Source organism: Melozone crissalis, unplaced genomic scaffold (assembly GCF_028551555.1).
Source record: "Melozone crissalis strain CALT ecotype California unplaced genomic scaffold, PUWL_Pcris_2 ptg000068l_1, whole genome shotgun sequence".
NCBI lineage: Eukaryota > Metazoa > Chordata > Aves > Passeriformes > Passerellidae > Melozone > Melozone crissalis.
In genome coordinates, this window is record NW_026535846.1 from 3,988,070 (window position 1) to 4,057,303 (window position 69,234).

The 69,234-nt window shown below is 56.6% G+C and overlaps 2 protein-coding genes across 3 annotated transcripts; one reads left to right on the plus strand and one right to left on the minus strand.

The window, feature by feature from the left end:
* Positions 1-224: 224 nt before the first annotated feature.
* TMLHE (trimethyllysine hydroxylase, epsilon) lies at positions 225-10,457 on the minus strand. The gene is made up of 8 exons (XM_054289628.1): positions 10,408-10,457; positions 6,678-6,923; positions 5,879-6,055; positions 4,938-5,217; positions 3,803-3,922; positions 3,212-3,448; positions 2,414-2,552; positions 225-1,542 (listed from the first exon to the last, which is right to left on the minus strand). The coding sequence occupies exons 2-8, from the start codon at positions 6,847-6,849 to the stop codon at positions 1,411-1,413; spliced, it is 1,257 nt and encodes a 418-aa protein (XP_054145603.1). The 5' UTR covers positions 6,850-6,923; positions 10,408-10,457; the 3' UTR covers positions 225-1,410.
* Positions 10,458-30,993: 20,536 nt separating this feature from the next.
* SPRY3 (sprouty RTK signaling antagonist 3) lies at positions 30,994-39,527 on the plus strand. 2 transcript variants are annotated; one of them, XM_054289776.1, is made up of 2 exons: positions 30,994-31,070; positions 36,444-39,527. In XM_054289776.1, exon 2 carries the CDS (start codon positions 36,491-36,493, stop codon positions 37,406-37,408), a length of 918 nt encoding a protein of 305 aa, XP_054145751.1. In that variant the 5' UTR covers positions 30,994-31,070; positions 36,444-36,490; the 3' UTR covers positions 37,409-39,527. The 2 variants fall into 2 exon arrangements, with proteins under 2 accessions (XP_054145751.1, XP_054145750.1); XM_054289775.1 differs by lacking the exon at positions 30,994-31,070 and adding an exon at positions 32,901-32,985.
* The last annotated feature ends 29,707 nt before the right edge of the window (positions 39,528-69,234 follow it).

The following is a 69,234-nucleotide window of genomic DNA, read 5'->3' on the forward strand; positions in this document are numbered from 1 at the left end:
CATTGGAGCTTCACCTGACAGAGGGCAGCTCCCCTGGCACCACCTGCCCAGCCTGGGCTTGGAAATCCCTCTGATCCCTGCTGACTCCAGGGGCTCACTGGGGATGGGAAGCTCTGGGGAGGGAGCACTGGGAGCATCAGGGAGCTCAGCCCACAGCAAGAGCAGATTTCAGGACTGTCTTGGCACCACGATCTCTACATTCAGTGTTTGGAATTAAACAAGAGCAGTACACCTGCACTGCCCCTGCCCTGAGGACAGAGCACCTCACACAGCACAGCCAGGGGTGAAGGGGCCCAGCCCGGCTTTAGGGTCTGGTCAGAGCAGAGGGAACACCCCAAAAGATATGGCAGAATGAAAAATGTCTAACAGCAGGATTGGCTTTTGTTCCTTACCCTGTGGCACTTCAGCCTGCCAGATCCCAGGAGCTGAAAGGCACCTCTGAGTTACATTCAGAGGAGGAGAATTTTGGGAAAAAATACACCCAAAGAGTGAGTTTCATGTACTAGAGAGTATGATGATGACCTAACACCAATTCCTTAAGAAAGGATGGAAGAGGAGGCACGGTGGGAAATTTATCAGAAATCCTGGGGCTGCTGAGTGTTGCCCTCAACACAAGTGCAGTGCACCTGGCAGAGGGAACAGCAGCATGGCAGTCCTGGAAGTCCAGGAAAAGTGGGAATTCCATCCCTCATGTAACATTGTCATCTCTGCTTCACAACATGAACATCTTGGTGCTTCCCTCTTCCTTCTCTAACCTAAACCTTCTCAGAAATGCTCAAAGCACACCAGGATCTCTCCAGGCCCTCTCTCAGGCAACTTGGCTGCTTCATCAGTGATAAGAGACAAGATCCCAGAGATTTCCATTCTGCTCTGCTAAAAGTCCCCTAAAACTGGCAGCTGGAAAAAAAGGCCGAACAGTGAACCCTGAAGGCACTTGCTTGGAGGAGCACTTACTGTGGTGGGATTAACCACAACTGAGCCACTCTGGCTGGGAGGGCCAGGCTGGGAGCACGGACAGCAAGAGCTGCCTGTGCTCAAAGGCAGAGTGTGATCCCAAAAAATGGTACCACAACCTTTGGTTTCCACCTGCCCCCTGGCCTGAGCAGGCCCTGGGAGCTGCTTGGAGAGGGTGGAGGTGCCTGAGGTATTGCAGTGTCACAGAGGGCCTGGAGCACCTGGGGAGGCACCAGCCCAGCTGGCCTGGTGTGGAGTGGGGCTGGTGGGGCTGGGGGCTCCTGCCTCTCCCAGGGCTGGCACTGAGGGGCTCTGGCCTCTCCCAAAAGTGGGACTGGGGGCTGCCAGCAACTCGCAGAGGTGAGTCTGGGGGCTGCCTCTCCTGGCAGTGGCACTGGGAGGGTCCTGCCTCTCCCAGAGGTGGGGCTGGGGCTGCCTGGCTCTCTGGAGGCCGGGCTAGGCCTGCAGCCCCAGCAGGCGGGCAGTGTTCAGCACGTCATCCCTCGTCAGGTAACACCCACAGAGCTGCCGGTAGCCGGTGAAAGCCTCCCGGCCGTGCAGGACACGCCAGTTATCCACAAACAGGACCTGCAGGAAAGGGAAAAGGTCATCAGGAGGACAGCAACCACAGCAGGCAGGGCCAGGAGCCTCTGGCAGGGCAGGTCCTGGGGATCCCTGGACACTGGAAGAGCAGGTAAGGGTGCACCACAGTGGGCAGGAGCCTCCTGTTCCACACTGGCACAGGTGAGGCTACAGCCAGCTGTTCCACAGGATCCAGCACAGCTCTTTCACCAGCTCTTTATGGAGCCAGCCTAGAAACACATTTTGGGGTTTCTTTGCCTTTCTGCTGGAGAGGAAACAGTTCATCAGCAATAGACAGTGGCCAACTTATCACTGAATCCCAGAATCCTTGGGTTGGAAGGACCCTTAAAGCCCATCTTGTTCCACTCTCTGCCATGGGCAGGGACACCTTCCACTATCCCAGGCTGGTCCAAGCCCCATGGAACCTGGATTTGAACACTTCCAGGGATGGGGTAGCCCCAGCCACCTGCCTCTGTGGTGTCACTTACCCATGTAAGGGCTCAAACATAACCTCAGAACTGTAATTTCTTCTGGAAGAAGTGAAAGCCTGAACACTAAGTGTTCTGGCCTCTCCGCTCCTGAGGATTCTCATTTCAGTGGCTGGAAACTGAGACTAACTTTCCTCTGCGGCAGAGCTTGAACTAAACATGTCTGCCTCACCTGGGAGCTCATACTGCTTTAGGACAGCAGAAAAACATGCAGAAGCCACCACTGTTAACACTGGAGCACCCAGAACGAGGAAAACTGCTGGGTATGGCAGTGCCCAGACACCGGCACACCCACGGAGCATCCTGCCCTTCTCCCTGTGCCAAACCCGCGGGATTCAGCTCCCAGTCCCACCCTGACCAGTGCTGGAGGATGCAGCTCCAGGTCCCACCTTGCCTGGCTTCAGCTTGACCCAGAGCTCGTTGTGGGGCCGGCGCAGCTCGGCCGTGAGGGCGCGGTGCGCGTGGTACCAGCGGCGCACCACGTCATGGGGCACCGTGTTGATCACGGCACGGTCGTAGTTGTTGTACCTGCAGGGAGAGGAGAGACAAGAGATTGCCCAACAGGGCTCCAGGTGCTCCCAAGGGAACCTCAGGAGCCTGTGGGATGAGTGGGTATTTAAGGGAGGCTGCAGAGGTGACCAGAGAGGTTGTGCTGCCAGGGCAGAACTTTGGGAACACAGCACTGAGGGCAAGAGAAGTTTGCCATCAAGTGTACACCTGTTCTTCCTGGCTTTCCATGGAAGGACATGGCAAGACTGAGAGCTGCTTAGAATAAAAGTGCAAAGCAGTGCCAGACAACCTCTAGAACTGAGGCAAACTGGAGTTTCAAAAATCAGTTCAAGTTCTCTTTGGAAGGGATCACTCTGCACTCTCCCTGTTCCCTGTGTGCCAGGATAGTTTCTAGAGACTTCTCCAGAGAAGGGCTGAATTTTTCTGCATCTCACATAGAATGAGATGAGAGCTCGGAGCTGAAGGGAGAATACCAGGAGTAAAAAATCAAAGTTCAGCACTGACACCCATCTTTGTGTCAGTGGTGCTGATGCTTCCTCTAAAGCGGGAGGAATACAGGGTGTTCCTGTGGTTTCATCCCTGCTCATCAAAGATACACTGCTTTTCAGCCCATGGAACGTTCTGGAAAACCACCACCACAATGCCCCTCTCCTCCCCAGAGGCCTCCTGGCCATTACCTGATGAGGTAAAGCTCGTTGTTCCAGGGGTAGACGTTGAGCACCGGCCCCACTCCGATCATGTGGTTGTGGCAGCCGCCCACGTTCTCCACGTACTCGTGTTTGAGGGGCACCTTGGCCAGCAGCTCAAAGTGCTCTGGGGCCTGGTGCAGCACCTGCTCGGCCGCGTGGAACCCGTCCACCAGCAGCGTCCGCCCGCCCGTGCCCTCGTGCTTCAGGCAGTGGAACACCTGGATGCTGCAGGGAGACAGAATCCGAGAGCAGTGACCTTGGCTGCCTATCCCCTGGGCACCAAGTGCTCCCCGAGGACACAGCCAGGTGTGGATGGATGCACCACCCGTCCCTGCTGCTTCTCCACACCCAATCCCACATGTTCTGCTGGGTGAGGAGGCAGCAAACTGCCTATGCTGCATCCCAAACCTAGTGACACGAGTCTGGGCACTTCAGGAGCTGCAGGATGAAGGCTGTGTCACCCAAAACCCAAACCCAAAGAGGCTGTGGCTGCTCCATTCCTGGAAGCATCCAAGGACAGGCTGGATGGGGCTTTGAGCAGCCTGGGAGGGTGGAAGGTGTCCCTGCAGCAGCACGTACCCACAGGGCTCCTGGAAGTAGGTGGTGTCTGTGTGCCGGTCCAGGGCCAGCTTGGTGTAGGCTGTGTCTCCCCGGGAGAAGTCAGAGGTGAAGTACCACATCCTGCCATAAATGGTCTCCCTGGAAAAGAGATGGGCAGTTATCATAGGTCACTGTCTGGGTAAGGCACATCCCCCCCTACATTTGAGTTATTCCCCTCTGTCCCACGCCCAGAGTCATTAAAGCAGAACAACTTCACAAAATTCAGATTGTCAGGGATGGTGCTTCTAATCCCTCTTCTGGTGTTCAGCTCCTCTCTTTCCTCCCCAGAAGTCTGGTAATGATGAGTCTTCCCCTCCACAACCACTGATGTTTCCATACCAACCATCATCCCCAGTCATGGAAGTGACACAAGGAGGTGCCTAAGTGCAGCCAGCCCTTACTTGTATCCACACAGGGTTGCCCAATAATTCCATTTCTTCTTCCCAGTATCCTCCTCCAACACGCACAGGAGGGAAGGGACACCAGGCAAGGCCACACAGCACTCAGGGGCTACAGGGGGAGGGTGCCTGGAGACAAAAGCTGGCTGGATATTCCCTGGAGCTCATTGTTTCCATTTGGAGTGATTGTTCATTAACAGGGATTCCTCTTTTCCCAGGCAAATCAAATTGTTTCTACAGCTTGGATAAAGCCCTGAGTCCAGCCCCTGGCATACCATGCTGGCAGTGCTTTACACAAACCCAGCACCAACACCTCTCACTGTTTTTCTCCAGCAAGAGCTCCAACTGGTCTTTGATCTCCCTGGCTCCCAGGGCCAGGCTGCCCTCACGACCCCTCAAGTCATAACAGGAAATGTCTCTCCTTGCAAAGCCCTGCTCTTCCCAGCCAGCCACTTCCTTCAGTCTCTCCTCTCTGCACAGTCCCACTGTCACAAAAGTCATGGGATGATCTAGGGGCAGCTCAATAGCTGAGTGATTCACAGCTCTTCCACAAAGAAGAGTGGATCCCACAATAGGATCTTCCATCCCAGTCCAGGGGAGCAGCCAGAGCATTTGTCTGCAAACCAGGCCATGCCACACAAAACACAGGACAAGGAGGCAGCAGCTTTCCAAACAGAAAGAAAACAAGTTTATCCATCCCAGGATAGCCCAGATACCTGATTATGCTGATCCTCTTTGCCAAGATTTCTGTGTCTTCTTTGGTGGGAGGGACATTCTCCACGAAAGCAATCCCGTACAACAAGAAGTTCTGCAGGAATTCCTTCAGACCCTCGTCTGTCTCCAGGAAGCTCCGGCAGTCGGTGGAGGGGACCTGGGCTTGCTGGTAGATCTCAGCATTCCAGAGGATGCGGGGGTGCATGACCTGCTGCTTCTGCCCCTCGTAGCTGTTCCTCGCCAGCCACTCCAGCCCGTACCGTGTCACGTGTCCATCCGGCCCTGGCACAGGGACAAGGGCAGAGTCACCAAAACCCCACTGGCCAGCCCGACATCGTGGCACCTGTCAGCCCAGGACAGGCCTCACCCTTGTCACCTGTCTGGGGATGGGTCCTTTGCACCCTGCTGCCACCCGAAATATGACCTGAAAGGCCACAAGTCCTAAAGGTGTTATCATTGCTGCCACAACTCCAAATTCAGGGCAGCTGCTGAAACCCTCTCCAAATTCCCAGCTAAATGCTGCATCTGCAGTGGTTTTGGCTTTTGTTGACAGGCGTCCAAGGACAACCAAAGCCCTGAAGTCAAGCCCTCAAATAAAAGGAAGAAAGCAGCTGGGAAAGTGAGGAGAAAGGACAGAGAACAGGCATGGTGAGCAGGGCTGACAGCTGCTCACACAGAACAGGGAAGGAAAAGAGAAGCAACCATGCCATGCCCCATCTGTTCACCACCTGCACTGCTGGGGGAGTTTGACCAACCCAGGCACTGCATACATACAAGAAGGGCTGGGGGCAGGAAACCCACACCACTGTGATGCAGAGCTGTGTTTACAGTGACAGCAGTGTCTAAAACCTGCTCACGGCTCAGTGTCTTCCCAGCCAGGCAGACCTGGGGGTAATGCTGTCCATCAGGAGGGCACAGGAGGGCACAGGTGCTCAGGACTCACAGGTGAGGAAGAGTGTGGTCTCGTCCACCCGCACGGCCTGGGGCTGGATGGCCAGGTCCACGCTGGCCGTGTCCAGGCTGCGCTGGCTGGTCTTGGCGTTGTAGCAGGAGGCGGAGCGGCAGTGGTCCCGCAGCCACACGAAATCCAGGCGCATCACGGTGCTGCCGTACCTCAGCTCTGCCAGGGAGGGGAGCAGAGGAGGCTTTGGGGCAACAGGGAGGACAAACAAAGCCAAGAATTGAAGCCCAGAGCCCACACCGTGTCATCCCAGTTACAGGGGATGCAGTGGTATCCCTTGACATAAATTGTCACAAGAGGAAGACCTGGCAGAGGATCTTATCAAAGGCCTGGCTCCTTTGCTTTGGAGCCACTGTGTAAAATGCTGAGCAATTCCCTTTGCTTGCAAGTGACTCGGAGTACTGAGATCCCACTGGCCTCAGCTGCCAACCCTGAACAAGGCTGGGCAGCAGAGGTGGGCACACACCAGAGCCGAGGGGGCTGTGCCAGGGAAAGCCTGAGCATGGCACAGAAAATGGTGCCTGACAGGGCACGCTCAGACAGTTTTTGTTCAGGAATCCCTGGATCTGATTACTTATTTAGCAGTGCCTCACTTATCATAGAAGACAAGGCTGCTCCACCCTTTGGGAACTCCAGCAGGGAACATGAAACAGCCCCCAGTGTGCATCCCTCTGTTGCAGGCTATTTCAGAAGGAAAGCACACATCATTCCAGGGAACAAGGGGGAATCCCTCCCTGCTGTCCCCGGGCACAGCAGGAGCACCCTCCCCTAGCACACCTACCGAGATGGTCTTGGTGCAGCTGCCAGGCACAGCAGGGGGACGCTGGGGCCGTGGGGTGGCAGCGTGCAGGGACAGCCAGGACAGGCCCAGGGCCCCGGGGCAGCCCCGGCCAGCGATGTCCAGTGCTCCCACGCCGGCCCCGGAGCAGCCACGCCAGCCTCTGGCACCACATCCTGCCAGTCAGCAGAGAGGTGACAAGGGGACTTGGATGTGGCACTCCGTCCTAAACCCCAATAGGACACAGCCCTGGGGAGACACAAAGGACATACCAGGATCCTGTGAGGGTGGGCAGGCCCTGGCACAGGGTGCCCAGAGAAGTGGTGGCTGCCCCTGGATCCCTGGCAGTGTCCAAGACCACGTTGGACACTGGGGCTTGGAGCCACTTGGGCTCATGGAAGGTGTCCCTGCCCATGGCAGGGGGTAGAATGGGATGAGCTTTAAGGTCCCTTCCAACCCAAACCATTCCATGATTCTGTGATTTACCAGGCAAAGCCAATCCAGGAGAGACAGCTGTGTTCAACATGCAAAACAGTGGCAAAGCCTCATCTTGTGCAAAACAGTGGCAAAGCCTCATCTCTGAAGGTCTTGTCCCCCCTCCAGCATTCCCAGTTTGAATTCACTGTTCCTGGATGGAACTGCAGCAATCGGGGAAGCAAAGTGACCTTGGTTAGGGAAGCAATAACAGAGGAATCTGGTAATTAGGCCAGTTCTAGAAAAGCAGGCAAAACAATGAGGAGGAGGAGGAAGATCTCTGCTGCTGGTGAAGGACACAGCTGGCACGAAGGAGAAACCACTGTGATTAATTTTAGGATAGAGGTTAGAAGGCGATTTCTCCAAGGGAAATTTGTAACAACTCTTCAGTGCAAAGAGCAAGGGCAAAAACCTGACAAGTTTTAAGAGATGATTCCTTAGTCTAAATGCCTGTCATGTTTGTGAATTTCTGGGGGCCAGGTCTAAACCCAGCAGGATTTTAACAGCACTTTGAAGTGCACTGAAATGTGGTCTCTCTGGATAAGACACAGGCTCAGAAAGCATTTCTTATCCTAGACTTCTGATTTTCCTTCATTTTCTTATCTGGAGAGTCCAGGCACTGGAGCTCTGGCTGTCCAAACTGCTGCTGCTCTGCAGAGACCTCAAAAGCTGCTGATAACAACCAAATCCACAGAGGTGCCACATTCCCAGCAGCAACTTGTTAAGCAGGGATAAAAGAATGCAGACATCCCTAGGGAGAAAAAGTGGGAATGCTTTTGAAGAGAAGCTTTGAGATGAAGGCACACTGACACACTTCAGCCACGGAGCCCTTTCCACGAGAAATTTCCCCAACATTCAGTCTAAATCTCCTCTGGCACAGCTTGAAGGTGTTTTCTCTTGTCCTATCCCTTGTTACCTGGGAGAAGAGACCAAACTCCCTCACTCCAGCCTCCCTTTCCAAGATATCCAGTTCCTGTTCCTGCTGCCCAGCTCTGAAAATCTGCTACAGGAAGAGGAATGAGCCTCACCTGACACACAAATCTCATAACCAAGAGAAGAAAACCTACAGCTACAAAACCCAGCAGCTGCCCCTGATTTTTATCAGCTTTAAAATCTTAAAGAAATTAGTTAAATCCCTGAACCAACAACTCACAAAGCTTATCTGAGAGAGGGAAAGTCTGTCCAGTTTGGCTTTTGGATCCACTATCCCAGTGAGGGGTAGAAAACAAGGAATCTAAACAAGAAATCCTGCCTGCACACACACCCAGGACCCAAAATGCCAGGAAAAGGCTCACCCACAAATCCATCAGCGCATGGCCTGTGCCTGGGCCACCTCCAGCCTTAGTTTGATCCTTACACACACATTTCTTTGATCTCTTCCTCTCCCAATATCAAAACTGAGAAGGAAATTAACACAGGTAATGGGAAGTGACCCAGATAATTAAACTTAATCAGGGAGATCTCGTGTTGCTCCTCCTGGAAGAAAACACCACAGGCAGCTCAGTGAGAGCCTTAAATTCAATCTTTCCAAGACATACTAAAACTAAGAGGCATTAAACCCCCAAAAATCTGTATGATTAAGGAGGATTTATAATCTTTGTTGTTTCATCAGAGCTAACAGCTGGATGAGCTACATGAACAGCAAACTCTCTTCCTGCACCTCCTGCTACCTCACCTTTATGCTTTAAGTGGTCCATACACATGGGCAGCAGTGAAATGAGAGAATTCCAGACAAGATTTCCCTCAGAATTCAAAGGGAAAGGGCAGGAGGGAGCAGAAATTAAATGCTCAGTGCATAAGCACACATGGTGGGTGACACAGGACCCACAGGGTGAAGGAGAGAACAGTGCTGGAGGGAAAAGCAGAAATCTCAAATCTATTGTGATTCGAGGAATTCCCGTCAGTCTTTGGAGAGAAAGGACAGGAGATGCTGTGGAAGGAGTAGAAAGGAAGGCTGGGAATCACAGAGTTTAACCTCAACCCTAACACTGCAGTTTGTCTCACAAGAAACATTTAAAGGACACAAAACTGGGTTTAACCTCTCTGAGAAAAAGCCACAGTCCCCATTCAGGGCAAAGGAAATGGTGAAAAAATGAGTGACCAAATAGTTTCAGCAATGGGAACACCTAAGAAAGGAGAAACCCACACACCTGGAGGCTTTCACCAGCTTTTAGCCAAACCCTCCAGGGCATGGGATGACCCTGCTGCCCTCCCTGCCCTGCTCCAGCCCTTCCAGCCTGTTTGTCCAGCTCCTCCGAAAAAACAAAAAAAAGTGTTTTCTATGAAAAACACCTCAAACATTCAGCTGCTCACACTCATTCAGGTTTTACTCCTGGAAGCACCTGACTGGAACCAAGGTCTCTGTTCCATATGGAACAGGGAGCTGTCAGAAGCACAACAGTCCAAAGTGCGGGAAAGGAATTTGGCTTCTGATCCTCTGGGATCCTTTAACCTGACAGTTCTCTCTGCAGTGAAGGAACACCAAGAAAAAGAGAAATTCTGCAAAGGCTGAGCTGCCCTGAGGGCTCTGCCAGAGCCAGAGCAGCCAAGAGCACAAGCCCAGGTGACAAACCAGATCCCCCAGGATGGCAGCACCTCTTGGACAGGACACAGGCAGAGTTTAACAGCCTGAGCTGACTCGGTTAATTACAATTAATTACCACAGAGACAAAAAGCAGACTGGCTGTTCCCTGCTGAGCTCCTGCCCTCACCCTGCAGACAACTCCATCAGATCTCAGCTGTCAGAAACCAGATTCCTCTTCCAGCCCTTCCCCACATGGGATTTCAATGAAATTAAGGAGCTAATAAAGACATCCCAGGCACTGCCAGCTTCACAGCTACTTCATTTTCCTGGAAGCAAAGGGAATTATCTGCTCACCCCACGTTTCACACTGACCACCTGATGGCAGGCCCCATTCCCAGAACCTATTCCACCCTCCTGTTTGCATTTCTCCCAAGCAAAGCCTTCCCAGGCCACACAGCTCAACAGAAACAAGTTCTAATTCTGTTGTTTTTCCAGCAAAGCACCCAGCCCTGATGGCAGAACCCCCCAGAGGAGTTACTCCAATAAACTCCTATTGCTAAATCACTCCATGCTCTGAGTCCTGCCCGGGCAAAGAGGAGCCAGGCAGCTCTCTCGGGCAGGGTGGGGCTGTGTTTTTCCAGGGAATGATGGAAAACAGCTCTGCCCACGAGCTGCAGCCTCTCATTCCCTTTCGCTGGGACCGTAATTCCCGTGTGAGCCCGGGGCTGGCATTACCTGGGACCCTGGAACGGCGGGCGGAGCTGCGGGACGGCGGAGCGAGGTTCGGGCGGGCTCGGGATGCTGAAGGGATGGCGGAGAGGCTGAGGCGGAGGGGCTCAGCCGAGGGGTTCAGCTGAGGGCCTCAGCCGAGGGGGTTCCGCAGGGTCAGCGCCGCTGCCCCGGGCTCTCCGCCGCTCCTTCCCCCGCCTCCGCCTCCCTGCGCCCACCAGGCCGAAAGCGCCGCTCGGAGCTTTCCCACATCGGCCACTCCTGCCCGAGGGAAGCGGCGTGTGGGTGACCCTGGAAAGAGGAAAAAACAAGGAAAAAAGCGACGCTGCAAACGGGTCCCTCTCCGAGGGGGCCCAAGCGCAGCCCCCGAACGCCGCGGGCAGGACCAGCCCCGCTCCGAGCTCAGGGGACCGGGGGACACCGCGACCCCGACCCACCTCGGCCGCTCCCCGTTGTCCCGGCGCGGCCCCGGTGCCTCGGAGCGGCGTCGCCGGGCCCCAGAGCCCGCAGGCGGCGGCGGGGCCAGGTCGGGAGCGGGGCCGGGGCCGCCTCAGGCCGCCCCGGGGCGGGGCCGCCACCGCCATAGAGACACGCGGGGCAGAGCGCCCGCAAACCATAGAGCCGCGGCGGGACGGGGTCGGCGGCAAGCGGGACCGGACCGGGACAGGACGGGGCCGCCCCGGGAGACGCCGCGGCTCCGGCGGCCGCTCCGGTCCGGAGGCCGTGGGACGAAGCGCCGCAGGCGGCACGGAGTTCGGGGAAGGGGATGGAGCGCGGCGCACGCCTCACGGGGACGCGCGGGTGCCGCCAGCCCGCGGACAGCGCCGGCCGTGACGGGCTCGGGCACGGAGCGGTGCTGCGGAGTGCTGCCCCCTGGCGGGCAGGCGGGCACATGGACAGCGAGAGGCGCGGCGCTGCCCCGTCCCTGTGCCCGTCCCCGTCCCTGTCCCTGTCCTTGTCACTGCCTTGCCCCATCCCCGTCCCCGTACCCGTCCCTGTCCCTGCCTTGCCCCATCCCTGTCCCCGTACCCGTCCCTGTCCCTGCCACTGCCTTGCCCCTTCCCTGTCCCACCCAGTCCCTGCCCATTTCCCTGCTACCATCTCTGTCCCGTCCCTGTCCCTGCCCACCCCTTCCCCGTCACTGTCCTCCCTTTTCCCGTCCCTGTCCCCGTCCTTCCCCGCTGCAGCCGGTGCGGTGCCGGGGATACACACATCACCTTTTGGGTTACTAAGCGCTGATTTTCATCCAAATCGGCGTGCGCGCCGGGCAGGCAGCTGGAGGGCTGCCTTGGCCCGGCCGTGGCGACGGCCGCCCCTCGGCCCCTTCCATCACCCCCGCCGCCCCTCGGCCCCTTCCACCACCCCGGCCCCGCAGCCCGCCCGACCCTGCCCTCCCGCCGCCTCTGGAGGGCGTTCCCAGCCCCGGAGATGCCCCGGAGCAGCGCGGGGAGGACCCGCCGGGACCCTCGGGGCAGTGGCTCCGGTCCCTGGAGCTCCGGGTTGCTCTGCAGCACGAAGCACTCGCAGGGACTGAGCTGGTGGATCAGAAAAAGCTCCAGACGCGGCACGGGGAGCGGCAGGTGGCACTGGGGAGAATAGATGACACGAGGTGACACAGGAGCACTGGGAGTGGTTACCTGGGGATTAGGATGAACCTGTCAGACACAGACAATTCCAGAATGGTTTGGGTTGGAAGAAACCCTAAAGCTCATCCCGTTCCAACTCCCTGCCATGGGCAGAGACACCTTCCACTATCCCAGGTTCCTCCAAGCCGCATCTAAACTGGCCTGGAAGAGGGGACATCCCAGGGACATTCTAGGGACATCCCGCTCTGTGCTTGACCGTGCTGGTGCCTCCCTGGGCAGGGAATGGGGCAGGATGAGGTCTCAGCGGCGCCTGCCCGGTACCTGTGCAACCAAACCGCCCCAGCGAAGCACTGCAGATATTCCCCAGGGCTGTGCTGGAATTTCCACGCCTGGTTTTCCAAGATCCAGGTGTTCTGATTCTTTCCAGGTTCCCTGCCCATGGGTATGGGGGCAGAGCAGTCGCTCGCTGTCGCTGTCCTGGCAGCGAGGGGACGCGCTGGTGCCACCGCGGATTCCTGATTTCCGAGTGTTTTTCAGGAAAGGGGTGGGGGCGGCGCCTGGAACAGGCAGAGGAGCTGTCGGGGATCTGCTGCTTCCCAAAACCTCGGTGCAGCTCCCGCGGGAGATAAACAAGTTAGTCACTGGGTGAGCTCACGGCAAAGGCATCCTGGCCTCCATGAGAATTTGTCACAGGCCTTTCCCGGGGTGCGATCTTGTCCCGGTACCGGCTCCCGGGAGGAGGCAGCGGATGCGATGAGCGCCCTCGTGCTCCTCGTGCTCGGGCAGCGCCTGTCGCCTGTCCCTCGGTCCTTCCTGGCAGGAAGCCCGGGCCCTGCTCCCTCCGTGCCCGGGCACAGCCCCTCGGACGAGCAGGGACTCACTGGGGATCCAGGCGTGTTCCCGATGGAAGTGATGGATGCGAGCACACAGGATCCAAGCGTGCCTGAGCTGAAGGGCTGGGCTGGGAGCTCTGGGGGCTCTGGGGAGGGGGATCCCCCTTCCGTGGTGCCCCACTGGCTGCCTTGGGATGGGCAGTGCAGCAGCACTGGAGTGGCCCCTGGGTTGAGCTCACGGGGTTGTTTCTCCTCGAGTGTGGAGCATGGGGGTCTCTGGAGCTCAATGGGATTTGTGGTCACTCCTGTGCCCCACAGGGTCCCCTGGGACAGGGACAGGCAGTGCTGGGGTCCTCTTGGAGGAGGCCCACGTGCCCCCCAGGAGCCCAGCACTCTGGGATGCACCTGCTGCTTGGCCTCAGCACGTAGGAACGCATGTGCTGGGAAAGAAAGTGCCTGGGAACTTTCTGGGGATTTCCCAGGGAGAGCTGGGATCTGGGAATTTTCTGCCCTCCCCCTTGTCCCCTCCTTCCTCACTCAAACCCTGCTCCCGAGGTCACAAACGGCTTTAAAAAAAGCAACAGCCCACACAATGCTCTTCCCTTCTCCAGAGGGTGCTGGTGACGAGATCCCGCATCCGGCAGGGGATACGGAATTAGCCCTGTGCCTGGGAAAGGCCCTGCCAGGCCCTGCCAGCTGCTCTCACACCAAGGGGCTCCCGTGGCCACGCGCAGAGGAAAAAGACTCCAGATCCTACAGGTGCATCCTCCCCTGGGCCTGCTCCGTGGAGTCGTGCAAGAAATCCGTCCCCCTTCCCCACCCCAGGATTTCTTGGAAGTGGCCTTGGTGGTGCTGATGTCAAGCAGAGCTTTGGATGACGTGCAGGCACATGGAGGTTTCTCTCTACGTGTGGGGGATATTTCTGGACAAGGTTAGGACAGGGAATTCATGTTTTCCAGGAAATCTTGTGGCAATTTCCACAAAAGCAGCAGGAACCAAGGGTGGCTGAGCCAAGGAGATGTTCCTGGAAATAGTTTGTAGGGCAAAAGCTCTGAAAAATATCGTTGTGGCTGTTGGAACAGTTTAATGAATGACCCACCTCACCCCTGCCTGACATGAATGATCCATCAAAACCCAACCCAACCAATCCAGCGGAAGCCAACATGGATGCCCCAACCCAACATGAGTGACCCAACCCAACATGAATGCCCCAACCCAACACAAATGACCCAACCCAACATGAATGCTCCAACCCAACACAAATGGCCCAACCGAGCATGAATTACCCAACCCAACACGAATGCTCCAAACCAACATGAATGTCCCAACCCAACACAAATGGCCAAAACCAACATGAATGACCCAACATAACATGAAGGTTCAACGTAATCCAACATGAAAAACCCACCTCAATCTAGCCTGACAGGAATGACCCAACCTAACTGGCCCAACACAACCCAAAATGAATGATGTATTCAGCACAATCCCATGCAAAAGATCAATGTCGCCCAGCATGAGTGACCCACCTTGACCTACCCAACCCAACATGGTGGTGCATGGACTGGTCCTGATCTAACTTTGCTATTAGAAAGAAACAGAAGCCAGTGGGGCACTGTTGAGGTGGCAGTTGGTGCTTGCTGCTCTTCCACTTTCAGGAGTCCTACTGCAGATGGGGACTTTCTGATTTGGTCATCTCTTCAGAGGAGCAAGAGGTTTTATTGTTTAATGTTATTTTTTTTTTTGTGCAGGAGAATGCTTTGCCTGTTAAATAAACAGGTTTTTTCCGCTTTTCTCCAAGGAAATATTTTCCCAAACCAGCTGGGGGAAGAGCTGTTTGAATCTGCTTTCTAGGGGAACCCCTTTGGAGGTTTTCTCCCAAATTTGCCCTAAACCAGGACAGCCATCAAGAAGAGCGAAGTCAAGGGACCTGCCTGAGAGATCCAGTTCCTTGGGGTAAATTGGCAAGATGGATGGCGTCAGATTCCCACTGAGGTCATCAACAAGATCACAGCAATGTCTCTACCAAGCAGCAAGAAGGAAACACAAGCTTTCCTAGGCACCATAGGTTTTTGGAGAATGGACATTCCTGAGCACAGCCAAATTGTGTGCCCTTTCTGCCTGGTCACCTGCAAGAAGAACAATTTCCACTGGGGCCCTGAACAGCAACAAGCCTTTGCCCAGATCAAACAGGAGATTGCTTATGCAGTAGCCCTTGGCCTGGTCAGGATGGGACCAGAGGTGAAGAACATGCTCTACTCTGCAGCCGGGAACTATGGCTTGCCCTGGAGCCTTTGGCAGAAGGTGCCTGGAGAGACTTGAGGCCGACCACTGGGATTCTGGAGCCGAAGTTACAGAGGGTCCAAAGCCAACTACACTCCCACAGAGAAAAAGAGATTTCCTAATCTTGGCTGCCTATGAAGGAGTTCAAGCTGCTTCAGAGGTGATTGGCACGGAAGCACAACTCCTCCTGGCACCCTGACTAGCAGTGCTGGGGTGGATGTCCGCAGGAAGGGTTCCCACCATCCACCATGCCACTGATGCCACATGAAACAAATGCATTGCCCTCATCACGTAGCACACCCCTACTGGAAACCTGAATCGCCCTGGGATTTTGGAGATAATTACAAACTGGCTGGAAGGTGAAAACTTTGGTCTCACTGATGAAGAGGAGCAGGAACAAGTGATGAAGGCTGGAGAAACTCCACCATACAACCATCTACCAGCAGGGGAAACACACTACACTCTTTTCACTTATGGTTCCTGTCACATCGTAGGGATGAACTGGAAGTGGAAAGCAGCCATATGGAGCCCCACACGACAGGTTGCACAAGCTACTGAAGGACAAGGTGGATCAAGAAAGAGAGAAGTGGCCAAAGCTCTACCTTTATACTAATTTGTGAGTGGTAGCCAATGCTCTGTGGGGCTAGTTGGAAAGGTGGAAAAAGGCCAACCAGCAGCATAGGGGAAAACCGATCTGGGCTGCTGATGAGTGGAAAGACATTGCTACCAGGGTAGGGAGGCTACCTGTGAAAGTCCGTCACATAGATGCCCATGTACCCAAGAGTCAGGCTAATGAGGAGCACCAAAACAATGAGCAGGTAGACCAAGCTGCAAAGATAGGGGTGTCCAAGATAGACTTAGATTGGGAATACAAGGGAGAGTTATTCCTAGCTCGATGGGCCCATGATACCTCAGGCCATCAGGGCAGGGATGCCACCTATAAGTGGGCGTGAGACCAAGGGATGGATTTAGCCATGGACAGTATTTCTCAGGTTATCCATGACTGTGAGACATGTGCTGAGATCAAGCAGGCCCAGTGGGTGAAGCCCCTCTGGTATGGTGGGCGGTGGTCCAAGTACAAGTATGGGAAGGCCTGGCAGATTGACTACATCACACTGCTCCAGACACACCGAGGCAAGTGCCACCTGCGGACCATGGTGGAAGCCTCCACTGGATGGTTGGAGGGATGGCACCCCTGAGAGAATTGAGTCCAACAACAGGACTCATTTCAAGAATAGCCTTATCAATAGCTGGGCTAGACAACATGGCATTGAGTGGGTGTACCACACTCCTTATCATACCCTAGAGGCTGGGAAGGTTGAATGGTGCAATGACCTGCTTAAAACCACCTTGAAGGCACTGGGTGGGGGGACTTTCAAGAACTGGGAGATTGATTTAGCAAGGGCCACACGGTGAGTGAACATCTGAGGTTCCACAAATCGAGCAGGCCTTGCCCAGTTTAAGCCCTTGTGAACAACAGATAGAGGTAAGGCTCCAGTGGTATGCATGAGTGATATGCTGGGAAAAACTGTTTGGGTTAATTCTGCCTCCAGCAAAGACAATCCCATCCATGGGGTTGTCTTCACTCAAGGACCAAGTTGTACCTGGTGGGTGATGCAAAAAGATGGAGAGATCCAATGTATACTGCAAAGAGACTTTGTTTTAGGGTGAACTACTCATGACACTGGGTGTGTATCCATGTATGTCTTAGGTTGCAAGATGTTATTGGGGGTGTGCATTCTATTTGCCATCTGTTAGAGCTGAGGGAGTTGTCTTCTGTTCATTGGGCAGTTTGCTTTATCTCTCCCACACCAACTCTCCCTGCAGGAGATCTCTGCTGTCCATGGCCACTGAGTGTCCCTGCAGGGCTGATCCAATCTCAGCATCCCATGGGGAGATGCTCCGCCCAGGGGAGGAGCCAAGCATTCCTCCCTGGATCCAATCTGGGCCTGGCACGGCACAGCAGCCTCAGCCCCCTGCATTGCCAGAGGAGCAGCTTTCTGCTGCCCTGCATGGCCAGAGGGAGCCCAGGCCCATCTGCAGCAGCCCTGGAGCTGCAGAGGAAAACTCCCCCCTTGTGCAGGATCCCTGCTGCAGCAGAGCCACAGCTGGCACTGCAGGAGGGCTGAGCCCCCCTGGGATGGGGCTGGGACACCGCCCTGACACACAGGGGGCAGGGACTGCTCTCACTCTGGCTGTGGGTTGGGTTTTTTTGTTTCTACTATTGCATTTGTAGTTTTTGTTTTCCTACTAAAGAACTGTTATTCCTATTCCCATATCTGTGCCTGAGAGCCCCTTAATTTCAAAATTCTAATAATTTGGAGGGAGGGGGTTTACATTTTCCATTTTTTTTCAGGGGGGCTCCTACCTTCTTTAAGCAGATACCTGTCTTTTCAAACCAAGACACCCAGTCGACTCCAGAACTGAGGTTAAGTTGAACTTCTAAACTTTTATTAAATTTATGCAGTTATTTTGCCATGTGGATCCCAGAGTCACCAATGTGCAGGAAAGTTCAAACTCAGAGTTTATTCTTTCTGTTTTTTCCTTTTTCTTTTCTTTTCTTTTCTTTTTTTTTTTTAAGGATATAAAGAAAACTTTATTAACAGAATTAAAAGAAAAATAATTAGAAATCAGAATAAACCTTCAGAACACTTCTCATCCCTCCAACTTTCCTTTCTTTTTCCCACTGACAATGTAAAGAGATAAATTTGGTATATTCAGTCAGGTTACCACCTTTAAAATAATCTTTCTCCAGTCCAGGGTGAGGAGTCTCTCCTGCCATATCATGGAGACTTTTCCACAAGAAACAGTTCTCTCCTAGTTTTAATTTTCACAAATAGCACCTGCCCAGAAATCTGCAATCATGAAGTCCTCCCATGGTTTTGGTAGTTTTCCCACAACTACTGCCAAGGGTCATTTCAGCTTATTGGGGTTCAATTTTAAGGATGAGCTGTTGGAGTATAGAAACAAAAGTTCTCTTATCTCTGGGAACAGAGGTTTTCTTTTTCCATTTCTGGGGCAAGGTTTTTCATCTCTCTCATTTCTCTCTGTTCAAGCTTCTCATTGGATCACAGCTACTTCAACATCTGCTTGCTTCAACACAGGTGCCTCTGCTCACAGTGATGGTTAGAATGCTACATCCCCCCAGTGCATTCCATGAGTTACAAGGAAAAAAAGATGTATCAATTATATCTTCACCGTTGCCTTACAAGAAAATTTCAGCCCAAGGCATCTCCTCATTCTCCTCCCATCTGGGATTTGACTCCTTCTTTACTGACCTGGTGTCTCCATGTTGTTTTCTTTACGTGTCTTCACTCCTTCTTTTCCTTACTTGAGAGAGGATTGATGTCTGTGAGTTTCATCTGTGCATTGAAAGGGTTGATATCTCACCTGGGCTGTGGATGGCCGTGTGATCTCTGCTGGGATGGTACTGGAGCTGCTTGTGCTGTTGATTTCAGCTCCTGCCATGCTGAGGGGCGGCCTGAGCCAGGCTCCCAATGGCAGCAGGTGCAGTCAGGATTTCAGCGGCCTGCCCACAACTCATGCTGTGTGTCGACAGCTTCCCCTCTCCCTGTCCAGTGGCTGTGGGTGTGAAATAAATAGGGCAGGAGATCTTTCTCCTTTTTAATGCCTTTATTAAAAATCAGCTCAGGTGGGGAGAACCCACGGATGGCGCACACACTGCTGCTGCTCCCAGGAGTGGCATGGAGGAGGATGAAGAGTGCAGCTGTATCCACTGGTCTGCAGGCAGAGCTGGGGGTTCTGTCCTCATGAGAGCACGAAGAGATTCTCAGTTTTTCGGTTTGACATCCAAAGTCCTCTTTCTAGCTGATGTCTTTTTAGGTTAGGGTGAGGGGTAAAAAAGGGTCTTAGTGGACACTGGATTCTGTTCTTCACATCTAGGCATCACTTCAATCTCTTTATTCCATGGTGGCTCATGGTGTCATACCCCATATCCCATAAATATTTCTCTCTTCTGGGACATCTTCCAGCTTGGAGAAAGGAGAGACTTCCCAAGCTAATGGCTCATGGATAAGTTCTGACATTGCTCAGAGCAATGAGCACCCCCTCCTCCCCTGCCTGAGGTCTGTGACAGCCTCAGACATCACTGGGCAGGGCCATCACAGGTGGAACCTGCCTGGATGGAGAAGGGGAAGTTCCATGAAAGGAGCACAGCCCACCCTGAGCTCTGATCCATGTGGGTTCTCCCTCTCCCTGGCCCCACAGGCAGGATGAACTGTGGGTCCCTGCTGCACCCTGGGCCAGGAGTTTGGAGGTGGCACCAGGGCAGGCAGAGGGAATCTGAGTGGCAAGGAGACGTTCTCCTTGTGGATGTCCCACCAAGCACAGTCCCCTGAGCTGGTGACAAAGGCAAGAGCAGAGGGAGCAGAGGGAGCAGAGGCAGCTGGCAGAGGCGTCCCCCAGGCCAAGATAATAGGAGAGAAACTGTGACGTAAGGCCAGGGGAAGTGGGGTCCTGGCCTTTCCCAGGCTCTGCCGTGCTCCACACTCCACTTCCCTGCCAGTTTATCAGCCACTGGAGCAACCAAGGGAACATCAGCCAGGACAGAACAAACAAACATCCGAGTTTGGGCTTCCTTCCTTCCTTCGAATAACCAAAAAAAAAAAAAAGCCCAAACAAAAAAATACAGAGAGAGATGGGGAATTCAATTAAATTTAAAAAGACCGAAACAAGTCAAATAAATGTCAAATAAATAAGCATTTGTGTTTCCATGGTGACATGATGCATTCCTGGGAGCGGGAGCTTGGCCTTGGGGAGAAGCAATGCTGGAGTAGCAAAGCCAGGGATGCCCCAAGTGCAACCCACCACTGGGCCCAAGGGACCAGCATGAGTCCCCTGGTTTGGATAGCCCTTGGATCATCAGAAGTTCTCCGTGGGCTCCCAGGTCCCCAGCACACAGCCATGGCTCACCAGGAATTCACAGCCAGTTTGGAGGGGAACTCTGGGTAGGAGATGTTGTTTTCTTCTTTCTGTGTCATTCCCACAGCAAAGGTAGGTCAGGACCAGCCACCTGGAGCTCCAGTCCATGCACCACCATGTTGGGGTGGGTGTCGTGGTTTAACATAACTTGGTTTTTAGTTGAAGAGAAAATGCATCAGGTATGGAAGTGATTCTCTGTGAGGACTGCCAACAGCTTCCTCCGGGCCCAGCGGAACCACTCAGCTGGCTACTTTTGAATATTGACACCTTGTTAAACCACTTAAGAAAGCTGGACAAGCCTCTGTGAAATCACATTTGAAAATGAACAAACCTTCGGAAAAACACTCTTGTTTCTGGCCTTTGAACAGGTAACTGGATGCTGGGCCAAGCTCTGGGCCACACTCTGCTGTGCAGCTTGATGGGGCGAGGCTGGACTGGGCCCTACTCTGCTGCAGCACCGGCCAGGCTGGGCCAGGCTGGTCTGTTCTGCTGCAACACTGGCCAGGCTGGGCCCTGCTCTGCTGCAACACTGGCCAGGCTGGGCCGGGCTGGGCCAGGCCGGGCTGGGCCCTGCTCTGCTGCAGCGCTGGCCAGGCTGGGCCAGGCCGGGCTGGGCCCTGCTCTGCTGCAGCACCGGCCAGGCTGGGCCGGGCTGGGCCAGGCCGGGCTGGGCCCTGCTCTACTGCAGCGCTGGCCAGGCCGGGCTGGGCCGGGCTGGGCCCTGCTCTGTTGCGGCACTGGCTGGGCTGTGCTCATTCCACCATGTGGCCAGGCCAGCCCCCAGCACAGCTTGGCTGAGATTCTGCTGCCGCTGAGTTCCACCTGTTATGAGTCGAAAAGTTGTCCATTTTTTTAAAAGGTTGCAGAGTTCACAAGTTAAACCAATTGCTGCCAAGTTGGAGTTCTAACTATTGGTTGTTAATAATTTCATGTTGTAATCCCCTGTTGTTAATAGTTTTCCTTTAATTACCTGTTCTTTATGGTTGGAAATCCCCCTTTGTCGAGTATCCCCCTGCTGCTTCCTTGAAGGTGGCACCTAGGACTGGGAGGAGGAGATGACATCAAGGCTGGCAAATGAGGGGAAATGAGGGAAACCCCTCACCAAATCTAGCAGGAAAAACCCCTAAAACAATGAGAGGTGGGGGAGTTGCGAGCTTTGTGTTCCCCGCTCCCTGTTGGGGGATGTGGTTCAAGGCAAGGGTTGATGGGATCAGCTCGGGAATCTTATGAGGCTCCTCTGGGAAGAGCATCTTCCCTGGGGTATTGAGAGACCCCCTGATTCCCCAGCGTGCCTGGGCTGGGAGGGACATTTGAGTGGGCTCAGGAGATGAGTCCCTGGGAGATTTCCGGGGTAAATGAGGATGCAGGCGGTACCAGAGGGGAGGCGTGGTAGGAAATGCTGGAGCAGGAAGGCAATAGGGCTGTCTGTCCATTGGAATGGAGCCTTTTACTCTCCATGGTCTTTGCAGCAGTGAGGGGCCCTGGGGACCCACTTCAGGTGTCCCCTGTTTAGGGGAGGACAGGAGGGGATGGGTGTCCCCCCACCCCTCAGCTGATGGTCTTTGTGCAGGAGACTCCAACTGCTCCCAGCCAAGGCAAACGGGAATGGCTCCCAAACCTCCTCCCACATCCCAGCAATGCTTCTATCTTCTGCCACAGACCAGTTTGCAGGTCTGTAGCAATCCCAGTTTCCAGGGATTGCAGCAAATTCCCTCACCTCTTTCAGCACCTCAGTTCTTTGGAAAAGGGAATTGCTTCAGTGATCTGGAGCACAAGCATGGGCATCTGGGTCTGGTGAGGGCAGTGCAGGTGGCTGAGGAGGGAGGTGTCTCCATGCCCATCCTTCTGCATGGGGTCATTGTTCCTTTCCATGGTCCCAGTACCCACCTGGGGGTCTCCCAACTCTGGCTCCATTATCCCAACCCCATGTGCTTGACAGCCCTGTGGAGGAGGGTGGTGGGCACTGGTGGGCAGTGGTGGGCTCTGGTGGGCACTGGTGGGGACTGGTGAGCACTGGTGAGTGCTGGTGGGCACTGGTGGGCTCTGGTGTGGACTGGTGGACTCTGGTGGGCACTGGTGGGTTCTGGTGGGTACTGGTGGGCTTTGGTGAGTGCTGGTGGGCTCTGGTGGGCACTGGTGAGTGCTGGTGGGCACTGGTGGGCACTGGTGGGCTCTGGTGGGTTTTCTGGGGATGAGCAGGGATGCTCGGGGGGTCCCAGAGCTCTGTGCTGGCCAGGTGCTCCCCAGCCCCTGCCCTGGCTCTCTGCCCGCCGGTCCGGGACCTGTTCCAGAGGATAAAATATGGCCTCGGTGCTGCTAATTGGAGCTCTTTCCCTACACTTCCTCCTCTCCCTGCCGGCTCTGCAGGGTCACTCAGTGATCCGCATTAGGCAGGCTCTCTGTGGATTCATGGGCTCCGGCAGCAGCCCGGGCTCTCCGGGGCGGGAGGAGGGGGCTGCACCCTCGGGGGAGTCCTCCAGGGTGGGAGACAACTGCTTCAGGGTCTGCTCCATCCACACCTCCCACCACGCGGTTCTGCTGCCTCTCTTCGTGTCCCTGGGGTCCCCCTGCACCTTCTCCATCTCCCCCTGCCCCAGCCCCTCTCTCTCTCTGCCCGTCCCCTCCCCTCGGGCTGGCCGAGACAGCCGCTATCGATTTCCCTGGGTCAGCAAAACCCGGCCATGGGGGAAGCTGGGCGGTGGTGACACAGGGATGGCAGTGCTGGCACTCCAAGGGCCCTGAGGCGGTTGTCAGGAGAGCTGTCCCCATCCCCAGGTGTCCCCATCCCCAGGTCCTCACCAGCCCTGCATCCTGTTTGCTGTGAGACACTGGTGGCTCTTCCCTCCCTGCGCCCTGGGGTGGGAAATGCAGCTCCTGCATGGGATTGCTCTGGAAGCTGGGGAGCAGGAAACCTTCAGCCTTGCTTTGAGCATGAAGAGTCCTTTCCTTCCCTCAAACTGACCCCAGTGGGTGAAGACGTGGTGTCCCCAAGGCGCCTGTGATTTTCTCAAGCCTTTTCCTAGCTGAAATTCCACTGTCCCCTCAAATTGTCTGGGATACTAGCAGTGGGAAAGGACCTACATCCATCACTGAGACTGGATCCTCGCGCTCTTTCCAGCCTCCTAGAATGATTCCTGGTGAAGATGCTGTGGATCATGGTGTCTTGGGAAGCAGTGGCAGCTGGTGGGACACTGATGTCACCCCTCCATCTCTAACAGAGCCCTGATGCCTGTCTTAAAAGATGCTTTTCCTGGGAAGCATGAGCTGGATGTGTGAGACCCTGGAGCATGGAATTGCCATGTCTTGACTCTCCCTTCTCCTCCAGAGCCAGCTGGAGGCAACAGGGAATCCTCTGCCCCTCTGGAGAGAGAAGCAGATCCCTCTCTGCCCTGGCTGGAGACCCTCACCCTCCAAGGCATTGGCAGCCCCTCAGGGAGCTCCTTCCATGCTTCAGGCATCTTCATGCCATGGGTGGAAATTCCTGGGGGATTTGGGGGCTTCCAGGCACCCAGGTGGGGGTGAGAGATGTTGGGGAACAGAGAGGGATGAGGTGTCAGGGCATTCTGGCCATGGGGGAGCCTCTCTGTGCCAGCAGAGGAAATGGTGAGCAGGGGACAGGAGGTCAGAAAAGTTTTTGCCTGGCCCAAAAGCCTGAGGCAGGAGGGTCCGAGATAACCACGGTTATTTAATTTATTTTTTCTAAATAAAAAAAAGGAAGGAAGTTAATAAATAATGTAAAGTGCAGAATGCATTAATGAAAGGGAGAGCGAGGCAGAGAGAGGGAGAGAGAGGAAGGGACAGGGCAGAGTGAGAGCTCAGGGAGTGGTGGGGAGATATTCCTGCCGGTATCGATTGGATATGATTACATTAGAGCTATCAAATATTCATACTACATTCCACAAGAGGTCATTGTGTGTGTTTTTCCAATTTAGCTCTGCCTCGGTGCAGGCAGCAGGCTCCGGGTGGGAAAGGCTGCGAGCACAGCGCGGCTCCAGCCCCGGGGCCTGGGGCTGCCACAGGGATGTCACCCCTGGAGGGACAGGGGCAGGGCTGCCTGGGAGGGTGCGCTGAGCTGGCTGCTGGCCCTCAGGGTCCTTCACAAAGCCCCTGAGGACTGAGGATTGTGTTTGGAGACAGAAACGGGGACAGGCGTGTCCCAGCTCTGGCACCTTGCTCCTCCTTGGCAGCCACTTCTGCTCCCTCCCAAGCCAGATCAGGGCCCATGGTCACTCTTTACTGGCTGCTCCAGGCTGTTCCTTGTTCTTAATGGAGCATTTTAGCTGGGATGTCGCTTTGCCAGCCAGGAAGGTCAGCCCAGGCCACGGAGCCAGGCGGGAGGAGGATGAGCTGTGTGTGGATGTGGGCAGGGATGTGTGGCAGGGCTCCCGCTGCGGTGCCCATCTGCCAGGGCACTCTGGCCCCTCTCTCCCTGCCTCCATCCCTCCCTCCAGGCTGTGCCTGTGCCGCCGGGATCCTCCCCGAGGGGACAAGGGCCCTCAGCATCAGTGCTCCCGAGCCACAGTTCAAGGACACAGCTCTGCGCTGTCTCGGTGCCAAGCTGGTCTCTCACCCTGAGGAGGCAGCTGGGGGCCTGCCGCCCGATTTTACCTGCACACAAAGCACTTCCCGTGCCCGTGCCTCAGTTTCCCTGTTTGCCCACGTTCCCACAGCATCACTGGGGCACCGCTGCTGTCCCTGCAGCCCCCGGCCCCGCCGAGCCCCCCCGGCCTCCGCCCACCGCAGCCCCGGGCGCTGGGAGCCAGCGCTGCCTTCTCTCCTTACATTAATAAAAATTTTACAGCACGGTGGCAGGAAATGCATTTTCAGTTCATCTGCTGCAGCGATTAGATTACCAGGAAATGGCTGGCTGGCCGGCGGCCAGGGGTCCGGAGGGCCGCGGCGCAGGGGAAGGCGAGCGGAGCGCGGGATGAGCCCATGGCACGGCCCCATCCTCCTGCCCGTGCCCGTGCTGTGCCAGGCTGTGCCCACCCGCCCTGCCGGGTCCCGCATGCCAGGCTCCCCGGGCACTCTCTGAGCTGGCGGGCAGGGATCTGGTCCCTGCTGCTTGGGGAAATGGGGTGAGCAGGGGAGGTGTCGCCTGATGAATCTGCTCCAGCCTGAGACCGACAGAGCCCAACTGGCCACAGCCTTTGCTGAGGCTGTGCTGGGCTGCAGGGAGAAGTGGAGGATTTGGGATTGGGACCAGGGAGAGGTGGGGGATTTGAGGCTGGGACCAAGGAGAGATGGGAGATTTGGGGCTTGAGCCAGGGAAAGGTGGGAGATTTGGGGCTGAGACCAGGGAGAGATGAGATATTTTGTTTGGACCTGAGAGGGGTGAAAGGTTTAGGACTGGGACTGGGGAGAGGTGGGACATTTGAGCTGTGACAGGGAGGATGCATTCACTGAGAGCAGCAGGTCTCTGCAGAGGTTGGATATTCCAAGCTGTGGGATTTTTGAATCACCAGGGTGGGCTGGTGTCAAGCAGAGCCTGGGAAAGGCTTAAATGTGTGTTGTCTGTAGCAGAGCTGGGAGTGGGGGGTAGGTGCTGGCTATAAATACCTGTACCTGCCCCAGAGGTGGCAGAGCTACTGAAGGGAGGGAATTGTGAGCAGCTCCTCAGGGAGGGGGCAGCAGCAGCAGCAGTGGCTGCAGTGGCTCCGTGGGCCCCGGGGAGGGAGGGACAGGCAGGACAGGGTTTTTGGGACCTGGTTTTTAGGCTAGGCAGGGTTTTCAGGAGAGCTCTCTTAGAAGTGACTGTGGCCAAGTGCTGGCTGGAGCTGCTCTCTACAGGTGGGACAATTTCATGCTGGGACTCCCTGAGCCCAGACCAGTCATGAGCCCTGGGATCCTTTCCATGATCCTGAAATGGTCCTGGGATCATCTCCACATGAGCATCAGGCACCAAGCATTTTCTCTGGGGCAGCGGGTGGTCCCTCCCTGGGCATCCTGGGCTCCAGAGGGGTTCTGGAGGCTCCAGAGAGGTGCTCGAGGCTGCACAGAGATGCTCCAGGCTCCAGAGGGATGCTGGAGGTTCCAGAGGGGTGCTTGAGGCTCCACAGAGATGCTGGAGGCTCCAGAGGGATGCTCCTTGCCAGTGCCTGGCAGCATCTCATGGGGCTCAGTCCCTCTGTGCCTGCCTGGCCTCCCAGAGCTCCGAGCTGGGTGCAGGATGTGCTTTTGGGAAGGAGGTGACCCCAGCCCTGCCACGGTGACAGCTCCATCTCCACTCTGGTACCAGCAATCGTGCTGGAGGAAAGAGGACACCTGGTAAAAGAGCGGTGGAGAGCAGGGAAGGCAAGGAATGATGGAAAGGAACGGAGCAAGGAAGGGAGCAAAATGTGGGGAGAAGGGGAGGTCTGAGCCTCACCGGGGTTTATTAAAGTTTGAAAGAACAGAAACCGTGGTTTGCGTGGAGGGGACCGGCTATTTTTAGCCGTGGGTAGGATGTCAGCTCTGAAAATAGCCTGCTACCAGATCCTAATGAAATCCTCTCTTTGGCTCTCACACGGAGCGAATTTGGAGGGGGAGGATCGCTGTCACACCCGCAGCCGAGGAGCTCCTGACATTCACAATGACTCGCCTGGTTTTCTCTTATTTATTTATTTAATTTTTTTTTCCTTCCCCCTCCGGTTTCTCCAATTCTTTGCCGGCTCTGCCTTACGCCGAGCAGAGGAGTCACCAGCCAAAAAAGTGACTGCGGGGGCGGTGCTGCTTAGCTACGGCCAAATCCCAGCAGCATGTGACCGGCTTGGCAATTTAATACGGAGCCCTGCTCCCGGCACACGCGGGCCCGAGTTAAAGTGACATTGAAACGGGGACTCGAAGTGCTGCAGGCACAGAATTCGGGGGGAGCTCCCTCCCATCCATCCCTGGGGAGGGGGGTTTGCTCCATGGGATGTGGGAGCGGGAAGGGTGGTGCCCAGGTGAGGGAGGATGCTCGGGACAGCATCCCGAGCAGGCTTGGGAGGGAGCAGGGATTGGGAGAGCTGCAGTGTGGATGGATCAGTTGGTTTAGGGAGAGCTGAGCAGCCTGGAGCACCAGCAGGAAGGATCCTGGTGTGTGTGGGATCCTTGGTGTACTTGGGATGGCCTGGCAGACATGGGATACCTGGTACTTATAGGATACCTGGTCCATATGGGATACCTGGTACATATGGGATACCTGGAGTACAGGAGATATCTGGTACGCATGGGATGCCTGGAGTATGTGGGATACTTGGTACATATGGGATACCTGGTACACATAGGATACCTGGAGTACAGGGGATACCTGGTATTTGTGGGATACCTGGAGTACAGGGGATACCTGGTCCATGTGGGATACCTGGTACATATGGGACATTTGGTGCATGTGGGATACCCAGAGTACAGGGTGTCCTGGTTCAGGGAAAATTTGGGAGAGAATCGCCAAGGGGTGCCCCTCCAGAAAGCAAACCCTAGGATACAGGGGATACCTGGTACTTGTGGGATACCTGGAGTACTGGGGATACCTGGTACACATGGGATACCTGGAGTACAGGGGATACCTGGAGTACCTGGGATCCCTGGTACACATGGCGTACCTGGTGCATCTGGGACATTTGGGACACGTAGGGCATCTAGTACATGTGGGATCCCTGGTGTATGTGGGATACCTGGTACATATGGGATACCTGGAGTACATGGGATACCTGGTACATATGGGATACCTGGTGTATGTGGGATACCTAGAGTACAGGGTATCCTGGTTTAGGGCAAATTTGGGACAGAATCTCCAAGGGGTCCCCCTCCAGAAAGCAAACCATAGGATACAGGGGATACCTGGTACTTGTGAGATACCTGGAGTACAGGGAATACCTGGTGCTTGTGGGACACCTGGTACACATGGCACACCTGATACATCTGGGACATTTGGGACATGTAGGGCACCTAGTAAATGTGGGAACCCTGGAGTTTGTGGGATACCCGGTACGTTTGGAGTATTTGGGACATGTGGGATACCTGGTGCACGTGGTACCTATAGTGGAGCTCAGTCTGGAGAGCCTGAAGGAGACTTGGAACACTGGGTGGTGACTGCTCCCAGCAATGATCAGGGACCTCCTGAGGAGCATCACGGGGAGCACAGGGCACAGAATCCAGGAGAGGGAGGCCCCTAAGGGCTTGGGACAGGAAAGACACTAAGGGAGCATCACGTCTCCATCAGGGAAGGGGTGAAGGTGCCACAAAGGCACAGGTTGGGTGAGAAACAAGTCTTGCAAAGGCAGGGTGTGACTTGGCAAAAGAACCAGTGCTCCAAGGGCTTTCTGGGGACATTCACAGTCTGGAGGTGCAAGTCCTTTGTCACTTGATTCCCCCCAACAGGGATGTAGCAGCGGGGTTTGGGCAGGATCCAGCTCCACAGCTGTACCACAGGCACAACAGTGTCTGGACACTTCCCAGGGAGCTAGAAGATGGAGTTAGCAATTTCCCAGTAGGGAAATGCCTGCATTGCACATCCCTTCGTAACCCAGTGTCTCCTCACCCACCCTGCTCACATTTCCCAGGAGCTCAGGTCGGGGCCTCACCTTTGGAGCCAGCACTGCTGGAGTCAATCTGCGTTCTCTGTTGGGAGGGGAATGTGCCTTTGGGCAGGGATGACATCAGGACAAATGTGTGCTGTGGAAGAAGAGCTGCTGTGGAAGTGTGGGGAGCCCACGGATCATGGAACCATGGAATGGTTTGGGTTGGCAGGCACATTAAAGATCCTCTCATTTCCATCCTCTTCAGGGACACCTTCCACTGTCCCAGGTTACTCCAAGACCTATCCAAGGTGGCCTTGGGCACTGCCAGGGATCCAGGGGCAGCCCCAGCTGCTCTGGGCACCTGTGCTAGGGCCTGCCCACCCTCACGCTGACGATGCACAGCCAGCCCTCGCTGTGCACAGCGGGACCTGGGGAGCCACGGCACGGGAATCACTGCCCTGTCCTGCTGTCCCCTCCAGCCGGGGGAGGTGACAGATCCCGATCCCGGCTCACTCGGGCGCTGGAGAGCCCCTGGAGACGCTGCCGCTCCTGCTCGGCGCGGGGCCGGAACCATCTGCATCAATGAGTCAGCAGGACCCACTTAACACTTCCCCAGCAGAATCTGCTCCTCTCTCCCGGCAGAATGGGCAGCTCTGGCAGGCTCTGGCGGCGTGTTACAATCTCAGCTCATTAAGGGACGCATCCTGAGCGCTTTATTGATGTTTTATGCTGCCTGGCTCCATCTTCAGAGGGAAACTCTCATTGCAGTCAATGACTACACCTCCGGCTGCTGCAGGCTGAGCTCGGAGCTCCGGATCTGGCTCCCAGAGAGGCAGGCTCAGCTCCCATGGCCACGCTGCAAACCGTGGGGTTTGACCCCAAAGGGGGCACAAAACATCTCAGGGCCAGCATCTCTGTTTTCTTTCCAGGGACTGGGGAACACTCAAAAGAAGAACACGAGGAAGGGGTTGTTTTTTTCCTTGCTTATCCCTCTTTCTGCTGGAAGGAGCTGCATGACAGGGAAGGGAAATGATGTTTCCTCTCCCCCAGCACTGCCATCTGTTCAGCCCAAGCCCAGCCGGGTGGGTGTACCTGGCCTCCTCCTCTCCCAGCGTGCTGGGAGCCACATGTCCCCACCTCGGGAGAGTCACAGCCCTTTAATAAGTTCCCCAGTGCTGGCTGTTGCTTCTGAAAAGCTCGTGGCACTGTCTGGCTTCAAGTGGCTTTTACATAATACAGACTGTCAGGCTAGATGAGCATCACGGTCCCTTCTGGCCCTAAAATCTGTGAATCTCCAAATTAGAGGGCACCAGCACCTCCTTGTTTCTGGCTGATTGAATCAGGGGAATCGCGTGTTCTCTTTCTCCTCTCTTTTTTTTTCCCTCCCTCCCCTGCATCATCTCTATCTGGAGGTGAATTACCCTCCCCCTGAGCCCGAGCTTGGCAAACAGCAGCAGGAGAGCCCAGGCAGCTTCAGCCTTGCTCTGGGATATCCTGCTCTCCTGCTCACTCCAGGGCTGATTCCTGGGCGTGAATTGTCTGACTGTGGGCACAGCCAGGCCTGGAGCTGGAAAATCTGTGTGGAAAACGGTGCTGAGCTCTCTTGATTGTTTTAAAATCCCATCTAAGCTCTCCAAGCTTCAGACTGAGCTCCTTGGGATTTGTGACCAAGGTGTGGATGTAGAGAAGCACTTTTTGGGAAGGGAAATGAAAGTGAGTGACTCCCCACGGTTTTGGGGGTGTTTGGGATGTGTAGGGGGAATGGGAAGAGCAAAGCAGGGAGAAATTGCTTATGATCTGTGAGGATTGGTGGGGATGGGGGGTTCTCCAAATGCAGGGGTCTGCAACAGGAGCTGGGGCCCTGCTGTTCCCAGCAGGCTCAGCTGGAGCTGGGAACCCAGGGATGTCCACCTTGATCGTCTTGGTGCTCTCAGCTGCACCCAGGACATGAGAGCCTCAAACAGAAATGGGACACCCAGGAGCTGCCTCTCCCCATCCTTTGGGCGGGACCCCAGTGGTGTTCAAGGTGGTGGATTTCCACTGGGATGAGGAGTGGGGCCAATGCCAGAGGTGACTGAGGAGCTGGAGTGGGGCACAGAGGGGGCTGTGGGAAGGGGGCTCAGTCCCTGCTCCACACCCCCCACACGGGCAGAGGTGGCCAGGAACCTGCAGAGATCTCATACCCTCCTCTGCCATGGCTCATCAGGGAGATCCACGTCCCTCTCCCAACAGCCAAAACCCCTCCTGAGGAGGGGGGGCTCCATCCCAGATCCTTCCTTTGGGGGAGGCTCCAAACTTCCCTGCCTTGCAAGTGCCCTGGGGTTCCCAGCCCTCCTCTCCAGCGGTGCTGTGGTCAATAACTCACCGGGAGGCCGCTGCTCTCCCTGTGCTTCCCACCCTCCCACTCCTCCCGGGAGCTCTGCATTCATGCCTGCTCGGCCCTCCCTCGGCAGCCAGCGAGGAATAAAGCGGCGCCGGCGGAGCACGACGCGGGCTGCGCTGGGATGCTGCGAGCCAGCGAGGGAAGCCTGAATCACCGGCACCTCAAGGTGGGAGTGAGAGATCGGGGCTGGGAGAGAGGGAGGACAGCACACGTGCTCCCCGGAGTCAGGTGCTCTCAGCCAGCTGGCTGGGAATCGGGCAGCGCTGATCCTTTCTGTGCCTTTAAAGACGGAACTGAGGGCGATGGGGAGAAGAGGAGGGGCTGGAGGGAGCAGAGGGGTTCAGGCTGAAGGCTCTGAGCTGCAGGCGAGGCTGAGGGATGCTGTCAGGGACTCGTTCTTCTTGGAGAAACTCCTGGAGGAGCATCCCCGGTGGGATCCCATGGAGATGGAGAAACCCTCAGCCTAGAAATACCTAAAAATGGGACTGCAAGGGCTCGGCTGGGCACTGTGTGGGAGAATGGAGTCACTGGCCCCAGCTGGGGGGATTCCAGTGCTTCTGCTGGCATCAGCTGGGAGGGAGCCCCTGAGATCTGTGGGATCACCCCAGTTTGTCCTTATCTGTTATTGCCACAAGCAGCAGATCTGGATTTATCACTCTTATTCCAGGTCCTTCTCTTCCCCTCTGTCCCCATGCTGCTCTCACACACTCAGACCTTGTGTTTGCCATCCAGCCTGGGGACTGCCCACCCCGAGGGGGTCCCGTGCTGCTGGGCACCTGTGAGGGGGGCTGAGGGCTTGGTGGTTTTATCTTCACATTTCTGAGACAGATTCTGAGCCCTCCCTGAGCCGGCGCTGTAGCTTTGCTCATCTGGTGAGCATCCCAGAGAGAATGGGTGATCACCCTGGAAGTGTCGAGGGGAACGGAGGGAGGGTGGGGGCTCTGCTGGGGCCCACAGGTGATGCTCAGTGTCATCAGGGTGGCCTTGTGTCTTTGGGACTGTCAAACCATGTCTACTTTACTGAAAATGGGGGTGAGGGGTGTCACAAGGACCCCTGGTGCTCCCGAGCCACAGGCACGAAAGCAGGAGAGCAAGGGGCTCGGGAGAAGCATGCAGCGACTTGGGAAAACCTCTGGAATGGAAGGTCCTGGTCCTGCTTGGACCTTGAGTCCAAGCTTTTTGTTTCTGTGAGAGTGAGATGTGTGTGGGCTGGTTCTGTGGCTCTCAGGGTGGAAAAGCTGCTCCCAGCCTCTCTGCCGAGTGTGTCTCTGCAGGGCTCATCCAGGTGTGGCTTCGGGATTTTGGGAAGTGTTGGATGGAGCTGGATGGCCCCGGGCTGCCCCGAGGGCCTCCTGGGCAGAGGTGAGCCGGGAGAAGGTTGGACTCGATGACCTTAGAGGGCTTTTCCCACCTTTTCCATGCTTCTGTGAGGTGACTGAGCCGTTTCACGGCCATTTATGGATCAAACCCAAGGTGATGGATTCTGAGTCGCTGCCGGCCCCTTTGTGCCCCAGCCCGGCAGGACCTGCCCGCGGTGTCACACTGACCCCGACCCATCCCGCGACGCTGCTGTGTCCCCAGGGGCGCTGTCCCGGTGGGCACAGGGGGACACCGGCGCGGGGCGCGGCAGGGCCGTCCCGGGGGGCGCAGGGAGGGACGCGGAGCCCGGGGCAGACGGAAACGTTTAAAGAGCGCTGAGCATCCCGCGGCGGGGCTGGGCGGCAGCGGCGCCTGGGGAGCGCTGCGGGGCTCTGCGGAGCCGCTAATGGGCCGAGTCCATTTCAGAGGGATGACGCCACTTGGGTAAAGCGTTAAGAGCTCCGGGAAGGCAGCGCAGAGCGAGGGGGAGCGCGATGCTCCCGGGCAGCGCCAGGTCCCTCCCTCCTCCCTCCATCCCTCCTCCTCCTCCTCCTCCTCCCTCCGCCCAGCCTCCCGTTCCCACCGAGCGCGGGGCCCCCCCGCCGCTCCCGCTGCCCGCGGCGCGGGGCTCGGCTGCGGGGCCGGGGCTGCCCCGCTCCGCCCCGGGGCTGCCCCCGCCGCGCTCGGGCTCCGCGGGCCGATGGACCGGCGGCGGCTGCGGGGTGAGTCCCCGGCGCGGACACGCGTGGGCTGCGGGGCGCGGCGGGGGACACGAGCGGGAGGGCTCCTGGGCACTCGTGAGCCGCTGCTGGAGGGACGCGGGTGCCTGGGTGCGCACGGGCCGTGCGAGGGAGCTGCGGTTCCGTGCGCGGGGCGATCGGGGTCCTGCACACGCGTGGGGTGCGCGCGGTGGGGCTGGGGCCGCCTGTGGGTCCGAGTCACGCGTGGGCTGAGCTGAGAGTGCCCCGCACACTGAGAGCGGGCGGCGGGCGCGGCGGTGCCCGGGAGTCCCGGGACACGGGGGCTGCGTGTGCGTGGAGGGGCTGCGAGCCCCGCGTGGGCTGCGCGCTGAGCGGGACCGGGGGCTCAGCCTCCCCCAGCGCCCAGCTGCACCCCGCAGCACCCCGACACGGCGAGGGGTCCCTTTGCTCCCACCTGGCGCCCTGAGCCGCTTGCCCCCGGCTCGCAGCCACCTCCAGCCTGTAAATCATTTGCTTTTACGATCCTTCCTCTGGCCCATTATCACACGAACTTTATATGTTTGAGGCTGGTGGTGGCCATAAAGCTGGCCCGGTTTCCGGGGCTGGCATGCCCGCCTGGCAGGCAGGGTGTGAGGAGGAGGAGGAGGAGGCTGGGGGACGCTGCCCCGCGTCCCCCAGGTAGGCAGGGAGGGGTGCAGCAGAGCTCCGGGATTGCTCGGCTCAGTGGGACTGGGGTATGGACTGATTGCAGCCCTGGGATCAGGCTGGAGCAGGGAGGGAGTGGGGAGCACTGGGCTGTTCGGGGGTGGGGGAGAAGGAATCAGCAGGGTCCCAGCTCCAGTCATTCAGTCCCTCTGCAGGACCCACAGATGTTCTCTTCAGCTCCCCTTCATTCCCACAGGGACGTTTGCATCCCTCCAGTCAGTGAACCTAGGTTCTAGTCTGATCCCTGCACCTTGCAATCACAGTCCTGGGGGCATTTGGGCCCTGGTCCAGTGTTGGGGGCTCCCAAGATCTGTCTTTTTCTGTGTCTGAGCCCTGCCCCCAGATCTGGAGTGTCCGGCACAGCTGATGGTCACCTCGTCTCTGGCTGTGTCCCCCGGGCTCGGTTCCTCTTCACGCTGTCCCTCCCACCCCAGCCTGGCTCGGGGGTCTCCTCACGCCTCTTGAGCTGCAGGTGCTCAGAGGATTTGGGCTGCCTGCGCTGGGCCAGCAGCCCCACTGGCTCTGTGGCTGCAGGACCCTCTGTGGGGTCTCTCCCCATGGTTGGAGGCCCCCAGGACCCTCACAGGGCTCATCTCAGTGGCCAAGCCTGAATGGCCAAGTGCTGAGGCCAGGTGAGTGGGGATGGACACCTTGTGTGAGCAGCTGCTCCCAGGTGGAATCAGCATCGCTCTCTGAATGATCCCGTCCCGACAGGATCTGGGTCATGAGGGGTGTGGGGATGCTCCGAGGCTGCTCCCTGCTCCCCTCTGCACAGTCCCAGCTGCAGGCTGAGGTGGGCCCTCCCTCTTCAGGAGGTGCTGGGGCTTCACGTCCCCAGCCTGGGCTTTGGTGACACCCTCCCAGGTGAGGAGCTCGGTGACAGCAAGTGACAGCCACAAGAGCTTTGCCTCTGGCCTCTTCCCATCTCACAAACCTTCCCCGAGTCAGCCATGCCCTCCTAATTCCCCTTGGCACTGCTGCGAAAGAGAAGGGTACCCAAATCACCTGTGGGTGTCCTGGGTGAGCGACTCCTCACTGTCTGCATTTCCCCACAAGGGGAATTGCATGGAGGAGGGAAAACCCCAAATCTGAGCAGATCGGTTTCCTTTTCTTTCCAGAGAGGGGGATGGGAGAGGCGAGATCTTGCTTGAACAGTCAAAGTAAGTTGCCTTTGCTTTTCCCTGCTCCTCAAGGTCAGCCTAGCTAATGAAAATCAATCTTCCCTCTGCCTCTCTCTGCTGCATGAGCAGATTCTACCTGTGGCCCCTTCACCTACTTGAGAGCGGCGGCCGCCCCGTGGTGCTGAGGGAGCTCCCTCCGGAGCGGTGCCTTCCTGCGGGCCCGGCAGTGTCCGTGACACGGGGGGGTCACTCTGTGAGCTGTGCCCTCTGTGCCGGGGAAGGTGGCTGTGCACGGGCAGCACAGATCCCATGGGGAGATCTGGGCAGGGTGAGATGGGCTCTGCCATGCAGTGGGTGATGTCTGTCTGTCCTCTGGGCGCTCCTGGCAGCTCCGTGTGCCGATGTCCAGAGCGGGAGCTTTGTGTCTCCCTCCCTCCTGTGGCTCCCGTGCTCGCTGCTCCCTCCCCTCTCCTCTCCCAGCCCCACCGAGGGGTTTCCCTGGCAGATGAAGGTTTGGAGATGGAGCTGCTGCCATGGGGCCAAGCTTGCCAGGAAGGGCAGTGGTGGCACATGGAGTGTCCCTGCTCCACCCCACGGCCCTCAGCAGTGCTGCTGCTCCTGGGCACGGCAGGTTCTGCTGCCAGCACTGCCACCCAGGAAGGGCCACGTCCTGAAAACAACGGCAAAGGGCACAGCAGGGTGGTGTGAGGGGCACCACAGGGCTTGCCTGTGCCAAGGCTGCCTTCCCTGGTGTCTGTGCCAGGTTTGAAGGGAAACCTGCCCTTCCCAATGCTCCTGATGGGGGCAAACTGGCTCCTGGGCTGGGGATGGGGTAGTGGGATGCTGCAGTCCATCAGGACTTGGAGTCTGTGGGATAGTCCTGTCCTTGGCCAAACATAGGGCTCCATTTCACCCTGGAAGTGTTAAAAAAAGAGTGTGGATGTGGGTCTTGGGGACATGGTTCAGTGGTGAACATGGTGCTGGGTTGATGGTTGGAGATGCTGATCTTGGAGGGCTTTTCCAACTTCACTGATTCAGTGACTCTAATTTGTCACTGCTGCTGCCTATAGTTAGAGAACCTGTGTTCAGATTTCCCCATCCCAGTGCCCCCAGTGTGTGCAGGGAAGGGGAGCAGGAGGCTGCTCAGGGTGTGCTGGGAGCCTCCAGAGCAGAGAGAGCCCCTGCTCTGAGGGAGATGCCGTTCCCAGCTCTGTCATGCCTCTGGATCAGTCACTGCTTCCCATTTCCCCTCCTCCAGAGAGGGCCAGCACAGGTCCCTGGGGAAGGAGAAGGAGGTGCTGGTGAGGGGTGGGAAATCCTCTGGAAGGACACAAGAGGCTCAAAAGCATGGAGAGAGGCTGTGCCCGCCAGGGTCGAGGGGCAGATCCGACAGCCCTTCCTTTGGGATGCGTCCAGCCTAAGTGTTCCCAGGCACAAAACTGCTCCGGGTCTGATTGCTGGAAATCCTTTCATTTGGAGTTCTCCAGGCGGTCTTTGTGTCCTGCTTTGCTCTAGTGGAAGGTGTCCCTGCCCGTGGCGAGGGGCTGGAATGAGATGAGCTTCGAGGTCCCTTCCGTCCCAAAGCAGTCTGTGACTCAATGATTTGGATGGACGTAACAGGGATATTTTCTCTCTTCCTGGCCCATCCTTTAGGATCTTTAGATGTGCCCTGATGCCGCAGGGTCTCCCGGCTCCTGGAAATGCAGCTCTCTTCCAGCGTGGCTGAACTCAGCTGTGACGAGACCATGGACCCACCCGCCGAGGACTTCCAGCAGGTCCTGTCCATCGACCAAATCCGCTCCATCCGTGCCAGCAACAACTACGTGGAGAGACCGGCGGCGTGCTTCCAGCAAGCCCGCTCCAACCCCTCGCTGTCGCAGCCCCCGCACAAGCAGGAGTGGTCCCAGGACCGCCTGGCGTCTTCCACCTTCCAGGACCTGCACCGCAGCCACAGCCAGCAGCACCAGGTGCCGCCGCTGCAGCCGCACCTGAGCCACTCGAGCACGGCCAGCTCGGTGTCGCAGAGCACCACGGCCTCGGAGCAGCGCCTGCTGAGCAGCCTGACGCCGTCGCACTCGGGGCACTCTCTGGTGCGGACGCAGCCCCGCGGGGCTGAGCTGAAGGCCGAGGAGTCGCCGCGGAAGGGCGCGGAGCCGGCGGCGGGGCACGGCGCGCACCTGGTGCTGTGCGAGGCGTGCGGGCGCTGCCGCTGCCCGCGCTGCACGGCCGCCCGCAGCCTGCCCTCCTGCTGGCTCTGCAACCAGCGCTGCCTCTGCTCCGCCGAGAGCCTGCTCGACTACGGGACCTGCCTCTGCTGCGTCAAGGGGCTCTTCTACCACTGCTCCACCGACGACGAGGACACCTGCGCCGACGACCCCTGCTCCTGCGGGCCGGGCTCCTGCTGCGCCCGCTGGGCTGCCATGAGCGTCCTGTCCCTCCTCTTGCCCTGCCTCTGCTGCTACTTTCCCACCCTGGGGTGCCTCAAACTTTGCCAGCGGGGCTATGACGGCCTGAAACGCCCCGGCTGCCGCTGCCAGAGCCACACCAACACGGTCTGCAGAAAGATCTCCTCGGCCAGCGGCACGCCCTTCCCCAAAACGCTGGACAAGCCGGTATGACCCTCCCGAGGAGGAGAAGCGGGCTTTGCTCCTCTTCCTCCCCCTCCTCCTCCTCTTCTCTCCTCCATCCCGCTCCTCCCTCGGCTCCCTCTGCTCTGCGGTGCCCTTCCCTCCCCACCATCACCTTCCAGGATCCAGACGGGTGACCTGGGGGATCCCCAGGCTTTGGGACGCCCTGGCTGGGTGGCCGGGGGAGCTGGCACTGAGCTGGGGGGTACCAGTGGTTTTGCACATACAGGAGAGGGACAGGAGAGGCAGAGCAAGCTGAGGGTGCCCTCCCTGGCTGTGTCCCACAGGGAAAGGTGACCCAGAGGGTCCTCGGGCTCTGCCCCCACGGCAAGGATACCTGAGGCCCCTCAGGGCTCTGCTCTCCATAGTTTTGGGAGGTGCCCCACAGTGTGGTCCTTATCCGTGGGGGAGGAGACAGGTCGGTGCGTCCCTGTGCCAGAGTCCCTCGGGAGCCAGACCCCTCTCCCACTCTTTCTCCCTCTCCTGCACTTTCTGTGGGTGGCCTTTCACCCCTCAGGTGGCCACAGGTCCCTTTCCCTGAGGGGCTGGGGTGCCAAGGGCTCTCACCAGTGGCAGTGGCTTCCCTCCAGGCTTGGAAGCCGCTGGGAGAAGCGAGCGAGCTCCAGAACGAGGTGGCAGCGTGTTTTTCTATCTCAAAGAGGAAGAGAAGGTGTGGGAAGCTTTAGAAACCTTCTGGCAGGGGAAGGAGCTATCGGAGGCAGCCCAGCCCACTCTCTCCTGCCCGACTGCAGCAAGGGAAAGGTCCCCTCTGGGATTTGGCTGAGAACAAGGAGCTGCTTGGAAATTGCCATTCATTTCTCCAGGCCTTGGAGGGCTGCCTGAGGTGGGAGCTGCCGCCGGGCTCCATCCCACCACCCAGCAGATGCCACAGGCACCAGCTCCGCGCTCGAACCCCGATCTGGTACCTTCCACCAGCACTGAATTCACTTTAAAAAACTGCAGCAAAGCCAACTGTGAGCAGCCACCACTCCGGGGACTCCCCAGCAGGGCTTCTGTCACCTTGCCTTGGGCTGGAGGACATGGAGAGCAGGAGGGGGTGTCAAAGCTGGGGACCCCGACCTTCCCTCCCTGCCAAGTTTCCTTTGAGTCCTCACCGCGCTGAGGGGGTTCTGCCACTCACTGACAGCTGGGAATGGGGCTGGAACCAGACCTGGGGCCAGACCTGGGGCCATCTGCAGAGCAGAGGATGCTGCAATCCGAGTCAGGGCTCCATGTTTCCTGCTGGGATGATGATAACCCCAACTGGTGGCTGTGGCAGGGGGACTCCAGGTGCTCCTGGGCTCAGCCCCATGTCTGTGCAGCACCAGCTCCTGGTTGTGGCCCCGCTGGCATCATCTGGGGGAGTTTGGAGCCAGGATGGCGTCCTGGAGCTCGGCTCTGCCTGCCTGTCCCCCTTCCCAGGTGTGTGAGCACGAGAGGAGGGCATGGTGCTCCTGGAGGAATATATGCAACACATCCCTTGGCTTCTCCAAGCCCCAGCTCCCAGGGCCCGTCCGCCGCCTCCTCCCAGCCGCCTCTTTCCGTAGAGTTCTGTGGATCTATTTTTGTAGATATAAATATAACGTTAGGATGGGTAGGTCTATTACTAATAATATTCATGATACTGCTGTGAACGGTGCCAGGTACAAGGTTTGGCTTCCTGGTGCACTTGCACAGGCTGGAAAAGATGATTTCCCAGTCAGTTTATTGCTAATCCCAGGCCCTTGGTTCCCAGGTTGTCGGGAGTGGGGGAAACGGAGGTGTACAGATTGTCTGGGGGTCTGCTCTGCAGGGAGGGTGGGATTCAGTGCTGGCTGAGAGGGGAGGCAGGAGTGGAATCTCATTGTGGGACTCCTCTTTCCATCCATTCACTTTCTAAAAATCACCATGGATCCAAGCTCCCTCTGTTGCGGGGAGAAGTGGCTCCAGGGAGTGATTCATCCCGCTTGGAAGCGTTATTCATCAAATCCTGTGCTGGCTGTGCCCAGCTCCCCTGACTCAAATGGCACCCAAACATTGAACTCCAGGCTCCATGGGGAAGGGGGGATGAGTCCCATGCCTGGTGGGAGGTTTGTGCTGGAGGATGTGATGGACGTGAGTGAAATCCTCTCCCAGAGCCTGAGGGGGGATGTGGAAGGATCTGTGGGTATCTCAGGAGGATGCTCCGGCATCATGCAGAGGGTCTCCTGGCATTAGGAAAGGACAGAGCCCCATCTGGACATGGTTCATCCCTAAGGCCAGCCTGGGTTCTGGAATAATTTGGATTTTAAAGCCATGGCCTTCTCAGAGGATGCCCTGTAGGTGTGTGAACCCCTCTAAGATCATTCCTGTGGCAGCAAATATAAAATGCATTGCTAATACATTTATCCTCATGCCAATAATTGCTTGGCTCCCTACTTCCAAATGATGTTGTGGGGAGACACTTCCTCCCAGAGTCTCCTTCCTTTGGAAGGCTCAGCTCACTCTTCTATTGGTGCTGATTAAACTCCTGCTTCATAAAAACCAGAGAGCATTTTTAGGGAGAAAAGGTCCCTTTTTCCCTGTGGGTTGGAGGAACTGTCTCCCTTGAATGAGAATGAGAAACAGTTCATTGAAACTTTTTAAAGAAAACTAATGAACAGAATTTTCCAACTTGCTCTACTTTGATTTTTTTTTCCTCCTCCTTTTTAAACGGATCCCACTTGTAAATTTAGTTACCACCTCTGTATCTTTGCAATTCATTGCTTCCTCTCCTGATGGTGGAATGACTCAACATGTGAAGCTTCATCATTTTCACGGCCTCCCAAGTCATGCGAGCGCGGGGTGACCTCCCCCAGGTGCTGGAGCTGGGGGCTGAGGAGAGGCTGCCCATGATCAGCTCCCAGAGCTCTGCTGGCACTCAGCAGCAGCACAGCTACCTTCAGGAGCTGGGGGGAGGCAGGGCTGCCAGGAGCCTCCACCTAATGGGCTTTTCTGGGTCAGTGCAGAGGCTCCCTTCCCACCAGGGAATGGTGCCACAGCCTGGAGAGGGCTGAGGAGCACGGCCAGGGCTCCCCTCCGTGAGATGGCAAATCCGGGAGAGACATTTAATGAAATACTGGACATGTAGAAGGGGAGGGATTTAAAAGCTGTGGACATGGTTTAGTGGTGGCTCCCAGTGCTGGGTTAATGTTTGGAATCAGTGGTCTCAGAGGGCTTTTCCAGCAGGAATGATTCCATGGTTCTAGGAAAGGGAGAGGACGGGAGCCCCAGCTGGCACCGAGGGCTGTGGGACCAGAGCTGGGCGTTGTTTCCACCAAGGGCAGACACCAAAGCCACATCCAGGACTGCAGGGGCTGGAGCGGTTCAGCTTGCTGCTCTCTGCCCTGCTCATGGGGCAGATGGCTTTGCTGGAATTCCTGCTGCCCGCTCCAGCTGGGGCTCCTCAGCACATTCCCCTCCTTGCTCTCAGCAGGGAGGCGAGGTTGGCAAGCACCAAAAGCTGTCCAAGGAGAAGCACCCAAAGCTCCCGTTCACTGAGCTCATCCGTGATGGGAAAGGCTGGGGGCAGCCTCAGATTCTTTCCCTGAGCTTTCCCAACCTCCTGTGACCAGATCCGTCGTGCTCCATCCCCAGCTCGGCTGCCAGGCTGTTGGGTTTGCTCACGGAGAGGGCCCTGCTTGGGGTTGGGGTTGGGGTTGGGAGCCCCTTTTCTGCCCCACCCTCCGTGAGTCACATCCCATCTGCTGGGGGTGTTTGTCTGCAGCTGCCTGACCCAGCACTTGGGTTTCTCTCTGTCCTGACGTGTCTCTTTTGGTTTTCTTTGGAATTGTCACATGTGGAGCCCTCTGCTCTCCCGCAGGGATGGATCCCCATTGTGAGGGAGCGTTCCTGTGCTGTTCTCTTCCTTTTGCCAGGGAACATTTGCCCCCTTTGCAGGGCTGGGGGCAGATTGGAGCAGGGAAAGAGATTCAGGTGCCAAAGGAGCAGGAAGCAGGAGCTGCTGAGCAGGACCTGAGCTCCCCCTGCTCTGCTCCCTGTCCAGAGCCTCCTTCTCCCACCCAGGAGTCCAAAGCTCCATCCATGCGAGAACCTCCGATGCTTTTTGCTTCCTCCAAGACTTCCCTTGGTCCCACTCCCCTTTTTCCCCACTGGCAAATCAGTCTCAGCAAAGGTGGGGAGGGGTTTTGGGGACCAGGCTGGAGTGTCCCATCCTACCCCCATCACTCCTGGTGGAAGGGCCAAAGAGGCCCTTGGGCTGCTGTTCACTCATCCTTGAGAAACATCAGTGCCTCAAAGAGCAGGGGAAGCTCTTTGTGACTCACAGATTCCCATAAAATCCCACTGAGTTCACTCCTGCCCATCCCCAGGGGTGAGCCCTGATGGAGGGAGGACAAATGCCATTGACCAAAAGATGCCAAAGCCTGGGATCAGAGATTAGGAACGGCTCTGAAGTGTGGAAGAGAGGGATGAGCCGGGTTTGAGGGGAACTGTGTGGGATTGCCACAGGAAAGGAGCCCACTGTGCCCTAAACTCCTGCTCCCAGCACCGCTGCTGTCACTCCTTCCTGGCCTGTTCCAAGGCTGGAGAAGGCTGGGAGTGCTCAGACCCTGGAGGTCAAATGTTTGTGACAGGGATGTGATAAGGGCTGACCCCACCCTGAAGCTCACTCTTGGTCTTTGACAGGATCCAGTTCAGGCTTGGCTCCTCCCAGGAACCAATGGAGCCCATGGGATGCTCATGATCCACTTGGCTCAAACCACCCTGAGCTGGGCCCTCCTGGGCTCAGCTGGCTTTGGCTATTTCCCCATGAACACCAGAATCTCTTGCCAGCCCTCCTGGAGTCACACTGGGAGTGGGGCTGGGATCTGTTCTCCTGCTTGGGGCGGCGTTGCAGAAATATCCCCTGAGGACACAATCCCTGTAAGGGGCACTGCAGGCAGGGGGGGTTTGGATGGATGGATGAGGGATGGATGGATGATGGATGGATGATGGATGGATTGAAGGATGGATGAATGGATGGATGGATGGATGGATGGATGGATGGATGGATGATGGATGGATGGATGGATGGATGGATGATGGATGGATGGATGGATGGATGGATGGATGGATGATGGATGGATGATGGATGGATGGATGGATGGATGGATGGATGATGGATGGATGGATGGATGGATGGATGGATGGATGGATGGATGGATGGGAAGGGCTCACAGCCCTCCAGGGCAGCAGGAATGTGCGAGGGAGGCTCTGGGTCCCTCTCCTGCTGTGCCCAAACGGCTTCACCACGGGCAGGACCAGTCCCACCCCAGAGCTGGGCTTGGGACAGGAGGGAGCTCCCACCTCTGTGCCAAGGTCAGCCCAAGCCCAGCCCGTCCCCACCTTGCCCCTTTCCCCCTTTCCATTGGGATGCTCTCCTGGCAGCAGCTCCTCATCCTCCTCCTGCCCTGGTGTTTTCAGCACAAAGCTCTCCTTGGAAGATCCCCCTGGGCTCCCCAGGACAGGCCCAGGATCCCAAGGCTCCCATGCCGAGTTTCTGGGTACAAAGCCCTTCTGTACAGCCTGTAAAGATCCCTCCCCTGCTCTCTCCATTCCAGTTCCTTTCTTTGAGGTATAATATATGTTTATAACCTGATGGCTGGTTTTTTTGACAATACTCTTGTACCTTTTAAGGGGAAAAAATTAAAAAACCAAAGTATTTATTTGAAAAGTTTATTTTAAAGATAAGAAAAAAAACCTATTTATTTTACTGCACCCTCTTCTGTTTGGTTTTCTTCTCTTGCAAATCTGATAACTGTTACAGAACCACTGCTGAGGTGAAAGAAGTGATTCTATGGGTGGCTTCACAAGCCCACTTAGAGCAACTATTCAATAAAAATATATATTAATTTTGAACGTGGTCTTGTTCTTGTCTCCGTGGTGGCTGGGGCATGGCTCAGGCTTTGCCTGGGGTGCTGCATGGCTGGGCAGGGGCTGAGAACTGGGGGGATCATCCTGGCCTCCGTGAGGTCTTCCCTGGGAGCCTTCTGATGCTCAGACCTCCAAAATACAGCATGGGCTTCCCTGCTGCAGCTGCCCCAGGTCCCTGGGGAAGGGCTGGCTCAGGCAGCAAAGGGAGGAGCAAAGAAGGGGAGGCTTAGGTAAGGAATTCCTGAGTGCCTGGGGGCTTTCAGTCACCCCTCAGAGATCCCAACGTGCTCCCAAAGCCTCTCCCAGTGCCAGAGGAGAGGGGGTGATGCCACAGGGCCATGGGTGTGCTCTGCAGGAGGAGCTGCAGCTCCCACCCAGCTCCTTCCCCAGCAGCTGCTGGAGGCACCTTGGAGGTGGGTTTAGCCCAAAGCAGGAGGAATTCGGGCCACAGCCCAGCAGCTCCTGGGCCAGGCTGGTGCCTCTGCTCCCTGTGCACATCCCAAGCTGTGGATCCCAAAGCCCTGCCCATGCAGAGTGCAGACATCCTCACCCCGAGGGCTCCTCTCTCACACAGCTGGTGGAGTTTTCCCCAGCATCTCCAGAGCCTGAGGCCCTTGCACACACATTTGGTGGCTGATCAATCCCATGGTTGGTGGCACCCCTCTTATTCCTCTTTCATTTGTTGCTTCAGTGCTACCCCTCGGCTTGGGCTGAACCTGTTTCCTCTCTCTGCAAGAGTCCCTCCTTTCCTAGGGGGGTGTCCCTAGGCCAGGCTTGTGCTGAGGAGCCTTCCTGACCCCTGTGCTGAATTAACCCCACACACTCTGCACATCTCTCACCACAAACCCTTTTCCCAGGCTGGTTCCCCGTTTCTCCCTGGCTGTGGCGTTGCTGGTATTGGAGCCTGCTTTCCAAAATCAGTTCCAATGCCTCATCCCCAGCATCCAGGATCTGCCTCAGGGCTCTGGAGCACAGATGTGAGTCCAATCCCTGCTGTGACTCACTCTTCCCCTGCTTTTCAAACAAAAGATGGCTCCGGGCCATTTGTCACCCATTGGCTCCTTTCAGCGCCAAAGTCCCTCTCCTTTGGACAGAGCCAAGCACTTTCATTCCCAGATGTGCAGCTTTCTGTTAACTGTGTTAGAGCCCTCTTGGTGCCTGCAGTGCCACCTTCCCAAGCCTTCCCTGTCCTCATGCCACCAAGCCCCCTGGCATCTCTGTGTCTCTCTCCTGTGGTCCCATGGAGGAAGGCTCAGGAGCTGAGCTGCAGCGTGAGACAGTGACCTACAGACCATGGAAATCTGAAACAGATGTCAACTGCTCATTTGAACATTTTTCTTCTGTGTGAAAGAAGTCACAATTGTCCCAGGAATGATAAAAAACCTGCAAAAATTGGGTTTTTTCCTAAGATTAGGGTGATTCTTTGAACTACACAGTCACTTTGTGTTTTGCATCCCTGTGAGGACAAGGAGAGACTCCCCAGGCTCGAACACCCCATGGCACCTACCCCATGTGAACTGGGGCTCTGAGCCCCCAGAGGGTTTAGCCTGGAATAAAACCCCAGCTGTCCTCGGCTGGCAGGGGTTGTGCAGAGCTGAAAGGTCCCATTCTGTCCTGTCCCAGGACCAGCACAGCCCCAGCGAGCTCAGCTCCATGAAACCCCTCTCAGACATGGACCATGTTTTCCAAAAGAGCATTTCCACCCTCTTGGTGTTGAAATCTTCCCTTGCCCGGAGCAAGCAGAGTCAGGCCAAGCCCAGATTCCCCTGAGGATGCCCAGGTGTGATGCAGCCCCGAGCCTGCTGGAGCATCCCTCGATGCCGGGAAGGTGCCTGGCGGGCTCAGGAGAGCCGGGGAAGGTGTTTACAGTCAGAGCTTGGCTGTCTAGACAGGAGAGAGAGAGAGAGGAGCCCTCAGAAGGAGTCATTCATCTCTTCCTAAGATGGCTAAATAGGTCAGATGACTCATGCCCTGAAAGTGCCGATTTCTCTGCGCTGACTACAAAGAGGGAAGGAGCTCCCTCCCGCCTGCAGAGCCGAGGGGAGCGGATCCCAGCCTGCCTCTGGATGTGCCCGGGGTCAGCAGGGAATTCAGCCTCCCCGGGGATCCTCAGAGCTGCTTCCTCAGGGATGATGATGAGGAGATGGAGCATTAATTAAACACGGGTGGGGTTTGACTCGTGCTGGAGGTGATGCCTGTGGGAACCTGGGTGTGCAGAGCCCAGAGGAACAGGCAGAGGGTCCAGCCCAGTATCCTGCTGTCACCCTCGGCTGTAGGGACCAGGGGACAGGAGTTCAGGCTGGAGGGATTTGCACAATGGCTTCTCCACCATCAGAAGCCTTTTCCTGCCTGGTCGTTGTGCTCTGGATAGGGCTGAGGGCACCTCTGCTCTCACACCTCTGGCCTCACAAAGCCAAGACTGCTCTGGGCAGAGACAAGGGGCCATTCTTATGTTGGCCCACCACATAAGAGCCTGAGCTGCTCAGTGAGGTTTAGGAATCCCTGGAGGCATCACAAGGTTTAGGGGGCAGCTCTGAGGGCAGCCAGGAGCCTTTGGAATGTCTCCCACAAGAAATGACCCCCTCAGACCTGTGCTGTGATTGCAGCCCTGGGCATGTGGGGGATCTGCTCCCTGCAGGAAGGAAGGTCTCCAGGGCCCCAGTGTGTACAAAAAGGACAATTTGCACCCTCAAAAAATCCAAAATGCCTGCGGGTTTCAGCACTGCCTGGGTACCACAGAGCCACACTCCGGCCCCGCAAAACATCACGAGATTGGCTTAAAAATCAAGATGCAGCTCACAGCAGATTCTTGTTTTTTGCTGCTGCTTTTGGAGGCTGACTGAGTCATGCTCACAAGCCTCCTCTGCCAGACAGCAGGGCTGGCAGCTCGCGGGGCCGTGGGGCGAGCGCGGATCCTCCGTGGGCCGCAGCGGGACTGGGCCATTTGGGCACCCTGCATGCCCCAACTGTGCCCAAATGGCCAGGGATCCCCAGCTGGGCCAGCCTGGGCACCCTGCACTGTGCCCAAATGGCCAAGGATCCCCAGCTGGGCCAGCCTGGGCACCCTGCATGCCCCAACTGTGCCCAAATGGCCAGGGATCCCCAGCTGGGCCAGCCTGGGCACCCTGCATGCCCCAACTGTGCCCAAATGGCCAGGGATCCCCAGCTGGGCCAGCCTGGGCACCCTGCATGCCCCAACTGTGCCCAAATGGCCAGGGATCCCCACCTGGGCCGGCCTGGGCACGCTGCATGCACCAACTGTGCCCAAATGGCCAGGGATCCCCAGCTGGGCTATCCTGGGCAGCCCTGCATGCACCAGCTGTGCACAGACTGGCCCAGGACCCTCAGCTGGGCCAGCCTGGGCACCCTGCACTGTGCACAAATGGCCAAGGATCCCCAGCTGGGCCAGCCTGGGCACTCTGGCACGCACCAGCTGTGCCCAAATGGCCCAGGACCCTCAGCTGGGCCAGCCTGGGCACCCTGCACTGTGCACAAATGGCCAAGGATCCCCAGCTGGGCCAGCCTGGGCACTCTGGCACGCACCAGCTGTGCCCAAATGGCCCAGGACCCTCAGCTGGGCCAGCCTGGGCACCCTGCACGCACCAGCTGTGCACAGAATGGCCAGAGATCCCCAGCTGGGGACACTGCCCAGCACCCAGCAGGGATGGGATGTCTCCATTTTCTCCCTTTAGCCTGGTCCCTGGCAGCTCCTTCCTGCAGCCACCTCACCTTGGTCTCAGCAGTGCTTGGGGCACACAGGGCCTCGTGGCACCCTGGGCTCCCTGGCCAGCAGCTGCAGAGATTGCAAAGCTCTCCACTGCTGTCTGAAGTGGGAATGGTTTCCCCTGGCTGGAGACCCCCTCACCAGGGTGTTCCCTGCCCCCCTTCCTCTCTGTGTTCTGCTCCCAGGATGGGCCTGAGGTTCAGGATATTTCTTCAAGGCACATCTAGAACAAAACTGTTTTCCTGATGTGGAACTCAAATTCCTCCTGGAGAGCTTCTAAACTATTTATTTCCTGTATCCACTTCCCCTGTGCCTTGCTGCTCTCCATGAGGACATTTGCATGGTACAGTAGGATCTCAGTCTTTTGATGTGCAATTATCATCTGCAGAAATGACTAATCAATTAAGGACAGTCACTCCCAGGCTTTCTATTTATTTCTTTCTCATTGAAACCAGAGCAAATGTGCCCTTTTTTCACGGGGAAATGATGTTTTTTTCCAGACGTGCCTGCTGAAAACTTCCCAGCGGATCTGAAAATGACATCATGCCCTTCTTGGTCCCCGCTGTTGTCACTGTCAGCACTGAGCTGGCCCTGCTGCTGACAACAAGTCCCTGTCACCAGCCCTGCCAGCTCAGCGGTGCCAGCAGGAGCAGGGACTCACCAGGAATGGCTCGGATCACACTTGGAGAGCAGCTCAGGCAGGTAAAAAGTGCCCAAAGTGAAAGCAAGAGTGAAGACAGCCCACCTTAAAGGGGGTGAACCCTGAGGGGAGAGAGGGACTCTTTACAAGGACATGGAACAACACGACAAGGAGAATGCCTTTAAGCTACCAGAGAGCAGGGTTAGATGGGATATTGGGAATTAGGAATTGTTCCCTGTGAGGGTGGGGAGGCCCTGGGTGCCCAGAGAAGCTGTGGCTGCCCCTGGATCCCTGGGAATGTCCCAGGTTGGAGCAACCTGAGACAGTGGAAGGTGTCCCTGGCCATGGCAGGGGTGGAATGAGATGATCCTCAAGCTCCCTTCCAGCCCAGCCCATTCCATGATTCCGTGATCAGCCCAACCTTCAGCAGCTGAGGGGGCAAATGGATTTCAGAGCAATGAGCCAAGGGACAAGGGGGTTCAGGTCCTTGTCACCTGCATGCAAGGACAGGCAGATGCACTTGGGAAGGGGCTGAGCATGAGACCTTTGCAGATGAGGGGCTGGGCGCTGTCACCATCACAGCTCCCTGAGGAGCAGAAGGAATCCTCCACCCAAACTCTTCTCTGCCTGCTCACCCCACTGCTCCCAGAGCCCCTGGTGACGCTGAGCAGGGGCTCAGAGCTGGGGGTGGCCCGGAGGCTGAGCTGGAGCTGCAAGAGAAGCGGGGCTGTGGGGCTGTTTTGTAACAGCCTCCCCTGGGGATGGATCACACCACGCCGGGAGCGCCCCCGGAGACGCGCGGCAGGCACGGAGGTGACCAAATGAATTGACACCAGGCGATTCTCAGTGGAGCTCCAGAGACAAAGTAATTGAAAATAAATGAAGGAACATGACACCTGGCTGGCAGATCAGTTATCTATAGCGTCCCTTTCCTGAAATAACTGCCTCCCCAACTCCGTCCGCCGAGGCAAAACCAAGGAGATGCTCACGTAAAATAGGCCACTCCAGCAGGGACCTGGAGGCCCCTTTATTTTTAATGGAAGCTGCCAGAAGGGTTAATTGGATGGTGCATGGCAGTGCCCTCCGTCTGGGGATCGCCTGCCCTTGCCAGTACCACCAGGAACGTTGAGGATGAGGTGCCCCATCGCTCCTGTCCTTGGGCAGCACTCAGGGCACAGACCAGTGCAAGAGGGGTTTTCCTGCTTCTCCAGCCCCAGACACACCAGGGAGTGCTGCTCACCCCACAGGGTTTGGGTCATTAGGATTTGGGGTGAGTCATCAGCACATCTGTGCTCAAAAATGCCCCAAAATTCCTCTAGGAGGGTCCTGCGGAAGCCACTGACCCTGAACTGCAAGGGTTGTTCCAAAGTGCTTTTATTCCTGATGGGACTGAGCTCCTGCAGAGCCTGGTCTGGGCAGTCTCTGCCCCTCTGGAGAGCTGGAAGCAAAGGTGAGGAGAAAGGAGCTTGTGGGAGGTCTGGTGTGCACAGCCCTGCCAACATAACCCTGGGGTCAAACCATCAACAGGAGCCAAAATGCAGCAAATCCCAGATCACCCACTGGCCTCTCCATTGCTGAGCCAGGGCCACAGCTTCCCCCTGCAGCCCTGGGCAAGGGGACATCCCAGAACCATGGAATCACAGGGTACCCTGAGCTGGAAGGACCCACAGGGATCATTGACTGAACGCCTGGCCCTGCACAGACACCCCAACAATCCCACCCACCCTCCCTGGGAGCGTTGTCCAGACTGTCCCAGGCTCTGGCAGCCCCCGGGCTGGGACTGTTCTCTGAGTCAGGAACGATGAGCTCAGGGCCCAGGGGCCCAGGCAAGCAGAGGGGTGACAGTGGCAATGCCACGCTCTGCCCTGCACCCTCTGGAGGGCTGGGCTTGTGCAGGGGAGCAGATTTATCCTGGCTATGGACATTGGCACGAGGCAAGATCTCTGCCCTCAGGAAATGGCGTCTTCCTGAGAGAAAGGGTCTGTGCCCATGGAACCGTGTCCCCCAGGGGAAGAGGGGTCCTGCTGACTTGCAGACAGGGTCACCACCAGCTTGGCCCTGCCATTGCTCTGCCAGGATCATGGGGACAGGACCCACAGCAGCAAATGGAGAAGATCCTGAGGACACCTGGTCCCTGCCCATTCCCAGAGGAATGGTTTGGCTTGAACCTCACTGCTGCTTTTCCTCTCTGGCAAAGGGAAGCTGGGTTAAATCTCCCTTTGGGAGCAGCCCCATCAAAGCCCTTCTGTCCCAAGGAGACACCACCTGCTTTTCCCTTCTCATCTGTTCTCCTTGTTCCAAAAATGAAAGCAGCCAGGACAGAAAGCAGGTGCTGTACCTTTTGAACAGAGAAAAGGAGAAAATAAATGGCAAGGGGAATGTCTGGGCCCAAAAAAAGAGTGGCCTTCAAATGGAAGGGCCTGGAGACATCCCAGATCACACAGCCCTAGCATGGGATCCCCTGTCACCTGGGGCAGCACAGGGCTGCCCCTCACTGGGGGCCCTTCCTTGGAATAAAATTTGGCCCCACAAGGGGTTGAGCTTTGGGGAGAGAAACCAGGTGCCCTGAGCCCTCGTGTCAGGGCTCTTCGGGGGCCTTTGATGGGTCCCTCCATTGCAGTGAGACTTTACACCCCCAAACACACCAGCTCTCTGAAAGGCACATGCAGGAGCAATTCCTTTCTTACAGCAAGATGTGCTCCTGATTTTTCTAATTTATCTCATCATTCTCCTGATTTTTGGTGGTTCTGGCACTTGCTGTCATTAAATGAGGCAGAGGAGGGGATGGGCAGACAGGAGTGCCCCAGCTGGGCCGTGTCTGTGAAAAGAAAGACAGAACGAAAGCAAGAAAGAAAAGCTCTCCCTCCCCCTCCAACCAACCCTGTAATGAAAACATGGCCAACCCTGGCTCTGCCCTCTGCCCTTTCTGGGGCAGGTTGCAAGGTCACAGGGACGTGGTCCCCCAGTATTGATCAGGGCTCTTTGGGACTGGCATATGGCACCAGGTTTCAAAGGCCGAGCAGCTCGAAAAGAATTAAGTGGGGGCAAAGAGTGGAACGTCCCAGATTGAACTGCTGACATGCGGGGGTCAGAGAGCGCCGGGGACAAAGGGGGGCTGCAATGGCCAAAATAAATACCCAGGCATTAAAAATCAACAGCCCCAAGGCTGGGGATGAGATCCCACCGTGCTTCTGAGGGACAGAAATGGGCTGGGTGAGATGGGTGTGCTGGGGAATAACCAACAGGGAGAATGTCCTTGCTTGTCCCAGGGGTGACAGAAGGAGAGCCTCACCTGCAGAGTGGCTCCATGGGCTCCATCAGGTGGAATTTTGTGGGGCTTCACCTTCCTGTTGAATGTCCCTCAGCTCCTTAAGGACAGAAGGGCCAACTTTGGAAAGGGAGAGAGGTGGAGAGTGAACCTCTGGCTGTGCAGGAGCATTCCTTCTCCACCAGGAAAGTGGCAAGGATACAAAGACAGCAGCATCAGCAGTCCAGAGTAGGATGAGGTGGGATGTGCAAACCCAGGGCACACAGGGAATATTTCTGTGTCTGCTCTGGGGTGCCCTGACCCCCAGGGCAGCACTGACTTTGACCCTCATTCATGGAGAAAGTTTCCCAGACTTCAAGATAGACTGGAATCCACAAAAGTGTAGGTGCATCACTTGGTGAGAAATTTAGGATTTGGGATTTTTAGTTTGTTGTGGATGGAAGCAAGATGGAGGGCACAGGGTGTCATCCTGGGTTTCTTTTTCATGCTGCTTCTTCCTTCTCCATGGGTTTGGGTGGCATTTTGTAATTGGGTGGAAAAATCCACATTGCAGTTCTTTGGGATCAGTTATTGGGTTAGAAGGGGAAATAATCCAGGTGTCAGTTCTTAATTGGATAGTTTAGTCTTAAAGGTCCAAGTAACAAGAGATTGTTGGCCATTTTTGTGGTGCTTTTCCAGTGTGCTGAGCCTGGTGTAGACAGTGTGCAAAACTTAAGATAAGATAATAATAAACAAGAACTTGAAGACTGAAAAAATCCAGTGCATTTCTCTTTCCTTACACAAAACTGCTCCAGGAGGGTCTCCCCTGACAGGGGAGCCCCCTGGGAGGGCCCAGCCTGAGGCCCAGAAGTCGAGGAATCAGCAAAGGGTACCCTGACAGTGGGAGAGGTGGGAGGGTCCAAGAGAGCAGGAAATCTGAGCTTGTGTCAGAGGCCTTTCCCTGTGCCACAGCGTTCCAAGGGCCAATCCAGTGGGCAAGGCACTCCTGACAGGGGCTGAGGGGAGGGAACCACCTCCTGCCCTCCATCAGTGGGTCCTTCCTGTGTCCAGGGGCTCCCAGAGGGAAATGTGGGGCACAAGGATAAGGAAATCAACAGCTTCTCCTGTAAAGCTCGTGGAACGCCGTGTCTGGGTCCTTCACCTGTAAAGCTCGTGGAACGCCGTGTCGGGTCACGTCCTGGTGAGGGCTGTGGCCTTGGTACCACACTGAGCATCTCCTCCCAAAATCAGGTGTTTTTTCCAGCTGTTCTCCTCACCTCACAGCTCCTTGCAAAGGCCAGCTCCTGAGCTACATTCCACACAGGAAACCCCAGCTCTTCCTCTGGGGCCCCAGAGAGATAGATCCTGAGGGACTGTGTCCCAGTCCTCATCCATCAGGGCGTTTCCTGCCTCTCCTGCCCGTCCATCTCCTGACTTTGGTCATGTTTGTGATGCACAGCTCCAGCTGTGCTGGAGTAGTGGAATGGGAGACTGCCAGGGTTGCAATGAAGGACAGGGGAATCTGTGGAGCTTTCCCTGCTGGATGGAGGCTGGTTCATAGCCTACATTTGTCTCCCAGAGCAGACCCACCACAGCCATCCCCAGAGCCCTCAGCCCCTGGGAGCTCTGGGGAGGGACACAGAGAGAATCCTGTGTGTGATGGGAACCCAACTTCCCACAGGATGGGCAGGGAGGCTGCAGACACCTCAGCATGTGGATTCCTGAGCACGTGGATGCTTCAAGCCCAAGGCACAGGCTGATGAACTTCAGCCTGATTTTCCATCTCCCTCATCCTCTCTGATCCCAGAGTCCTGCTGGAGGGAAAGGCACATGGCCTGGGGGAAAAAGGCAAGAAAGGGAAGAATCTTTCAGTTCATGGCTTTCCCGTGGTTGTTCGGGTTCTTCCCAGCGTTGGGATGCTCTGTGGGAACCCACAGGCTGTATCCTCATCCCTCTCCTGTCTGGACCATATCAGAGACACGGGAATCCCATGGTGCCCTCTGCTCCAGCTTCACTGAATCCCCAAATCTGTGGTGTTCAATGCTGAGAGTCTTGGAACAAATCAGGGAGCTTGTTTTCCTGGCTGATTGTTTTTGATTCCTCCTCTCCTGTTCTCCCAGAGCCTTTCATGCCCAGCCAAGGTGCTCTATCTCCCTCTCCAGCACTGCCTGCAGGGCCTCGCTTGGCTCTGCTGTGTCTCCTCTGTCTGGTTCCTGATAAAACAAACTGCTCAGCATGGCTGGTGAGCCCCCAAACTCGGATCAGGCATCCAGAGCCTCGTGACCAAGCACCTCCACCAGAACACTTCCACCGCAGCACCTGGCCATGGAGGTCTCCCACAGCAATTTCCCAAAATTTCATCTCAGAGTGTTTCTAGAGTGTAAGAGAACAAGGACCTCCCTGCTGAGCACCTTACCAACGTTTTAATTAATTTTTTTTTCTGAATTTTTTAAAGAAAATTTGGGGAGGGGGGTGAGAGGTAGCTCACTAGACAAAGAAAACAGCTGGATACTTGGAGAAATGGGGAAATTTCTGGCTGTGAAGGCCAATTACACATCCAGAAGGTTGTGCTACGTCTGCCCTCACCCTCGACCGCTCAGCTGTGGCAGACAGGAAAGGCAGGATGGCATTTTGTGCCTTCACATGTTTCTCCTCCATATGTGTAGGTGGAATTCTCTAAGTGACACATTATCCCTTCCACTCTGCACTTCCCCCTGGATTTCTCCTTCTCATGACTGCTCGAAAATGTGTTCTAGAGCTGCTGTACGATGAGCAGTCAGTGCCTGAAAGCGCTGCCTGCTTTCCCCCACCCCGCTCCTCGTGGAGAATTTAGTAGCAGATGGCAGCCTCAGAGCCCTGAGAATGAAGAGCTCCAGAACTGACAGCACAACACGAAATCTTCCTCCCTCTCGCAGCGCCGCCGCTCCGATGGCGCAGAGTGAATAATTCAGCATCCATCTCTCATTCAGCAAATGCTGCCGGTGAGCTCTGGGAGGATGATTTTTATTAACTGGCCGGCTGGATGCAATTTTCCAGCAAAGCCTGTGTGCAAACAAATTGGAGCTGAGTGCTGGGTGAGTGCCAGTGCTTCTGGCTGTCTCCTGCTCCGGGGAGATGAGATGCCCACATCCTGTTACACCATCTCTGCTGCTCCTCCACTCTTTCCCAAGCCCACAAAGAACTTTGCTGCTGGACAATCCTGGGTTCATATCAGCCAGACTGTGCAGCAGGACACATGTTCATGATGGAGTTTTTTTTTTGTTGTTGTTGTTGTTCCCTGGGAACACTTGAGCAAAATCCGGCTGCCCAGCCTGGTCTGGAAAAGCCATCGCGGATGTCGCTGATGGGGCTCATGGGATCTGACCAAGAAAAACAGTTCTGAGCCCTTTTGTTCCTGCACCATTTGTCCCTTTCCGCCTCATTCCAGCATCAGGGTGACCGTGTCAAGAGGTGACAGTGGCATCTGGGCTCCCTGGGCCCCGCTGCTGTCACCTGCCATGGGCAGGAGAGGTGGGGCCAGCCTGGAGCTGCCAAAGCCTGGCAGATCCTGGAACCCCGGGGTGGTTTGGGTGGGGAGGGACCTTAAAACCAACCTTGTTCTACCCCCATGGGCAGGGACACCTTCCACTAGCCCAGGGTGCTCCAAGCCCTTCCAGCCTGGCCTTGGACACTTCCAGGGATGGCAGTGTTGGTTTGTAGGTGAATTCCTTGTTTGGCTTTGCCTCTTCCCCACCAGTTGTTGCTTACAACCCTCTGCAGACCCCAAGGGATGGCACTGGGGGGTGGCAGGTCCCCAGCCCTGTCCCTGCTGCCTCCCCAAGCCTGGCAGAGGGGGAGTGGCACCCTGAGGTGCCTGTAGGGGAGCGTGATGGATACGGACCCTGCAGTGGGCAGGTAGGAGAGCTCTGTTGGACAGGTGCCTGGAACATTAGGCTATTATTGGAAGCACCAGGCTTTTATGGTAAGTAATTGTGATGTTATTGGGCGTTTTCCCTAAATAATCCACCACACTCCCATCTGCCAGCAGCTGATGCTGAAGGGAGAGGGGGGTGAGTGCAAAAACCGGGAAGGTGAGGTGGTTGTGCTCCAGTGGGATGTGAAACGGGGCTGCTGTGGGGTGAAGCAGTGCAGGGCTCTGTGGCTCTGCTCCCCAGCAGGGCCGTGTCCCTGTGCCCTGGAGGCTGGCCAGCCCCCAGAGCTCTTTCCCAGCTCTCTCCGAGTTCCTGCGTGCTCGTGGTGTCCTTCTCCCCTTCCTGCCCTCGGCCGGAGCAGGGAAGCACTGGGGAGATGCAGGAGGTGATAGCGGTGCCTCGGCAGCGGCGTGAGCAGGGCAGGAGCTTCCAGCAGGAGAGGAGAACATGCAGTCAGGCCCGGGATGGGCTGGAGCTGTCCGTGTGTCCGGCTGCACAGCCCCACGCAGCCCCTGCTGGTGGAGATGTGGAGATCCCTGGTTCTGGGCCGTTCCTGCAGCTTGTAAATGCGGGATTTACTGGGATTTACTGGGATGTGAGTGAGACCCTGCTTGCTGGAACTTTGGAATTCCTGCTTCACCCTTCTCCACTCCCCCAGCGACGTGGGATGTTCACCTTCTGTGGAGAAACACAGCGCTCCAGAAATGCAACCAAAGCTCCTGGTTTCTGCAGGAGGTTATTTTCCATAGACACATGGGATTGTAGGAGTTGGAAAAGCCCTCTCAGGTCATAGAGTCAAACCATTCCCTGCCAAGGCCACACCAAAACGTGCCCCTAAGAGTCACATCCATGCAATTCTAAATCCCTCCGGAGATAAGGACTCCACCTCTGCCCTGGGTTGCCATTTTCATGCTGGGGCTATGTCAGAAATGACTTTTGGAGTCACTTTTCCCCAAGTCCCAGTCTTTTAGGAGCTTGAGGGGCATATAGAGGTATCTGAGGGGCTTTGGCACCACACGCTGTGGAGGCATCTGGGTCAGTCAGGGCTCTGAGCAGCATTGGTGCTGTGCCACGGTGAGATTCGTCCTCTCCTGAGCACCTACGGGAGGATAAGAGCATCCCCAGAGCTGGAATCAGCAAGGACAGCTCTGGCAACTAGGCCACCCTGGCTTGAAATAGCCCATGGGGCAGGATTAGCATCGTCCTCCCTGAGGAGAATCCCAAAAGGTGAGAGATCTCCCTGGAAAATTCAGTCTTCTCCTTTCTTATACTGAGCCTAAAGCAGAGTCTCAGTGCTGTTCCCAGCCCCCCTTTCTGACTCCCTTGTACACAAACCCCATCACTCTGCAGGATCCTGGCTGGCCCTGGAATTACTCACCAGGAATGAGCCATTTCCATGTGCACACTGTCACCCTACAGCGGTCTGTGAGAGCTGGGCTGCCAACATCTGACAGCTATAAATAGCCCAGGGCCCAGGGGAGGCAGGAAAACACCTTTGAACTCCCCTGAAATCTGGTGGAACTGCAGAGCTGCAAAGGGACAAACCATAAATATTGGCCTAAAAATACATTTCACGGAATGGTAGAACCCGAGAATACTTTGGGTTGGAAGGGAGCTTAAAGATCTTCTAATTCTCCTCCCCTGCCATGGCAGGGACACCTCCCACTGTCCAAAACTGCTCCAAATCCCAATGTCCAACCTGGCCTTGGGCACTGCCAGGGATCCAGGGACAGCCCCAGCTGCTCTGGGCACCTGTGCCAGAGCCTGCCCACCCTCATTAGAAAAACCTTCTCCTTTTTGTCTGATACATACAGGTTCTCTGTATGTCTCTGGGGACAGAGAGCCTGCAGGTGACGGCCTGAGATCAGGCAGCCTCTTGCTCCCAGGGCTTTCCTTAAAGCCTGGCATCTGCCCCTGGGAGCTTTTCTTGTTTTACTCCTCACCTCTCCCGTTTCCCAGCTGAAGGAATTGACCCAGCGGGGGCTTGGAGCAATTCAGGGCCCAGCTTTGGCGTCTCCCCTCCCGGAGCCGCTTCTTTGGGGTTCGCTTTTACCCGCACTGCCCAGACCTTGGGGCTGCGGCCTCTCCCCTTCCTCCCCACCAGCCCACCCTCCTCCTCCTCCTCCTCCTCCTCCTCCTCCCCTCGTTGTCCGGGCAACCAGAGGCCAGCGCGGCCCTGCCCCGGGTGACAGCCCGGCCACAAAGGCGGCTTTGAGCGCTCCGCGGTCGGGGCCGTGCCCAGCGCCCCCAGTGCTGCAGGCGAGTGCGGGGGCGGCCCGGGGGATCCCCGCAGCCCCCCGGTGTCCCAGGGTCACGGGCAGGGTTCGTGGCTCCGCTCCGGGATGGCTGAGGGAGGGCACGGGCCCATTCTTGTGGCTGCGGCAGGGCCGAGAGCGGGTCAGGCGGCCTCGGAACCCCTGACACAGCCCCGAGGGTCCCCGAGTGTCACTCAGCCTGAGGGAAGCTGTCCATCAAAGCTGGGGGCTGTGGGAATGAATAACTGCGGGCAGCCGGGACAGAGGGAGTGCCTCAGGGAGAAACCTTCCAAACCTCTGGCCCTGCTGCTTTTCCCTTTTCCCTCTTCTCCCAAAACGAGATGTACTTTTCCAGACCCACGAGACTAAAGGAATTCACTGGTCCAAATGTAGAAACAAACTTGGCATTTTCTTGGGTAAAGTGTGAGGCTGGCAAGTTATGCCAGGGAGGAATTGATCTGCAGGTAAAGCTGGAGATCTCCCTGCCTAAACCAGCAGCAAGGCTGGGTTAATGGTTGGACTCGATAAATACAGGTTTTTTCCACCCTAAATGATTCCAGGATTCCATAAAGCTAACAGCAGGTCCCAGGGATGTCAGGCACACAGCACATCATCTGGGGCAAACAGGCTTTCCTAAAAATGTGAGGCAAGGAAGAAGAAACCCTCCTGAAACACAAACAAACCCCATGGGACTCGTGTTCCTGGGCAGGTGGGGTCAGGAATGCACAGGTTGGCCCTTCATCATCCTCTCTGCTCTGTGGACTCAGTGACCAGCTGAGGGGGGGATGTGCTGCCCACATTTTTCATAGAAGGGACCTTAAAATCAACTCATCACACCTCAGCCATGGCAGGGACGCCTCCCACTGTCCCAGGCTGCTCCAAGCCCCAGTGTCCAGCCTGGCCTTGGGCACTGCCAGGGATCCAGGGGCAGCCACAGCTGCTCTGGGCACCCTGCCCACCCTCACAGGGAGGAATTCTTTCCCAATATCCCATATAAATCTTCCCTTCTTCATCTTAAAGCGGTTTCCCTGGTCCTGTCACTCCATGTCCATGTGAAATGCCATCCCCTCTTTGCCATCCAAGGGGCTGGGGCTGTGCAGCATCTCTGCTTGCTGCCACTCTGAGTGGGGACATCACCCCACAGACATGCTGAGAACCTGCAGGTGACAGCCTGAGATCAGGCAGCCTCTTGCTCCCAGGGTTTTCCTTAAAGCCTGGCATCTGCCCCTGGGAGCTTTTCCTGTTTTACTCCTCACCTCTCCCGTTTCCCAGCTGAAGGAGCTGTCCCCAGGTGCCAGCAGAGCAGAGCTCTCAGTGCTGTCCCCAGGCTGGCAGCCTGCCCAGGCATCACTGGGTGCTGCTGGGGGAGCAGCTCTGGGGCAGCCGGGGAGGATGGGACCCCAAAACCTCCTCCAGCAGGGGACAGGGAGCATCCTCCGGGTGCACACCCTTTCCAGCCTGCTAATCAGGGAAATTCAGGGGCATCCTGCTTGTCCAGCTGCAGCGGGGCTGCTCAGCCTCCCCAGCCCTCCCCTTGCATCCCTGACCTCCCACCGCTCCCAGCAGCGCCTCTCCTCTCCTCTCCTCTCCTCTCCTCTCCTCTCCTCTCCTCTCCTCTCCTCTCCTCTCCTCTCCTCTCCTCTCCTCTCCTCTCCTCTCCTCTCCTCTCCTCTCCTCTCCTCTCCTCTCCTCTCCGGACGGACAGACGGACGCACGGTCGGTCGGAGGAAGGAGCCGCGGTGGCTGCGGGCAGGGAGGGCTCCTCGGACCCACCCTCTGTTCTTTCCTGCCTTCCAAAGCGCCGCTTTCCTGCAGCCGGGTCCAAGCTCTTCTTGGCCCCCGCGGTGCCTAAAAATAAAAAACCTCCCGTGCGCAGGTCTGGGGCAGAGCTCCTGGGCTGGAGCTCAGCCCTGGAGGGAAATGAAGTGAAGATGAGGCACTCAGTGGCCCTGGAGGAGTGACCCGGGGTGCCGGGGCTGTTCTAGCTGTCCCTGAGGACAAATGTGACACCCCCTGTGCCGGGATGGAGCAGTGCTGAGCTCTGGGGATCCCATCTGCACCCAGAGGTGATGCCCACCGAGCTCTGGGGATCCCATCTGCACCCAGAGGTGATGCCCACCGAGCTGCTCAAGGCTCAGCCCCGCGCAGACCCCAGCTGGAGATTCACACCTGGAATATTTCCAGCTTCCCCTGTGGGACATCCTGGGCACTCCTGGGTCTCAGCCCTCCCTTTGGGATCCGCCTGGGTGCCTGGAGAGTGGGGGGGCACATCCACTGCCAATGCCCCGCGGTGATAAAGCGATGAGGTGATGAGGTGATGAGTGATGAGGTTTTGGGGATGCTCAGAGCCCGTGGTGCTGTGAGCTCCGGGCACGATCCTCACGGAGGTGCCACCTCTGCCCTCCATGGCTGCCCCTCTGCGTCCCCTCCCTCTCTGTCCCCAGGATCTCCTGCCTTCCAGGAAATGGGATATTAAACGGTGTTAATGAGCTTCTCTGGCAGAGCCTCCAACAAAAGGCTCTTCCCAGGCCTGCTGGATGGGAACGGATGGGTTCAGGGGAGGGGAGGGCGAGGGGGCACGGCCGGGCTGCTGAACCTCCTTCCTCTGCCATCCATCAGCTGTCAGGGCACTGCAGAGGCTCCGAGCCTGATCCCCTGCACACAGCCCGGCTCTGGATGGGCAGGGACGGTGTCCTGGATGGGCTGAGAACCCCTGGCACTGCCAGGCCGGGTGGGGGACAGGAGGGGCAGTTTCGGGGTGCTGATGGGTTTGTTCTGTTAAAGCACTGCTGTTCCTGCAGGCACAGACAGCATCCTGCAGGGATGGGTTTGAAGGGATGCTCAAGCTCATCCTGTCCCACTCCCTGCCATGGGCAGGGACACCTCCCACTATTCCAGGGTGCTCCAGCTTGGCCTTGGACATTTCCAGGGGTCCAGGGGCAGCCACAGCTTCTCTGGGCACTCACCCTCATAAGGAACAATTCCTTCCCCCTATCCCACCTCACCCTGCCCCCTGGCAGTGATAAGCTATCACTCGAAGGGGTAACGTGCCCATGTGCAGGCACGGGTGGCCCAGGTGGATGTCACATCCCGTGTCCTGCCCCCTGGCTCCTGACACAGCCCCAGGCTTTACATAGCCCGAGTTTCCTGTTTGTGGGCTCTGCGGGGCCTTCTCGCTCCCTCGCTCGCTCTTGTCCCTCTTGGCCGAGGGCAGCAGGGAGCCAGTGTCCTGGGAAAAGTAAAACTTGAAAGCAAAGCTGGACTTTTCATTGTTGGGAGGCTTCTTTTTATTTTTTTGATGCATTTCCTCTGGGTCGTTTCCTTTTCATTCGAATGCGGATAAAAATAAGTTTCCGCTGACATCAGCCCGCTGTCCCTTTTGGGCAGGGATCTGCTGCTGGTCTCCCTGAGCACCCCAGGGCTTTGCATTCCTCTGACAGCCATGAGAAACACGCCTGGAATGAGCAGCCAGGCCAGCTGGGGTGGCTGGGGCACTGGGAAGGACCAGCAGGGAATTTTTGGGGGGTTGTTGATGGGGTTTGTGGTGCTGCTCTTGTTGTGAGGGTCATTCAGCTTCGTTTGCTCCCCCTCAGCTGAGGAAATGGGGAAATTCACCCCTTGTGCCCTCCCAAGCAGCAATGTCCCATGGAGGGAGAGGGTGAGACACTGCCCTGCCCTGCCTGGCACAGCTGTGGCTGCCCCTGCATCCCTGGCAGTGTCCAAGGACGGGCCTTGGAGCAGCCAAGGACACCTCAAGGTGTCCCTGCCATGACAGGGAATGGGATGAGCTTGAAGGCCCCTTCCCACCCAAACCAGTCTGGGATTGGAGGAGAGGCTTCATCTAGGCATGAGCCTGGAATTACACCCTGGTGTGGAGTTGGAACCAGGTGATGTTAAGGACCCTTCCAACCCAAACCGTTCCATGACTTTATGAACACAAGGGCTCCTTGAAAAATCAAATCTTTGCTGCAGCTCCATGGGAGAGGACCTGGAGCTGCTCCTTCATTGGAGACAGCGCTGAGGCTGGAGCTGTTCTCCATTGGTCGCCACACACACGCTGAGAGGTCCTAGGGATCCTGGGGACCCAGATGTTTGTACAGCTGTGGCTTCACCCTGTTTGCTTTGTGCTGGGTGGCCCTGAACTCGCATGAAGTATTTGGTGTGGGGTCCCTGCAGCCGTGGCTGGGGCTGCTGGCTTGGGTGGGGATCAGGGACATTTCTGGCCTGGCCTCTGAGGGATGGAGCTGCTGGGAAAGGATTTCTCCCCAAGCTCTCTCAGCTTTCCCATCCTGATGAAAGCATTTGGGAAGCGAGAGGCCAAATGACTCCTCTGGAGCTGGTCTCTCCAAAGAGGCTGTTTTGTTGTCCCAATCAACTTCAGAGAGAGCTTCAGGAAGGAAAAGCTGTCCCAAGGAAAATGAGGCTGTGGAAAAATGGGACGTTTCAACCTCTTCCAAACATGTTTTCAATGAGGAGAGATCTGGAGGCGTGGAACAGCTCCAGTTCAAGGGAGTCATCACTTTGGGATGGCAGCGGTTTGTTTGAGGAGGTCCTGGCTGGGACAAGGACAGGAAGTCCCCAGGCACAGGCACACACAGAGCCACTTTTCCATGTCCAGACCATCAGTGCTCTGCCTCCCTGGCACTGCTCCACCCCTCCAGCTGGGCCACTATTCTGGAAAAGGAGCATTTTCTCTGTTTTATTTCATACCCCGAGAGTCCACCCCTTTGCTCACCTCCTGCATTGCTCCTCCACCTTTCCCAAGGGCAGATCCCTCCTCCTGTTTGCCTCCTGGCTCCTCCACCTCTCCTGTCCTCCCTGCCCCGGTGCCTTCAGGGGGCCATCAAACCTCTGGGACAGCTCTTCCTCTGTCCACGCTGCTCCTGGAGAGCTCTGAGGTGCAGCCACACCCCAAACACCAGGCTGGGACCTGGGTGGTTCCCAAGGGGAGCTCTGCACCCCAGATGGGATCCTGGCATGAGGATCTGAAGCGCTGCTGCACTGCCAAAGCTCATCCCCAGAAGTTTTGCTGAGACCTGTGTCCTGTGGGCAGATTTTGGGTGCAGAGAGCCCTGTGGTGGGGCAGAGCACAGGACAGGCTGTGGGATGTGGGTGCAGGAGGCACAGGGTGGTCCCGATGCCCCCTTGGCTCTCACGTTGCCTGTGCAGGAATGTGGTGCCGCTGGGAGAATCTGAGGAGCGGATTTGGATTCAGGCATCCCCTGGGACAGGGACCTGGGACCCGGGAGAGGAAAACCCACTCACCCAGGCTGCAGAACCAGCCCAAGACAGGCCAGGAGCGGAGCCCAGGCGGGAGCGACAAACGGGGCAATTGCTCCATCTTGTGACTCCGGCTGCGAATGCAGCGAGCGGCCGGGAATGACGGTGGGGATTGGAACCACAGGGTAGATATCCTGAGCTGGGAGGGACCCGCAGGGATCACCCAGCACAGACCCCCCACAATCCCACTCTGGGCATCCCAAAGGCTCCTGCAGCTCTGGCAGCCTCGGGGCCGTGCCCATCCCTGGGCAGCCTGGGCAGTGCCAGCACCCTCTGGGGCAGAACCTTTCCCTGAAATCCAACCTAAACCTGCCCTGATTTGGCTTCTGCTGCAGGAATCGATGTCCCCGTCAGGGAGCTCAGTGTCCCACTGCTCAGCAGGAAACCTCTGGGAACCCAGCTCCATCCTCATGGTTCCCATTGAAGGCAGCAGCTGGACTCCCTGTAAGACTTCCCTGCTCCTTCCTCCTGCCAGTGGGGAATGAGGATGTGGAGAAGCAATTCCTGGGCACCAGCTGCACTGTCAGCCTCTGGCTCGGGCCTGGGAATGATCCTGACCACCAAGGAGCCTCCCTGGCTTTGCTGTAGGGCTGCCCCTCAATGGGAAAGCAGAGGGAAAAAAGACTGAGATTCCAAGTGCTCCGTGGGAGAGCAGAGCAGCTCATGGGGTTATGGATCACTCTGGTCCCACTCCAAACATAAAACCAGAAATGGAAACCATTTGTGAGCAAAGTCACATCCTGGTGGTTGCCAGCTCCTGAGTCCAGAGCTGGTCAGAGCATGGAGCAGAGGGGTGGTGCTGCCTCCACCTCTCCTCCATCCTGCAGGATTTCAGTTTGGGAAAAGCGTTGCTGATCAGATCAGCCCCAAATTCCCATCATTCACTCCATGGAGAGGAAACTTTCCTGATGAAAGGCTGCAAGAGTAATTCAGCATCATGGAGTCATGGAAGCTGGGATCTTCTGGAAAACCTGATTCTATTTTTCAGTGGTTTTTTGATAACTTGCTGAGGTCAAGGATAGGAAAGAGGCACCAAACATCATCCAGACCTTTCAGCTGACACACAGGATAGTAATTCTCCCAGGTTCATGGATAAAATCCCAGTCTGGAGTTTGGAACAACTGCCTCCCATCCCGAATTTCCTGTGTGGTGTCACCTGTCCCCAAGCCCCAGGCTGTGACGGTGTTCGCAGGGGTCTGAGTATGAGGGAAGAGACGAGGATCTGACTCCATGTTTCAGAAGGCTGATTTATTATTTTATGATATATATTATATTAAAACTATACTAAAAGAATAGAAGAAAGGATTTCATCAGAAGGCTGGCTAAGAATAGAAAAAGAAAGAATGATAACAAAGGCTTGTGACTGACCAGAGTCCGAGCCAGCTGATTGTGATTGGCCATTAATTAGAAACAACCACATGAGACCAATCACAGATGCACCTGTTGCATCCCACAGCAGCAGATAACCATTGTTTACATTTTGTTCCTGAGGCCTCCCAGCTTCTCAGGAGGAAAAATCCTAAGGAAAGGATTTTCCATAAAATGTGTCTGTGACACCAGGTGTGACCCGTGAGCTGTGAGCTGACTCCGGTGGGGCTGCTCTGTGTCCCCTGGGCAGCTGGACAGTGGTGCCCTCTCCCTGCTCCCCAGACCACTCGGGAGCACCGGGGACTCTGGAGAAAACCCTGAGAGGAGCAAAGCAGAAAGTTCCGAGCAGCCATTGGCACCTCAGGCACGTCCAGGGACGAGTTCTGCTCTCTTTTATTTCTTTGAAGCAAAGGGCGAACAAAGGCTTTTCTCCCGGAGCCCCGGCTGCCAGCGGAGCAGGCAGCGGTGTCACCCTGCAGTGACATCGCCTCGCGGGAGAGGCAGCAGAGCGGAGCCCGGCCGTGTCACCGTGCCCGGGCCGGGGACTCGCCTCATGCATCACTGTCCGCGGTGTCACCGCTCTCATGGAGATAAATGGGGACGTGGCTCCGCCAGCGCTCCCGAGTCACTTCCACTTAGGACACGGCAGGAGGAGACGGCTCCCAGACAGGTCAGCAGGAGACAAATCAGCCCCGGGGTCACGGCTGAGCTCCTGCTGGCAGGGACGTGTCCCATCCCATAACCTGTGTCCCATCCCACAACCCGGCTGTGCTCGGCTGGATCCAAGCTGTGAGGATGAGCCACAGCCTCAGGGAATGGTTTGGGTTCGAGGGGAGCTTAAAGAACATCTAATCCCAGCCCCTGGCATGGGCAGGGACACCTTCCCTCAGAGATGGGACACACAGCAGGTGACACAAGGGAGGTGACACAGCAGAGCCCCTCAGGGCACAGCAGATGGGCTTGGTCATGGGGCTGGACCTGGGGCTCCCCTCTGCTCTGTGCAGATGGCTCTGTGCTGCTCAGACAGAACCCCACAAACAGTATTTGCAGAGAGGAGATGCCCTGGCTCTGCTCAGCTCCAGGAAAACCATATAAATATTTCACAGAGCTCTCACATATGGGAAGTGTCTGAAGTTCTAAAACATCAGGATAAAAATCAAGGCAGGGCAGGGATGGGTGGCAGCAGTGGGAGAATCTCTGGGTGGATAACACAGGGAATTGTGACCCAGCAAAATGGGTGTGCAGGGAGGGAAGAACACGTCCAGGCATAAAGGGTATGCAGCAGAGAAGGATGGGGCTTTGGACTGGAAACAAAGTGCCCGGGGAATGTCTTGGCAGAGAGGGGTGTGCCAGGCCATGGAAGATTTCCTTGGAGCACTGGAATCCCATGGAGAGCACTGGAGAGAAATGAAGGGAACATGCCTTGGCATCCAGGACAGCCAGGAGCAGGGAGGAGGGAGGGAATGTGGACATTTCCAGGCTCAGCAGCCACTGGCTGCCTCCAGCTGAGAGCAGAGTTCCTGCCTCAGTTTTATCACTATTTTAGGTTGGAAAGGCCAAACTCTTTCTCCTCTGGGCTGAGCTCAGAGATTCTCCAAGTCCCAGAGCAGCTCCTGAGCTCCAGAGCTGCCTGTCCCCAAGGAGGACATGGAGGAGAAAAGTCCAGCCTGGTGGGGGATCCCTGGGAGAGGCAGATGTCTCTTCCCCAGCTCCTGGGGAGTGGAGCCATCCCTAGACCTGTGTTTGGGACCTGCTTTTCCATGGACCTCCTTTGATGGCACTAATTGGCCGGAGAGCTGCAGGGAGACCCCGGCACGGTGGTGGAAGGACGAGATGAAATGGGAATGCAGAATAAATCATGAGCCAGTTTCCAGCATTTTCTTGGCTGACATGCAATGGCTAATCATTCTGATGGCAGAATTTACATAATTACTCTGCCCACTGGCCCAGGATGGGCTGAGCAGTGAGAAAAACAGGCTGCTGATTCCAAGGGGGATGTTTGTGGAAGTGATTGAGGGAGTCGTGAGACTCGGGGCTGGGAACAGATGGGCTTGGTCATGGGGCTGGACCTGGGGCTCCCCTCTGCTCTGTGCAGATGGTGCTGCTCAGACAGAACCCCACAAACAGTATTTCCAGGCAGAATTCCCACCTTTCATGGTCAAAGGTGTGTAACTGATGAGTGAAACAAGAAGGAATTTGGAAAAAAGCAGCAAAGCAGGAGGAATCAAAGCAGTGGTGTGATTAGTGGGGAGGTGCAGCAGGACATTGGAAACAGATTTCCTCACACCCTGAGCACCCAAAGAAACCAAATTCAGAAATCCTGATGGACCCCAACTCCCAGGCTGCTCCAGAAATTTCCAACTTGGAATTAGTGGCATTCCACAGAATCTCAGAAGGATTTGGGTGGGGAGGGATCTTAAACCTCATCCAACCCAGGCCCTGCCATGGACAGGGACCTCTTCTATTGCACCAGTCTGCTCTAAGCCCCATCCAACCTGACTTGGAAGGTTTTCCTCTCTTTTCTCATGGCACACTCTTGTTTTTCTCTCCTTTTCTGCCAACCCATCATGGAGCCCTCATACAATGTGTCAATTAGCACAAGGCCATGGAAGATATCTGTGGGAAGCACTGGAATCCCATGGGGAGCATTTTTGATTATTTAAGACACTTCCCCATCCCTGGAAGTCCTTCCTTACCACAAGACAGCTCCCAGGAATGGATCCACTCCAGCCCTGACATCCTGTGCAGGCCCAGCTTTCTCTGATCCTTCTGAAACATTTGACAGAAATCCTTCTATTGCTTGGAAAACTAAGATCAGATCAGCAAAGTTGAAACCTTTCAGTGCCACTGTGAATTCCTGTGGCAAAAGTGGCTCCAGCCCCGTGCTCCCTGTGAGGTTTTGGATTGCAGAACATCCCTGTGTGGTGTTAACACACTCCACAAGCAGGACAATCCATGTTTCGTGTTTGGTTAACACAGGGAGGCTCCAGGGCCTTCCCACACACATTCATTTGCATATTTCTTCCAGTGGAACCTAATAAAATATTCATATCAGTAAAGGAGAGGGGGAAAAGAGAGGGCCTGGGGCTGCTCCTGTGGCTGAGGCAGTGGGAGAGCTGTGTTCTCCAGCAGGGGAGGGTGGGGGCAGAGGGTGACACTGATCTTGAGGGGACACTGATCTTGAGCTGTCCCCTGGCCCTGCTGAGCTGTCACTGTCCTGCAGCCCCTGGCCTGCCCTGCCCCACAGACTGGGATAGAGCAGGCCCTGCTTCCCAAAGGTTCCCCTTCCCTGAGCCTCGCATGGAGGCAATGCCTGCCAGGCACAGAGGGAAACTGTCGGGACCCAGGACATTCTTCTGGCTGCCCTGGGTGATTTGAGACCCTGACAGGGGGCTCAGAGACCTTGGCACAGAGTCAAAAACACCTGTGCCTTTGATTTTAGCCCATGAAAACAATGACTAACTTTGTGTGAAGAATTACAAACCACAAGAGTTTGATTCGAATGATAGTGCATTTGTCACAAGGTAAAAAAATAACATTTTGGACTTTTAGAATAGAAGTTCAAGAGGCAAGATGCAAGAATCTAGGCGTGTCCTGTCCTTCTTCTCCTTCTTCTTGTCCTCCACCTTCTACTGGAATAGTGACACTTTTTGATTAGTTTAAAGTAGAGACAGACTGTCTAATATAGGTGATAGATATTAAGAAATTATTGTAAGTAAAGTACACATAGTTTGTAGTATAAAAAGTTAACAAGTATAAAAGTTGTAGTGTAAAAGTTAACAAGGGTGGTCAGTATTCTACAACCTGACCTACTGGACAGATCTCAGCAGGTCAGAGAAAGAATGGAATAGATAAGGAAAAATAAACAACCTTAAAAAGCAGAACCGACAAATCTCAACTTCTTCTTCTGTTGTGGGGCTGGGGAAAAAAAAGACTTTCTAATACCTCAAGAGTCATCTCAACCACAGAAACCCAAGAAGAAACCACGTCTCTGTTGGTTCTTCCTCTCCTCCCTCTGTGTTCCCACCCAGGATGAGCAGCAGGCCATGCTCTGCAGCCCAGGGCCTGTGCCAGGCTTTCCATGGCTGCTCAGCCCACAGCCTGTGCCAGGCCCCTCCATGGCTGCCCCGCAGCCCACAACCTGTGCCAGGCACCTCCATGGTCCTGCAGCCCACAGCCTGTGCCAGGCCCTCCATGGCCGCCCAGCCCACAGCCTGTGCCAGGCACCTCCATGGTCCTGCAGCCCACAGCCTGTGCCAGGCCCCTCCATGGCCCTGCAGCCCACAGCCCGTGGCAGCCCCTCCATGGCCCTGCAGTCCAGGGCCTGTGCCAGGCCCTCCATGGCCCTGCAGCCCACAGCCTGTGCCAGGCTCCTCCATGGTCCTGCAGCCCACAGCCTGTGCCAGGCACCTCCATGGCCCTGCAGCCCACAGCCTGTGCCAGGCTCCTCCATGGTCCTGCAGCCCACAGCCTGTGCCAGGCTCCTCCATGGTCCTGCAGCCCACAGCCTGTGCCAGGCACCTCCATGGCCCTGCAGCCCACAGCCTGTGCCAGGCACCTCCATGGTCCTGCAGCCCACAGCCTGTGCCAGGCCCTCCATGGCCCTGCAACCCACAGCCTTTGCCAGGCCCCTCCATGGCCGCTCAGCCCACAGCCTGTGCCAGGCCCCTCCATGGCCCTGCAGCCCACAGCCTGTGCCAGGCCCCGCCATGGCCGCCCTACAGCCCACAGCCTGTGCCAGGCCCTCCGTGCCCCTGCAGCCCACAGCCTGTGCCAGGCCCCTCCATGGCCCTGCAGCCCACAGCCTGTGCCAGGCCCTCCATGGCCGCCCTGCCCATGCCCTGTCCGTGCTGAGGAGCAGCAGCACCCTGGCCTGCAGTAGCTGAAGTCAGGCTAATCAGGATGTATAGCCAGCCACCGAGGCCATGAATATTTAATGAGGCCTGTTAAAGGATTTTTAGAAGTGCTCTCCCCACGGACACCACGATGACTTCTTTGTTTATAATTTTTTCCCCCTTTCCTGTTGCCACTAATCACCGACTCTCAGCTCCTTAATGGCACCTTCGGGGAGCTCTGGGGATGACTTATTTCTTTATTTATTTACTTGCTCCAAAGTGGAGAGAAACCCTGACTGCCACTGCCACGGGTGGTTCCAGGTGCCAGGATCCATCCTCGCAGGGGTGGAGGTTCCTGGCTGTGCTGGGGGGACAGGAGTGGGACCTGGATCCATCCCCTCCCTGGATCCATCCTTTCCCTGAGTCCATCTTCTCCCTGGGTCCATCCCCTCCCTGGATCCATCCTCTCTCTGGGTCCATCCTCTCCCTGGATCCATCCTCTCCCTGGATCCATCCCTTCCCTGGATCCATCCCCTCCCTGGATCCATCCTCTCCCTGGCTGAGAGCAGGAGAGGCCAATGCAACAGGCAGGGAGGGAAAGGAAGGGAGGGTCCCTGCACTGGAGCTACATGAGGGGTTTTCACTGGAGAAAATGAAGGTGTTTATTACAATAAGGGTGGGCAGGC

Excerpts from the sequence above, each read along its gene's own strand:
- SPRY3 (XM_054289776.1), top strand. The coding sequence starts at position 36,491 with ATGCAGCTCTCTTCCAGCGTGGCTGAACTCAGCTGTGACGAGACCATG.
- TMLHE (XM_054289628.1), bottom strand. The coding sequence starts at position 6,849 with ATGTGGTGCCAGAGGCTGGCGTGGCTGCTCCGGGGCCGGCGTGGGAGC. Across the intron at positions 5,218-5,878 it reads GACCACACTCTTCCTCACCT|GGCCGGATGGACACGTGACA; the intron begins GTGAGTCCTGAG and ends TCCCTGTGCCAG. Across the intron at positions 2,553-3,211 it reads AACGAGCTTTACCTCATCAG|GTACAACAACTACGACCGTG; the intron begins GTAATGGCCAGG and ends CTCTCCCTGCAG.